General features: G+C 40.5%; 1 protein-coding gene across 3 annotated transcripts; it reads left to right on the top strand.

The window, feature by feature from the left end:
* Window positions 1-399: 399 nt before the first annotated feature.
* On the top strand, window positions 400-42,226 carry MAP3K21 (mitogen-activated protein kinase kinase kinase 21). Of its 3 annotated transcripts, XM_063306745.1 has the most exons (11): window positions 400-1,757; window positions 20,123-20,303; window positions 24,330-24,478; window positions 25,827-26,002; window positions 28,535-28,775; window positions 31,607-31,729; window positions 36,514-36,630; window positions 37,059-37,209; window positions 39,060-39,154; window positions 40,293-41,051; window positions 41,589-42,226. In XM_063306745.1, the coding sequence occupies exons 1-11, from the start codon at window positions 953-955 to the stop codon at window positions 41,981-41,983; spliced, it is 3,192 nt and encodes a 1,063-aa protein (XP_063162815.1). In that variant the 5' UTR covers window positions 400-952; the 3' UTR covers window positions 41,984-42,226. The 3 variants fall into 3 exon arrangements, with proteins under 3 accessions (XP_063162815.1, XP_063162824.1, XP_063162833.1); XM_063306754.1 differs by lacking the exon at window positions 36,514-36,630 and having other exon boundaries at window positions 401-1,757; XM_063306763.1 differs by lacking the exons at window positions 31,607-31,729; window positions 36,514-36,630 and having other exon boundaries at window positions 401-1,757.
* The last annotated feature ends 18,722 nt before the right edge of the window (window positions 42,227-60,948 follow it).

The following is a 60,948-nucleotide window of genomic DNA, read 5'->3' as shown; positions in this document are numbered from 1 at the left end:
CCCGCACCCAGAGCCTGGCCTCGACGTCACGTGCTCTCGCCCGTCCAATCCGGGCCAAGCAGGAGTTGTTCGGGAGCTGCTCTCGGCGGCAGAAGAGTTTGCCGAGAAGACCCGGGAGAAGCGGTCTGTCGGCCGTGGCGGCGGCATTGCCTCTAGCCGCTGAGGCCGCCTCGGATCGCCCCGCGGTCTCCGTTTCCCCACCCCGTCGGTGGGACCCCGAGCGCTTTACCTGTTGCTGCTGCCATCCCCCGTCTGCTCTCCGCGTTCCCTGCTGGCGCCCCTTTCCTCACCTGGGCCCCTGTCCTCCGCGGACTGCGCCCTTTTCCAGTCGCGACTTCTCCGTGATTTCACCCTGCTGTGTCCCCCTCCCCCTCTCCCTCTCCCTGCCCCACCGCTTCCCCCTTTCATTTTCCCATTCTACCTCCTCGTTAATTTTGTTTGCTTGTTTCTTGCTCTCTCGGGCCGTGTGGCCCCTGGATTTTTTGGCTGCTTTTCTCCTGTCTCTGTAAAGCACTCCTTGTTCTGGCAGAACTTTCTCCCGTTGATCCCGAACACTTTTCACTTCCTGCTTTGCCCTCGTTCCTTTCCCTGAACGCCTATCAGCTCTTCTGTCCCTCTGGCTTAGGCTTTCTTTGAGTCCCCAACTCTGACTCCTTTCTTTCCCTCATTGTCAGCTTGCTTATCCTTGCTCTTTCTCATCGCTTTCAACTCTCAGTTTCTTGCCTGTAACCCTGCACTCCACATGCTGTGATTTCTGCTCCTCACTCATCCACATGCTCCAGTCCCCCATCCTTGCCCAACCAGTGTCTCTTCCCTTTCTGCTTTGTTTCACTCCTTTCCTACCACTTTTGTGTCTGCCTAAAATAGGGAAGAGTTGGCTTCAAGAGCAACTTCATTAGCTGTTCTCAATGTTGAGGCAGAAGCTGATGTGGTTAGTGCCCATATCTTGACCATGGCTTTGCTGAGCTCCGAGGGAGCAGCTGAAAGATGCTTGGGGACCAGTAGCAACTCTTGCCCACTGTGGACTGTGTTGTATGACTATGAAGCCACTGGAGAAGATGAGCTGAGTTTGCGTCGAGGGGAAATGGTTGAAGTTCTCTCTAAAGATGCAGCTGTGTCTGGAGATGATGGCTGGTGGGCAGGTAAAATCCATCATCGTCTTGGCATCTTCCCAGCTAACTATGTGACTTACCAACCAGGGTGTTACCAACATCCCCAGTTAGGGTTGTTGGAGAAGACTGGTCATCAAGCCCAAAGCCTAGGCATGGGTGATGGGCACCCTGTGGATAATGAAGACCATATGGGTTCTCTAACAGAGATTGACTTTCAACATCTGGAACTGCAAGAGATTATTGGAGTTGGAGGCTTTGGTAAAGTTTACAGAGCTATATGGAAAGGCCAAGAAGTTGCAGTGAAAGCAGCCCGGCAGGATCCAGATGAGGACATCATGGCCACAGCACAGAGTGTGAAGCAGGAGGCGAAGTTGTTTTCCATGTTGAAGCATTCAAATATCATTGAACTTCATGGTGTAAGTTTGCAAGAGCCCAACCTCTGCCTAGTTATGGAATTTGCCAGGGGAGGACCCCTCAATAGAGTTTTGTCAGGCACTTTCCCCACCACTAGTGGGAGCCACTGGGGCCGTCGAATTCCTCCTCATATATTAGTCAACTGGGCAGTACAAATAGCTCGAGGGATGCTTTACTTACATGAAGAAGCCATAGTTCCCATCCTTCACAGAGACCTCAAGTCAAGTAACAGTAAGTATTTTGAACAGTTTTTTTAAAAGGACAACTTACGCATTCTTTGCCATGTTCCTATATTGTAATAATGAACAGTACTGTGAAAAATTTTATTTTTAAACTTTGCATTGCAAAAGTGCTATTTAAGATGCATATTGTTTTAGGCATTAAGAATCTGCTTTTCAATTATGAAATATGGTACTACAAGTTCATTCCACCAAATTGAATTAAGTGTCTTTTCTGTGGTAACAATAATAGTTATACTTAACCATTTCAATGCTCAGTTGTATTTGGTTTCTTAGAAAAGTTGAAGCCTTCTCATGACTCATCTACAACAGGAAGGGCCTGGAGAAGTCTCATTTGTGAAATCTGTGGCTTTTCATATAAGTTGGCTGTGACCTTAAGGAGCAAGTCCAACTGAACTCAAGAGCATGTACTTTTGAGTAGTCATGGATAGAATCAGACTGTAATTCTCTGTGTTGCTTGAATTGTAAATATTAGCTAGATGAAATAGTAATGCTATCTAACTCAGTGTACAGGTGTTTTCATTCCATCTTCTTAAGAGAAAGCAATGATAGTTTACTATATTAGTCTATTCATTCTTTCCACCAGTATTAGCTTGAGACATTTAACCCCATTTTTTAAGCATATGAAATTTAAAACAAAATTGATGGGGTGATAAGAATTAGTATTACTGATTTGATGCACTATGTTAGCAACACCCTGGATGTTCTTTATGAAGAAGATCCCATTTGTTGACGTCAAAAAATAATTTATAAATGGAAATGTATTTTGGTTATTCCCCAATATATTTTGTTGGGATTAATTCTTGTTTCAGTGATGAAACAGTTTGAAAGTCTGCCTCCAAGGCAATGAAGAAGGTTTGCCTAGAGTCCTAGGAATACAGTAGTACTTCTTAGTTAGTGATGCTATAGAAAGTAAGGTGTTTTTTTAAAAAAAAATCTTACTGATACATTGATAGTTCCTAAGTTTCCGTAATGGCACTCCTTGAACTTTAAATGATGTATTTTCATTTTAAAGCCACCCACTTGTCCAACACAAAATTTCTTTAGCAGTTATAATAACCATAAAGTTTATATCCTTGGTCACAAAATATCCATGAAATTATATGCTCCCATTTTTTGTTTACATGTTATACACATTTCTGGCCTCATGTTTTAATAACAGTTGCTGTATGGGTAACAGTTCCATAGGTGAAGTTCAGCCCTCATATCCTATACATTAGATTTGACTCATGAAGTTCTCTTTTCACAAGTGGCAGAGGAAACATTTGTGATGGGAAGTGTGTTGTTCTAGAAGCTAGCTGCATAGCTTGTTTCCTACATGCAAGGTGCAAAAATGAAGGAAGTAATAGGATAAAGGTAAGAAGCAAAACAAATGTGTACCTCCTCCACAATAAGTAATTGAAACTGTGCTATCTCTGCTGTTTCATTCCTAGTCTTAAAGACAAAGATGCCCTTTAATCAAGCTTCATTTCTCGTGAACGTATTCTTGTAGTTATTCTTGCTGGCATGTTGCAAGTCATGTATGTACCATTGCCTCCTTTGGGATGTTTTTCTGACTACTCTCCCTAGCCAGGAGCCATGGAATTCCTGGGTGACTCCAAGGCTGAACCTGTTTAGTTTCCATCATCAGCCAAAGTCAGCTAGGTTCTACTACCTGCCCAAGCATAAATTGGACTAGGAGTTTGAAACTGTCAGCATTAAAATAGTCATAACTAAGTGTGGATGGCACAATCTTGATCCAGTTCATTAGTTCATCTGATGCCTACTAAATCTTCTCTAGAAGGGATAGGTTCTGACAGATATGAAGCAATGAGAAATGCAGAAATTATTAACAAAATTTCTGTATTGCCAATCAGCAACTTACTGGAAGCAAATGTGAAAAATTAGATAGGAACAAAGAATTTTCTACTTATACTGTACTGAGTTGGATTAAAATTTAGATTCAGTCTTGTATAAACCATAGTGGGTTGGACTTATACAATATACTAAATCTAAATCAAACAAACTACATTTTATCTTAGAGAAGACCCCTGGATCCAATTCATAGCAACCAACACAGAAATCTCTTGTAGCCATTATTAGATGTATAGTCCCAGTTTTAGAAAAGAAGGAAGACAAGGTAACCTGGTCCAATATAAACTATAAAGCAGTTAAAGTCTATATTGTAGGGCATTTATTGATTAAAGAATTGGTATTTAGCCCTGTGTGCATACTTACATAGAACTGCATTATGGTTCATATGTCATTTGTTCATACACATTTGGAATATGCAGCTATTTAGAACCAAAGTGGCAAATGTGCTTTAGAAGGGATGTGAATGCACTCATTGCACCTTTTGGCACCACCTTAAAGAAGCTGCACCTTTTCTAGGTTCACAGAGTAGCTGCACAATTCCAGGAAAAGACACATTTGTGTTAAGGATGCCACCCTATTGCAGCATCTCTAACTTCCCAAGATGTATTTTCCTGAGAATGCACAGCTACTGTGTGAGCTCAGGAAAAGCCACCGCTTTTTAAATAAGACATTAACAGGTGCACCAAGCCCACCCACATTTACTCTGAAGCACTTTTCCTTCAGAACCAAATAGCTGCATTTAACTAATTTTTATACTATGGCCAAATTTCTTTTATTTGATTTAAATGCATCAATTGCAAAATAGAAAATCATCCCAGAAATGGGAAGTTGGGAAATGCATTTAAAGTAGGCTTTAGAAGAGAATCAGTATGTGATAGTGGTTAAGGTGTTGGGCTTGGACTGAAGAGTCCCAGTTTCAAGTCACCCTTAGCAGTCCTCACTTGATGACTTTGGGTCTCTCCTGTTCTCTCTCAGCCAAACCTACCCGTAGTTTGTTGGAGAAAAAATAGGAACATGGGAGGCATGGTAAATGACAAAACATGTGCAACAATGTCATAATGCATATGCCACGACTTACATACTACTGTTTGATATTGGAATGCCACTTGAAACCTGGCCTCTGACACAAGTATGTAAGTTTCAGCATTTGCATGATGATGTCACCATGCACTTGTCATTTGGGCATCATTGTGGTTTTCAGAGGAGATTGCTGAATAGGAGGAAATAGAGTGTATACCACCCTGAACTCTTGGAGAAAAGGCAGGATATAAATCTAACAAATATATACGTATCTTTACCATGCCTACTCCCCTGCCATAGCCTGTGAGTGGAATACTGTATGTCTAAAAGGAATGGGAAACTTACAAGAGGCCATCAGGAGAGATGGAGGAATTTGTTTCTTTCAATAAAATGTACTACAACTAAAAATTCCATCAAAACCTAATCACTTGTCAGTTCAGCCAAGCTGAATGCTGCATTGTCCCTGGCTCTGACACTTCACTTTGAAAAGCGTTATAATGTAATAAGTCCTGGAACCTTAGTGGGACTTAATTTCTGGAAAAGCATTATAAGAGTTGGTCTGTGGAGTAATGCAGATGCTTGTCCATTGAACACTTCTACAATGCAAGGTTGTTGTCAGTTCTTTGAGGTTGTCCAGATCAGGAAACTGACTCTACAAGAAGACTAGAACTAAGTTTTATTGATTTAGGCTATATTGACAGAATCTTGCAAGTTTGACTGTGTTTTTCCTCCCCTCCCACTTCTACCCCCCACCCCCCACCCCTTGAAGTCAGGGAAGAGCCAGCCTGAATCTCTTCCTAATACTGTCTCTTTTCCCAGGGCTGAAGGAATGCTTCTGCCCTTTTTGTTTTTGTTCACAAGCTATATGTATTAGCCTTCAGTGTTGGAGCAGCCTTGCATTAAAAAAAATCATTTATTTTAGTGGAACTTTTCCAAATAAGTCTCTATAATTTACCTCTGGGCTTTTTACAGGATATTAAAGTATGCTTATGCCCCATCCCCCTACTTCTATTCTTCTTTCTCATTGTTTTTCAATAGTGTTAAATATGACTACCTATTAACTCATTGGATGATACACTAGGGCAGCTTGCCTGGTCTTTTAATAGATATAGATAGATGAAAGCAAAATGTGTTAGTTCCCCTTAAAGTAGAAGAAAAAACCTCAAAGGATAAAAATTATGTTAAACAAAAGTGGTAGGACATCATTTTGCAAGAAGTTATTGCTGCAGTCTGAGTACAAGGTTGATTTTATTTTTGGATGTTAATTGCAAAAAAGTCAATACTGAGTATCTGTGAAATTGTGCAACCTCAGTCATGACAGCAATGGATGCATCGTTTTAGGAAGGAAGATACTTTCTCTGGGAGAGGAGACAGCAATATAAGAAAGAGGAAAATATGAACCTTCCACAACAGTTTTGATGTAACAGGTAAAAAGAACAAGTTTAGTTAATTTCACAGAAATACGTTATGTAACTGTACATTAACATATTTTTTACCTTGGCCAATCAGTAGCTGAAATATCAGTCTAATTAATTTTTGCTTGATATTGAAGGGAGTGTAATTTTGGGCCTTTTTAATCTGGTGTTGGATGGTGATATATAAGCATCCTGCATGTCCAATATATACTTGGGATACAAGATAAACAAATCCAAATACTTAGATCCTATTTTATAGTGCATTAAAAGCAGCAAATTGGAAAGCATTGAAAGTGGATTCTGTACTTTTTCAAAACCCTATTCTTACTAGTATGTATTTAGTTTAGTGTATCTGCAGCCCTCTCCCCTTTCGACATTTCAAATATTCACAGTAAAGTTGAGCCTACTTCCCCATCAAGTTTAGTTCTGTGAGTTCCTTGTGGTCTCCCTAAACAGGGACTAAACAGGTATAGTCCTGCTACTTCCTCATGAGCCAAGGTCAGCTAGGTTCTGCCACTGCTGTATATTTACAATATATCCTAAACTGAGCAATAATATAAATATGGTTATAGCACACATTAAAAACAATTAAAAGTACAAACCAGCTAAAACAAAGGAAAGGGAGATACTGAAAATCTGCTGTCTGAAAGGAATGACATGGCATTTTTTGGTCACAGACCTTTTGATAGAAGTCCTTGTTCTTCCTTTTCCCTTACATGCAGCAATCCAACAAACAGATGTTGCCACCAAGTATTTGGAGAGAGAAAGAGAAAGGGAGTGAGCTAGGAAGATACTGAGTGAGCAGTAGCATCTCATCATTAGAAGAAAGTTATGATGACTATGTAAATAGTTGGCGAAAAGGATTGAGGCCTGTATCCTCAGTTGCTCATAACCAGGGCACAAATGGGCCCTGGAAGCATTTTTTTCTTCTGCCATGTCCCCATGATGCTCCCCCTTGTTCTGACATCATCCAAAGGCAGGCATCAAGGTTTATAAAGCCTGTTAGGGTTCTTGGTGGGAAGTCTGCCATGTGGTAGGTAGAAAAGGTTCAAATCTACCCTCAGCCATGGAAACTTACTATATGGCTTTGGGCTAGTCACTCTCTTTGAATCCAACCTACCTCACATGATGGTTTGTGTGGGGAAAAAATTGGAGGAGTATTGTATAGACTACTGTTTCTCAACCTCAGCAACTTTAAGATGTGCTGGCTGGGGAATTCTGAAAGTTGAAGTCCACACATCTTAAAGTTGCTGAGGCTGAGAGACTGTGATGTAGACCATCTTCAGCTCCTGAAGAAGAGGTGGGATATAAATCAAACAAATAAATAAATAAATACTGCTTAAATAATTAGCTTTTGTTTTTTAATCATCTTTTTAAAGGAAGCACATAATGATGTGTTTCTATTAAGATTAGATGTGGCTTGTATTTGTTGAGTCATGAGGTTTTTACAGGAGATTGTCCTGCTTATAGTCATAAATTACAGAGTTCTATTAGTTGATAGGAACAAAGTGTTTCAATTTAAGGACCTACGTGCATGAAATCCTTGCAATCAGCAAAAGTCTGTAACAGTATTTTGTTTTTCTTTTCAAATCAAGTTGCTGTGCTCAGACTTGATGACCTTTTATATGCTGGGTTCATTAGAAATTATGACACAAATATAACCTTTTTTCTACTCTGTGCACAAAAATTGACAGGTTCCTGGAACACCATATTCTTGTTTTTGTTCTGCATAAGGATATTTACTGGTGAAAGAAGATATATGACAAAGGATCGCTTGGGAATTTTATTACTAACAGAGGTTAGCCAGATTCCTTTTGCCTAGTACTGACAGAGATTTTAATATATTAATAGCAGAAAAAACTTTTTTGGGGGGAGGGAGTTGAAATAATTCTAATGAATTACCAGAGAGACAAAACAAAGAGTGTCGTGATGGAGGACTTTTGTTCCCCTTAGTATTTTTTATACTGGTTTCCTATCTTCCATGGGTTTTTTTTAATACAGTATATGATTATTTTTGCTTTCTCTTGCTTTGCAGAATATTCAGTCCATAGCTCTTCTAGACTCTGTCAGATTAAGGGGGAAAGACTTATGCAACTGAAGAGAGATCAAGAACCATGCTCAAAATTCACAGAATATAAATAGGCAACAATAGTGAGGGTAGTCTTTTGTCTTGTGCATCCCTGTTTCTCAGTTTGGGTTTTTTTAAATGTTGAATGCCAACATATACAAGAGTTTTTTGTTGGCAAAGTTTAACACAATTTTTTCTGTGGTACTGCTGGATGGATGTTTTAATGCTATCCAGTTAGCACAAACACTATCCATATAAGAGCTGAATCTATAATGTATATACCATTCTGCTGCAGTTTTTATAAAGAAGAAAGATTATTTTGGTCTTTGCTAGAATCAAGTAAAGATTGTTGCAATGATCATCTGCTTATTATCTTCATTTTTTTCCCATTCAGTCGTGTCCAATTCTCAGAGACTGCCTGGAGAAGTCCCTGCAGTTTTCTTGGCAAGGTTTTTTAGAAGTGGTTTGCCATTGCCTCCTTCCTAGGGCTGAGAGAGAGTGACTGGCCCAAGGTCACCCAGCTGGCTTTGTGCCTAAGGCGAGACTAGAACTAGACTAGTCTCACAGTCTCCCGGTTTCTAGCCTGATGCCTTAACCAGTACACCAAACTGGTTCTCATTATCTTCATAGCGGGCTGTAAACATTTGGGAGAAAGCTGCCAAATTCTTAAATGTTGTTATCAGTGCTAGGCCATTGGTGGTAATTCTGAATTTACTTATAACTGCATTTTATTTATTTATTACTCAAATTTAATTACCACCCATCTCCCCCAAAAGAGGGACTCTGGGCTGTATTTGTATATTTTGTATAGTTAGTTGACTAAGATTTAATGCTGATTTTGTCAGAATAAAGCATTCTTCTCAGTCAGATGCCATAATGCTTCAGAGGGCACCAGGTAGGGGAAAGCTTGATAAAAGATTTCTAGTTCAGTTTTATGTTCTCAATTTCATGTGAACTGAGGTACCTTTCAAAAAAAAAAAGTGATATTGATATTTTACTAATTTCTTGGCCTTCGGGCAGGGCAGATTTGATTTAACTCAAATCATGTTTTGAATCACTGCCAGGAAGTCTCAAATTTAACAATTTAATGTCAGGAAGATTCTTTTCAATTATTATTTTAATAAAAAGAACACATTTTTGTTTTCTATATAATCTTACTACATAGTCATCATTTCTCAGAGATACAGGTTTCATTTTTAGAAAATACATGCAGACATTATAATTCTAATTTCTTTTTTCACTAAAAGATTGTATGGCAAGTTATTTTATTTAGTAACTAAACAAATATGTCATTGTGAAATCATTAGGAGGTGAACCAGCTCTAGTTCAATTAATCATGGATGTCAGAAGACATTTTTGTTATGATGTGCTAGGACAATCATCGCCATGATCACCAAACAGATTTTAAACTATATGAATACAACTTGTCTGTTCTGGTTAGCCTTTTCTCAACAAACAACCCAAACTAATTCAACACCAGGACCACACATTCTGAATTCTCACGCATAAGCCAGCCTGAATGATGCAAAGCACTAGAAGGGTAGAATAGAAATGTTATAAAAAGTTTTTTAAAAAATTAAAATTAAAATGGCAATTTCAGTGAAGTCAACATAGAGAATTTTAAATATTGGGTGGTTGGTGCAGAAGAACATGGTGTTCTTCCATTTTGTCTTGCTATTTATTCATAGTCTAGACATGAAATACAAGCTTCCCTGCTTTTTCATGTAATTGCTATTAAACTGGAATGCATGCCACTTACAGTCAGCTTTAAAGCAGCATATAAGCCAAACAAACAAATTTTCAATTTAAAATGAATTAGTATAAAGAAAGAAAAAAGTCTCTGTGTATTGCAGAAGAGGTACTGCTGTAACAGTAACGATGGTACAGATGGCCATCCGCCAGACCTTGGATGGATATTCCCATCTAAAAGAAAGCAATACATTTTACTGTTTTTGTGTACCTCATTGTCACATGCACGGATACAAGTGAAATTGTAAAGCTCTATCTACTTGCTTTATTTTAAAATGAAGATTCAGTAAGGCAATAACCATACTTTTATTCAAAAGATTCGGAGAAGCCCATCCAGCTAAGCGCAAGGGAAAGTGTGTATTTCTTTAAAATAGCATGACTAGAATATTTAGTAATCTGAAGATGCTGCAAGTGCAGGCACACCGTCTTCAGTATCTTCAAAGAAGGAGCAGTTTTCATGATGCTGCTTTATTCAGGCAACCAGGCTTTGTATTTCTTTAGTGCCCTGTTTGCATTTTATGCACAGGCTTGTCATACAGTAACAGGAAGTTCATTAAAATATTCTTAGTTGAGATCTCTTTTACAACCTGCAGCAATTACAGGTATTTTTCTTCTAAAACTCATAGAGGACTCTCCAAATACATTTCCTCGTAACTGTATGAAAATATTCTGCTCACTCTTAATTTCCCTTTCTGCACCTAACCCTCTCCTCACCCTCACACCTCATGCACAAGTCCAAAATTTGTGTTCTTTGTCTTTGCATTTTTAAGGATAAGCATTAAGGGCCTGACTGCATATGTACTCTGTGCCTAACCTGTGGAGTAGGACTGGCGAGATCTGTTATTCCCTCATTTCCCTATCTTGCATAAGTAAAACTTAGACTGTTTTGCTTATTTGAGTTTTTACTGGCATTTTGTTTATTTGAGTTTTTACTGACTTTAAGATACAAAAAAGTAAAAGAAAATATACAAATAAAGAAACTGAAGCAAACACAAAAAATTGGAAAGGAAAGAAAAAAAAGACAAACATATGTTATCAGACATACAGAAAACAACTCTGTTTTTAAATACAACATTAAGTATTGACCACATGGAGTAATAAGAGAGCCAGTTTGGTGTAGTGGTGAAGGTACTGGGCTAGAAACCAGGAGACTGTGAGTTCTAGTCCTGCCTTAGGCACAAAGCCAGCTGGGTGACCTTGGGCCTCTCTCACACACACAGCCCTAGAAAGCAGGCAAGGGCAAATCACTTCCAAAAAAAAAGTTGCCAAGAAAACTGGTGGGACTAGCCAGGCAATCACCAGGAGTCAACATTGACTCGAAGGGATAACAAAACAAAACATTGAGTAATATTCATCACTTTTTCTATTACATTGATAGGGAGCCTGTTCATAAGCAGTGACTTCAGTCCAAGACTGTACGTCTGAGATGGCATAATAATAAGTTATTTTTATTTTTCTATACCCCTTGCTTGATAAATAAAAGTTTTCCATATATTGGTAAATTCCCAATTTCTGGTATATAATTCAACATCATTTAAAAGAATTCCAGGACTAATTACAGCCCATTTAAAATAATAATAATAATAAACACTTTAGAGTGGTATGAAATCATCTCCAAAAGAACTTAAAGGTTTGAGCTAGGATAATTTTTACACAATTCCGTAAGAAATGTCAACATTCAGCATAAATTTTAAAAATCCAATTCTGTAATTGTTTTTACCCATTTACTTTTATTTTCCATGCTGCTGGTCAGTGAGAAAACATGGATTGAAATGCTTTCATTTAGACATCATTTATGAACCTTAACATCTACGGTGTTCTTTTTTTGCCACTAATAGAATGTGCCATTATGTCAACTATTTTAATCTAGTTTAGCCAATGGCTTCTTTGTTAGCCAACTGTTAGCTTAGATCTTAAAAAAAAAAGTGTTGCTAGCTTGAAGGTAGATGGCCTTGTAAAGTAGCTAAGTCTAACTGAAATACCAGTCGGCTTCTCCTGTTTATATCTCATTTTGAGAATAAAGGCAAACAGACTTATATTTGGAATTGCATTTAAAAGGTGAAAGATTAATATGATCTGAAGAGAAACCATACTGCATTATAATTTTGTTGATCTTACAAAGTAAAGCTTATGGGAAATTAAACTCAGTGTTTTCCCTGATCATTTCAAAACCAAAATTCAGCTTTAAAATTACCTGTAATCCTTTTTATTACTACTTGAATATCCCGCTGGGAATCTGTTCTTCAAAACTAAAAAGTTTTATAAGAATAAACAAATAATATTTGGATGCCAGTTTGCACCATGATTCATATTTTCAGTGAGGATGCCGGTGCTGGAAGCTGGCCAAGGGGCGGGTGAGCAGGGCTGTAGAGACCTATGGCAGTCAAGAGAAATTGGGCAAAAAAAAGACTTGGAGATTGAGGAGTAGGCAACAGTCTTAAAAGGCAGGCTAATTAGTATTTGTGTCAGGTTGAAAAATTTCATCACATTTTTTTCTCCAGTAGGGTTTTCACATGGACACAGCTTTGCTGGTCTTTGAAAATAAAATTCCAAAATAAATTTAATATAAATAATGCATCTACTGAAAAGCTGAACACCCTTTCTAGCATATACAGCAAGCAACTCAGAGTTCACTGGGAAATCAAACACATACTATATTCTGATACAGAGCTCCAGAGTTTATCGGTAAGGGGCTCTTTCCTTAGCTAATTTGGGAGCTTCTATTCAATCAGTGGCAGACTTGCCAATATTGGCAGAACAGCTCTGCTTTGTTCTTTTCACGGCTAATGAAATGTTTGCTTTTGCAGGTGTGCTTTTAACTCAAGCCTGATAAGCCAGCCTTCTCTTTGCTTCCTCCAAAACATTGCAGCAGGGATGGCTTGTGTTCTATAACTTGTTACTTAAGAAATGAAACAACTTTGAAACCTTCTGTACAAGGTTATTGTTAATAACTTAACTTTTCAGTGAGGCAACTTGTAACACTGTCACCAAGCCTTGCTTTAATCAAAGGCACAGAATATGGGTACCATCCTTAGAGCATATCAGTTGATCTTGATCAGTGGGACTTGAGTTAGTTGTAACTCATACTTTACTAACAAAGTATAACGAATTCACTAATTATGGATGCTTTTTCTGTAAAGTCTAAACCAGCATTTCTCAACCTCATGCAACTTTAAGATGTGTGGAGTTCAACTCCCAGAATTCCCCAGCCAGGATGCTGGCTGGGGGAATTCTGAGAATTAAAGTCCACACATCTTAAAGTTGTTGAGGTTGAGAAACACTGGTCTAAACTGCAAAAGTGGGTAGCTCATGTACCACCTATTCCAAGCAAGGGACTTCATAAAATGACAGACATGTAGATGCTTTTGTTTCTAACAAAAAGCTTTCCTCACACTTTGAACAGCTTCACTCAAAGTTGTAATTGGGAAATACTTTGATTTATCACAATCTATTGTTCTATGTCATGAATCCAACCAAATGAAGGTGTTTTTGAATTTTGAAAACTTGTTTTGAGTATTTATAAATCACACCTACTTGAAGTTCCATAATAAACCTTAGTAAAGATTAGGTAGATTTCTAAAAATATGACTAGGCATGCTCTGGAAGACTTATTAGACTGTGATTTGAGAGGTGGTTGGACACACCCTGTCTTTAATTTGCACGTGCTTTTAAAATGGAATTAGCTTCTTTTGACAGTTGTAGGTTTTAAATGATGGTAAACATAGCTTCAGTGGGAATAGCCTTGAGTGTAAGCTATACCTAGAGTAAATATTCAGACAGCAATTACTGACAATTTTTGTTAGATGTGAAGCTGACCATGAACAAAATAGAGATTTGAAGGAAGGACAATAAAACCAGCCATGTTTTCTACCTTGTCCCTTCAGAAGATTTACACTGAATCATGTACTGAATCATGTGCTAGTTTTATATATTGAAACTGGTAGATTTTTAAATGTAATTTATGTTGTATTTTATAGTTTGAAAGAGATAAATAGTATTATTTAATGCAAACAATGTGATTCTTTGTCACACACTTTGGTATTTGTGCAGAGTATAGTAATAAACATCTAGTTGCAGTAAGACAACTGAGATTAACATTTTGGCTCTTTTTGATAATGAAAAGTGATCTTAAAGCCATTCCATTGTTGCTAGTAATCTTCCAAGTCCAATTCAGAGTGCTGCTCATTATCTTTAAATCCTTTACCGCAATGGGATATGTCAGAAATGAATCTGCCCATTCAGTACTGTCATCTAGGGAGGGCTTGTTGGGACTCCACCCCCCAAGAGATTCATGGATTTTGATGGATTGATTGATGGTGCCAATCATATCTGCTTATCTGAGGTTTGAATTTTATTGATTGTATAGCTTGTAGATTGTATAGTTTGAATTTTATTGATTGTATTGTTTTTGTTGATATACAAATCCATTGGAATTGGGACAGGTTATAAGTGTGGCTAATAAATAAAATGTGAGAGAAAGCTCAAAGAAAGTCCTGCTAGATGAAAGCATATCTTGGTTTTCTGGTTTAGTGGGTGTGTATGTGTACAGTGGGGAAGAACATAAATTTCTGCACTTATCAATCGATAAGGAGCAGAATTAGCAGTTATCTGACTAATACAAGGTTGTATGCCAATGAGAGCCAGTATGGTGTAGTGATTATGAATTGGATTGGCACTAGGGAGACCTGGATTCTAGCCCTCAGCCACAGAAGGTCACTGGGTGACTTTGAGCCAGTCACTTTCTCAGCCCAACCTACATCACAGGTTTGTTGTGAGGTAAATAGTAGAAGGGAGTGCTCCGTGTGCCAGCTTGCACACTTGAAGGAAAGGTGGGAGGTAACTATAAATGAATACATTTATAAATGAATAAATGGAGTAGGCCAAGTGATCTACTGAGTTGAAAGACAGAAGCTTCCTGGATTCTGACAGCCAAAATATTCCTTAATTGTTCATGGGAAGGGTTGACATTTTGGTTAATTTAGCTTCTCAGATTGTTTATTTTGCTTGGCAATGCCCATATGAAAGTATCACATTTTAAAGTTGTAATGGTGTGATAATTTACTATCACTGATACGTAACCAAAAGTTTCATCTTTTGACAAGTGTGCATACCTATCATGCTATTACCTTGCAATGTTATGCAAAATGTAGGGAAAAAAGTAAGGAAGTAGAAGCAAAAGTAGGTGAAAGCAAGAGACGGGGAGAGAAAAAGAAAGCTTATATTTAGTTTCACCAACTGGGCCCATAACCATTGATTTCTCCTGTCTGTTATGACTTTGATCAAGGCTATAAAACTTTATTATAAGATGGGGAAAAAGTAGATTAGGTTATCAGACTTACCCATGTCACATGCAGCATTCCCTGATAGCAATAATGACGTGATACTGGTGACTTTTGCCACATTTGGGCTAGTATGCCAGAAGCACAACAAAACCCAAGCATGCTCATGCTATTGTATGCAAACTGGGATACCTAAACCAGAGACTTGCAAGCCAACATATAGTTTCCCCCATCCCACCACCTAGGAAGTGCATGCACCTTCATTAAATAAATACTCTTCTTTTAAGTAGTTAAAATTTCACTGTCCCCAAATTACTTTGACCAAATTATTTGGTTCCTGTTAGAAATTTGATCACAGAATCATCTCCTTAAAGGAAAGTGTAATGCAACCTTCCTGAACTTTGTGCTTCTTTGAAAGACAGAATTCCTAACTTGGGGGAGTCTGGCTGAGACAATTTTTATAGATGACTTTCTTCTATCCTGAACATTGTTCAAAACCTGATCCAAATCGTACTAGTATACTTAGAAAAAAAATCAGCTTAAATGAAATCACGAAAAATATGATTTTCATTTGAGTTACCTTTTATCTTATCAAGTCAGATTTTCATCCAATAACATTTGTCATCAAGTGGAAATCAAACGTATTTATTTTGGTTTATCTGGTCTACTTGGTAGGAACCAGCTCTCAGGGATCACTAGGAGATGAAATCTACATTAAATTTGGTAGAAAGTCAAAGGAAAAGCAAATCAAGTCAGGCCTTGGAATATAAAATGAAAATCCTTCTAATGACTCAAGACTGTAATGAAGTGTCTTCTAGTTTGAAGCAGCAGTGATCTGCAGAACCCTCATAACCCAATATAGTGATAGGAGTGTAAAGCTATCTTGCTTTATAGGGATGAACTACTGATGGGAAGCAAGAATCATGGTGATAAGTTTTAAGACCAAAATAAGGGGAGGTCCAGATATCCTACTATCTGTAGACTGTTCCATGGCTGTCAATGACCATAGTCTCAATAACTTTTACCCTGAAAAGGAAATTTAGGGACAGGATTATAGTTATTAAGGACTGCTGGGTTCAGGTAGGGCCTCTGAAGGTGGAGATATACCACAGTCTCTTTCAAGGTTGCTGGCAACACCTCTTCCTGAAGCAAGGCATTGATAACTTCCTGGAGCCACCCCTTTCATATGCCAAAGGAGACAGGAAGGGCCGGAGCCCAAGCTCTAAGTGTCCAGGGCCTGTCCTCTTTCTTAGAGGCCAAATTGAATTCCATCATGTTAATTTAGAAGGAACAATTATTCTTGTAGTGCCTAGAGATTTTTTAAGTTGTTGTAGAGTTATAACAGGGTTGGGTGGCCTATAACTAAATAATTAAACACATGGAACTATAATCCAAAACCACAGTAAATGTGGTGATTTCTTAAGTACCAGAGGACATACTGTTAGTTTTGATGTAATAGATTAACATGTCTACTCTTTGTGCCAAGAGCAGTCGAATTTAGTTGGCTTCATGATTCTGAATGGACAAAGTGGCAGGGCTACCCAATAAAGGGAAAATTGGAATGTAAGTATCTTGAGAATTGAGAAGGGAGCATTCTAACCTTGTCAGTGATACAGTATTATCTTGTGTCCTCCTTTTCCTCCCAATACATTGCCTCCCCAAGGCCAGTTTAAATGCAGATAATCAAGTTAAAGATACCTACTTCCACAGTGAGCATATCAACTTGTATTTTGTACTTTGCATGCTGCATTTTTATTACTGGGGGTGGTGATTAGCAGCCACTGTATTATTGGATAATAATTGATTTTTTGAAATGACTCTGTAGTAGTGATATCCACTATCGGTCATCTGTAGTCTAGTCTCCTTCTCACAAACCAATTATTACGGCAAGATTTTAAAATGGCAAGATATAAAAAGGTGCAGTATGTCTTGTCTTACGCTCAAGTGTTAACAGGGCAGTCCTAAAGATGTTAAACTCACCGAGTTCAATAGAGCTTGCACAGGTACAGCCTAAATTTACTTTTTAACACTGATCTTACCAATTTAAATATCTAAAAGGTTAATAAGTGAGCTTGATGTAAGGTTGAATTATGATAAAGCAAAATCCAGCACTTTTTGAGGAGATGTCTTCCTCCTCCTTGCACCCTGCTAAATCAAATCTGCTCCAAGTTTTGGGAGATACTTCAGAACAGATGCCTGGGGACTGCAGAGGAATGGGAACTTGCTTTTCTCTTGATACCATCCCTGGAATTGACCCATTGAATTGATCCCTAATATTAGCTCTGAAAAAGACCTTTTATGTCTTCAAATCAAAATAAATACTTTGCAAACAAATTGGGTTCAGTAAGTCATCCTAAATGTACATGCGTGGTGTCAGTAACTTGTGGAATTGGTGGTCAAGTTCTTGTTTTTAATTGAGTGTTTTATGGGTAAAGTAACTTTCAGATTCTGTGTATGTTCGTGTGTGTGTGTATATATATACTGAATTTCAGCTATGTGTGGGTGAGTGCACAGAAGAAGTCCACGGTTGTAAAGGTCACTTGTTTTGATATGAAGCTAATGAGAAGCAAATATCTGTAGAAGTGCAAGAGGGATGGCCTCATACAGGTTGCTTAGCAACAGACCACAAGAATTTGTTCAATCACAAGGCCATGTCGCCTGTTCAGTTTGTTTATGTCAAGCGCTCCGCCACCCAGTATGACAAACGAAGGTGGGTGGGGGAAACATAGCATGTCTGAAGCAGTTGTACTTCTCCTTTCTGCTTGTGGTAAATGGCCTTGCACCGCTGCTTTTTTTGTCCTCTCTTAGTTAAAAAAAAACAACAGAAGGCTGGCTGGCTGCCAATTATCACCTTTCCAAATCAGATTGTATTTGGTTTCGGTTAGACTGACTGACTGACATGGAATTTGTGGAATTCCACTTTGCATCTGCGGAATTTAGAACAAAACGCCTTTCATTAAAGTACAAAGGCCATCATGTTCAAATCATTACCTTTAGGACATTCTCTTGGAACTAATTATTGCCATCTGGGGCATTGAGTTCCAATAAACTTTCTTTGGTATTTTGTTTGTGATTCAAAATAGGTTGATAATATGCATCACTTTTTTTAGAAATAGTAAAATATTAAACATGTGCCACAGTTAGAAAGATGAGAGGGCATTAGCCTTTTGCTTGAATCCATTCCATGGCCATAGCTAGTTTAACTAGTTACTGGTTAATAGTGTGTTGCAGTATAGATGTTCCAGAACAAAACCTCTTACTCTCAGTTTACTATCTCTAAACCAGACTTTGTCCTGTGTCTATCTCAAGTGTTCTTGAATACAGTTGCTGTTATTAGCAAAGACAGTATAAACTAAATGTAAGAGATGTGGCAAGTCAGGCTTATGAATTAGCTAGGAATAAAGTACCAGCCTGTGACCTTTGGTTTCTTTTGCATGTAGAGTCCCTCATTCTATAAACCTGGTTTCCCATGTTTTGTGAATAAGTTTTGGTGATTTGCATCTGGAATCACCAGAGAAATAAGCCAAGAACAATATAAGGCAAACAGTATGTCTCTAACTTCTGTCTGAAAGATGCCACTGTGCTTACATGGCACTATAACTCAGGCTTATAGCAGGAGAGAGAGCACAGTAGCTGAAGGAAGAATCTGCGGATATAAGTCAGTGTAGTCCCAGCTAAAACATAGACTGGATTTCTGTGACAGAAAAATGCAGTCCTGGTTTTCCCTGCTCTGTGAATGTGCAAGGAATTTTCTTGTTATTAAGAAGCATTCTAATTTGCTATTTTCTCCAACCGCACAACACAGTGATCCATGAATACGAACATGAGTAGAATAGTTTACAGAACTATTACGACTATTTACAGAACTATTACAACTATTTGCACCTATTCTGAGTTGAAGACATTCCAGAGAAACATCAGTTGCATTTCTGGAGGCTTACTATCACTCCAACATCTTATGGTCTACAGCAGTGTTTTTCAACCTTGGTACCTTTCAGATGTGTGGACTCCAACTCCCAGAATTCCCCAGCCAACCATGCTGGCTATGGAATTCTGGGAGTTGGAGTCCATGTATCTGAAAGTTGCCAAGGTTGAGAAACACTGGTCTTGTAAGAACTCCTCACTGAAATTTGACGGCTTAGCCGACTTAGTTTTCTTACACTAGCTACTTCTTTTTTTTAAGAAGGAATATTACCAGGACATGGGGAAGCTTGAACCTAAGTGAGACCAATGGAGGCCATATATTGGTACAGGCAAAAAACCTTGGTATCTTCAACAGAAACATGTGGCTAAAACTGAGAAGGAAGAGCTGAAACCAAGAGTGCTACATTGAAGAGGGAAAATAAATTTAGCTATGAGTTCAAGAGGACACGAGAGGCACTCCATTGTTGCCAAACCCTGGCCTTGACAGTGAAATAATTGATGGAGTTGAATAAACTCAAAATAAGCACCTTCTTGTTCTGTATTTTATTAATTCCCCTGGAGAAAGGGAACAATATTGATGCTTCTCTGCCAGGGAATGTAGTTAAAAATAAACATGGTTTGTTGGCTCAGAAGACATGACAAGCTAAGGTTAATGAAAACCAGAAAGAAAAGCTTCCAGACTCCTACGCACATCTGCACCAGAGGGGGAGAAATCAGGAGAGAGCGTGCAAGATTTGATGCGATACCAAAATCTCTCAGTTACATGTGCTGCTTTTTTGGGTATTATACAGCTCAGACAAAAAGACCAACAATTTGTGTGGTAAACATATTGATCCCATTGAGGGGAAAAAAGGCATTGCCACAGTAATTAGCAAATTGCATGTTGAGAATCTTTTGTGTTATTTTATTTAACCAAAAAAAAAATGGAGTGAAAAAATATAAATACATTTTAAATCAAAATTATATGTTTGGTTTTAGCCACAAAATTATATGCTTACATGGTCATTGTTAATACTACTGACAATGAAAATATTTTTGTCTTTTGCAGTACTGTTGCTTGAGAAGATAGAAAATGATGATATCCACAACAAAACTCTAAAGATTACAGATTTTGGCTTGGCAAGAGAGTGGCACAGAACAACAAAAATGAGTACCGCAGGAACGTATGCATGGATGGCTCCTGAGGTTATTAAATCATCCATGTTTTCTAAAGGAAGTGATCTTTGGAGGTAAAGTGTATTTAAATGACTTCTATATAAATAATTGAAATTTGAGTCAACCTTAGGTTCAGTGATTTTTCTCCTATTATGCATGTAAAATGATCTTAATAGATTCTATTTTTTATTGACGGGGATTTTTTTTAATATGAGATGCTTAATTTTTACACATGGACAGTATTTGTATACTGCTTTTAAACCATGAAGATTTCAAAGCAGTTCACAATAATAAAGAGGTTCTGAAACTTGTTAAAGCCTATACAATTCTAGATGTAGAATTTTAGTTGTTACTATGTGTATTGTGTGGTAACAAAAGGGGATTTGGTAGTACAGTGATTTGCAAAACTCTAATCTGTCTAGTAACAGTCCTTTTACTCTATAACTGCTGCTTCGGAAGACCAGTAGAAATGGTTCTTAGTCATAGGATTGTTGGAGAAAGTAGTGAGTTTGCACATCACAATAAGCTTTAATGTGGTTTGATTTGCTGTTTGCCACACAAACCCAACATGCTTAAATAAACCATAGCTTAGCACAGGGTGCAAAGCCCCCCTCCCCCTTCCAGTCTGCTTCCTGCTTTGAGGGGAGATGGGCAGTGATAAAATTTGATAAATAAATAAAATGAAATAAATGCCTGGGAAGGCAGATCTTCTTCAGAGAGTTTTCAGTCAGGCCAACAAGTGTTCCCAAGACCTAATATGCTGTTTAATTAAAGGGATGTATGCTGTAATAAATCTGATGTTCATGTATCAATAACTTTTAAGAATAGCTTTAAGAAACTTAGGAATTATTGACAAGACTGTATGAATTCTGTGATAAAAGAGGATTAACATTTTATACCGAGAGGCAATCCTACCAAAATTAATTACGGAGCGTAAGCCATTTTGTTCAGTTCTCTCGTTTGAGCAGTTACTCTGCATGGGCTTCCTAGTTTGGATACTTCACTCCATCTTTCCATCTCTCCCCATCATTTTTTAAGCTGGTTCAGGGGCAGTGCTAAACCGAAGTTTAAAAAAAGCAAAAGAAACTTGACGGCTTGTACATTTTTCTAGTCCAATTGCAAGAGGCATTCTAAGGCTTCATCTTCTACTGTATATTATTATGCTTGCCACGTTATCCAAACCAAAGTGTTTAGTGGAAATAAGCTAATATATAAAAAGGTTAAGCGGTTTAATTGTGGTTTGTTAAACATGCTGGCTTATTTAGCCAATTCCTAGTACATTGTTACATCTGCTGTTGTCTTACAGCTATGCGAATTGGTCAGAAGTATGGGCAGAGAACAAAAATCAGCAAGAAATCAGCCAGGAGTGCACAACCCCCGTGGTTCCAAATTATGATGTACTGCAGTAAAATGAACAATAGTTTCCTCACTGACCCCTATTTGCTCATCCAGCTAATCCAAAAGCAAGCAAATCATGTTCTATGGCAGTGCAATGTATGCATTCCAGTTTATGAAATGAATTTGTTCCCACTAACATTTAAAGCTTTTAAAATTCACTACGCTCTGCCTAATCTGAAATGAAAGCAAAACTTTTTATCTTCTCCAGCTGTGCCAGCAGGCCAGTGGGGAGAGAAAACACATAAGCCAAAAGTTTGCATGTATGCTCTTGTAATTCTAAGCCATGGTTTAGTACAACATCTAAAAGCAGCCATGAGAGACATCAGGTCTACCCAGAACACCAAAATTACTTTGTAGACAGAGTCTGTACAGCTTCAAGCACATCTGCAAAGCCACATGGGTCAGTTTTTCTTTCCTTAAAACAGAAGAAATTGAAAGCTGATAATTAAAAATCTGGATTCCCTTTGTGCTTCTTTGCTTTTCTGACTTCTGATATACAGCCTCCATTATTACCTTCCCTGTAGCAAGAAAATGCAGAAGGTTCTTTTGTTACTTTATCTTCAGCATTCATTGATTTTTAAGGAGAGAAAAAATATATTGAATATATATGTTTATTCTTAACTTCTTGCTTACTTTTTTTGTAATCTGTTCAATTGTGTCCTATTCTGAGAGACTGCCTGGACAAGTCCCTGCAGTCTTCTTGGCAAGGTTTTTCAGAAGTGGGTTGCCCTCACCTCCTTCCCAGGGCTGAGAGAAAGTGGCTGGCCCAAGGTCACCCAGCTGGCTTTGTGCCTAAGGCAGGACTAGAACTCACGGTCTCCTGCTTTCTAGCCTGGTGCCTTAACCACTGCACCAAAATGGCTCTCTTATTGCTTACTAATGATAATTTTTCCTGTGCATTCCACCACAGGAAATTTCTTAAAGTTTTTATGCATCCATTTGCTTAGGAACAAGTTAATTTAATTCTACTTGAAGGTAAATCAAAGTGTTCTTAGCACTGTAGCCTGAGTTGCGTATGGCAAGGAGTGGTTGCTATTGGCTCAGTTTCAGTATAGTTACAGTGCAAGAGGATAATCTGTAATTTTTCCTAAACAATTTAATTGCAGGTCCCAGTTACCTTCTGTTACAGTCACGCCATTTGAGAGTGAAGTTCTTATGAAGCTTTGCTAACACCTTGACATTACTTTTGATTCTTGAATATTTGCCTTTCCTGCTTTTTTCATCTTGCATTTTCTTAAGTAATTATACAAAGTAAATATACAAAGGAGAACTTGATTTCTGTTTTGTAAGGCCTGTGAAGGAGAATCTGGCTGTGCTGTTCTGATCTTTCTGATATGCCCCTCCTCCCACAATGAATTGAAAGTATATAGGCACTTAAATGGAGATGAAGTCTGTGTACATCTCCCACAATCCCTGAACCTTTTGGCTAAGTCAACAAAGGAAATACTAAGGCTGATTTCTTGTTTAATGAAGGGGAGTAATGGCTACCTGGAGATATGCTGAGGCCTCCCATTTCCTCCGATACCTGGGTGTATCTTTACATGTGCAGGTAAAGGAAGGTAGAATGGGTACCATTTGCTATATGTTACACTCACTGCTTGCCTTTCTGTAAGATGCTTCAAATCACTCCTAATACTAATGACACAGGTCATTTGTCCTTTACTAGGCTCTCTCATATCAACTATGAAGACATTTTATTTTCCATCCTTATGGCTTGATCAGCTCAGGTACAATATTGTGAGGAAAATTAACCAACTTCCCATAGGCTTAAGAGCATTTTGGAGAATGGCTTTACAAAATGCCCCATATCACACCATTAGATCATCAAGCATAATGTAAAAGAATTGATAGATTGTTCCTTCTGCAGCTGAAGAATAACTTACAATAAATTTCAGACAGTCAACTTCAAACAAAGTTTTACATATGACAGTGAATTGTAATGTTGGTGTATATTATTCTGGCTGAAAAACTTGGGGAAGGAATCATTTAGTTTCCCTTTGCCTGCCCACATAATAAAACTTTATGGATTCAAATATGCTGGAGGTATAATGTGCTTCATTTTGCTGCAAGTGTGTATAGCATCAAATCTACTTTTAGAAGATGTAGAACATTGTAATGGCATTGTTGTAGTGCACCCTTCCTTAGCCTGGTGCCTCTAAGACAGCCTTTCTCAACCTTTTGACCCTGGATGTACCCTTGAAATATTTTTCAGGCCTTGGGGAACCCCTGCACATTCAGGCTCAAATACAGGCAGAAGTTACAAAATTATTATACTTGTTTCATGTGTAGGCCTGTATATATGCATTAACAGTGTTCTTAAACTAAAAATAAAGAATGAAACTTACCTCTTTAATGTGAAGTTGCCTGAATTTGAAATATTTTTTTAAATAAGTTGTGATATCCCAGGGATCCCCTAGTGATCTCTCGCAGAACCCTTTGGTTCCACGGAACCCTGGTTGAGAAACCCTAATTTAAGATATATTGGAATTTAACTTCCTTAAACTGCAGCATGCAAGTTGGGGATTATGGGAAGTCCAACATATTCCAGGGACCCCAGATGGGAGAAAGCAGATGTCCTCTTTCTGGATGTTTTCCTCTTTTCCTACTAGAATACTTTCTGGGCAGACTGCTGTCCTTCCCTACCTTAAGGAAATCATGCGTTAGCATTAAACACAATTAACTGTTTGAAAATTTATTTATAGTTATGGCGTATTGCTGTGGGAACTGCTTACAGGAGAGGTTCCTTACCGTGGCATTGATGGTCTTGCTGTGGCTTACGGCGTTGCTGTCAATAAGCTTACTTTGCCCATTCCATCCACCTGTCCTGAACCATTTGCTAAACTAATGAAAGGTACTTGTGCTGCTTATTAAAACAGCTGATGTAAGATTGCTTGCATGTTCTCTATAGTATATGTGAGTTTTAACGTCAGTGTTTCATTTGGTATTAGGCTAACTTCTATTCAGAGGGAGGAAACATTTTTCCATTCCACTGAAGTCCTGTACTAAATATACTTTAACATACTTGGCACTGGAATGTGCAGCTCATTTTTTTTTTTTGAAAGTTGCATTCATCTTTGGAAGTACTAGCTTGCTTATTGATTCAGTCAATTATATTCTAATTAAATTCTTGAATATTATATTATATTCAAAGAAGCTCAGGATTAGGCACTGAAGCCTCACAGCAACCTGAAATGTAGCTCCAGTTGAGAGAATGTGATCTATCTAAAATTGCTTGGTGTTCCAGGTCTGCGTGAGGATTTGAATGGGGTTCCCAGGACAATAGCCAGTGCATTATTATTTGGTCTTATAGGAAATGATAAGGCCTTATAATTGTAGTAATAAAATGAGATAGTACATTAACTACACCCTTTATCAGAATGTCACAATCCTGGCATCCAGGCTGACTCCTTTCCAGGGCAGCAACTAGAGTCTGTGTCACCCAGGGCAAACATGGATTCTGCGCCCTTTTTGGCGCCCCCCCCAGCGCTCCTTTTGGCACCCCCCCCCAGCATGGCGCCCGGGGCACATGCCCTGGTTGCCCCCCCCCCAGTTGTGGCCCTGCTCCTTTCATCATTCCAAAATTTAAAAATAACTAAAAAGTAACATTAAGAGCATTCCTTAGTTGATAGCAATACAACTGCTTCCTTCACTGAAGAAGTCGTGTGAGGAAAAGATGAATTTTTGTTTTTTAAAAGCAGGAGTTTTGGCAGGACACAGGTACATGGGCTCAGGAGCTCACATCATTCCCGTTGCAGACATCACATGAGCTAATACTAATTACTATTACTAATTTACTTTATATCCTGCCTTTCTGCTCAGAGGCATGTGTGGATGTACCTGCGATCTGTTTGCCTTCCTCCTATCCCTTTTTGAAAGTGAAAAGATCACAGGCATTTTGAACATTGTGCACACAATACTCCATGCATACATCCAAGTCATATACTTCTGGTGCAATGCCCCACTCCTAAGTTTATGCATGACTACTTCCTGGAAACTGTTTCTTCACTGCAATTTGTATTAGACCCCATCAAGAAAGTTCTCTGTTGATTTTTATCAAGTGTTCTTGGAATTGAATCTGCATGAGAGACAAAAGGTACCTGAAATGTAAACATAAATATTAAGTAGTGAAGTGTTTCTGGAAGGTGGGCTTAGAGTGAATAGGTCTTATTCTTCTGACAAATGTGACTGGTGAATTTCAGAGTGCTGGGCACAGGATCCACATATCCGGCCATCATTTACTATGATCCTTGAGCAGCTGACTGCCATTGAGGGGGCTGTACAGACTGAGATGCCTCAAGAATCTTTTCATTCTATGCAAGATGACTGGAAACTGGAAATCCAGCAGATATTTGATGAACTGAGAACCAAGGAAAAAGTGAGTGAATTTTAAAGAACATTGAGATTGTGGGACTGTATACGTTTAAATAAAGTTGGGACCTCTTTAGCCAATCATTCATTTTCACTTCTCATTTATCATTATGACTTTAGTTGATAAGCCTGGTTGCCATTGTTGTTATCATTTTTAAAAAGTTCTTCTTCAGAACAAATAGTTTGAGTAATTCTTTGAATGTTGGGGTTCGAATCTGTTTTGCTATATTAATATTTGGGTTATTTTTAACTCTGAGCATCTTACTTTAATTATGATGCTGGTAGCTAGAGCCTGTTCTAAAGATAAGCCATTCTTACAGTTGTTTATTTCACTTTTTTCTCTTTGGGACTTGATTGAGGTAAGCAATCTTTGGAGCTAGTGGACATACTTCAAATGTTGTGGGTGCTCTCCCAACATAGCTGCCATAAAACTTTCATATTTATAAAATGTCTGCCAGCATCTCGGTAACCAGTTGGAAAGCACCTCTTTTTCAGAAGACAGGTTAATGAGTTGGCTCTCAAGAATTCCCTCAAGCCTCCTAGGATGCCTCTTACCTCCCTGTTTACATTTGTCCTTTCTCTGAGTAAATATGTTTGGCTCATTTCCAAACAATGAATTGAGAATTCTTAGAATTCTAAGAATTAAATATTGGCCTGTGGGGCAGATGAGGGGCCCAAAGCCATTGTTATAATTGACACAATGCTGGAGCTTGGTGCTTACAGCTTGCATGGTTTTGTAGTTTGCCAGCTCCAGGGGAACAACCATAGTTATCCTTAGGAAAAGCAGTTACAACAGGAAGGATGAAGCCTATATAAAGGGAAGATTAATAGTCTAGAAACTGGCTTTGTATATCATGAAAAATAAAAATATCTTGCTTGTTATCCCTCTTATTTTACAACATATATATATATATCTAATGCACCAGGTTACATATTCTTCATTTACATGTCTGAATGGAAAACTCTCCATGCTTATCAGTTTAGCTGAATCTTGTTATTTACATTTAAATTTTACAGGCTGCAGGAATAGTACCCTTGGGGACTGCGATGTCTGTTACATTTTAATTAACTGGTATCTTACTGAAAATTATTATTTCCTTCCTCTCTCCTCCAAGAGGAGAATTATGCTAAAATAATATACAGACTTTGGAATCTCTTATAGAAGTTATCAAGAAAACCAAGTGATGGGGAAATAATAATAATGATAACAATAACAATAATAATAATAATAATAATGCTGCAATGGAATAAAGACAAAAAAGACTACTGTACTAAAACAATAAAAACAAAAAGTAAAAACAACAGAAGAATAAAAAGAAAAATAATAAAGAACACATTTTAAAATAAATCTGTAATAGCAACCCAGTTTTTAAACAACATATTACATCTTGCCCACATGGCACAATATTGTTCAGTATTTCATCAGAAAAGAGTCATTTGAAAGGGAGAGAGTGATTATATGTCTTCAGTCCAGGATTTTACCGGTATCTTTCCATCCGAGTAAAACATTTTTTTTAGGTATCTTCCATACCAGTGTACTTAAATGAATAAGGTATTGCCCTAAAACCAGAAGGACCAAGTTTAAGTCTACTCTCAGCCATGGAAATTCAGTGAATGACTTTGACCAGTCTCCCTCTGTCTCAGCCCAGGATAACCATGTGAAAAAATTAGGATGGAATGCCATGGATGCTGGCTTGAGCTCCTAAGAGAAAGGCAGGATATAAATATAATAAATAAATAAATGCTCAATAAATCCAAAGCTCTTCATGGTATATTAATAGATTCTTTCAACATATAATTCAATATCACATTAACTTCTTTCTTGATTTTCCAAGATATTGTAAATATTGACTATCAGATGAATATTAAACTAAAATGAAACAACCATAAAGCAAGCTCAAATATCAAATATTCCTCTAATAAATTACATTTCCAGCATTAAAAAGTTGAAATCCAACAATATTGTAAATATTGACTACCATATGGGTGTAGCTAGCTAGCTAGCTAGCTAGCTAGCTATTTAATTAATTAATTAATTAATTAATTAATTAATACATTTATATGGCCGCCCATCTCATATACATGACTCTGGGTGGCTAGCACTTAAAGCAGAATAAAAACACAACCAATGATTAATAACATAAATAACACAACACAACATAAAATAGCAGCCAAGAATAATTTAACACCTCACAGTCAATATAACCCAAAATCAGGCTCACCCACCTTATCAGGACCCCAGGCTTGATGGCAAAGCCAAGTTTTTAATGCCTTGTGAAAGGCCAGCAGGGTCAGAACAAGTCTGATCTCAGGGGGGATGATATTCCCAAGGGTGGGTTTGTTGTTGTTGGCATCACAGCAAAAAAGGCCCTCCTCCTGGGTCCTGCTAGATGGGGCACTCTCACGGACAGGACCCGGAGCATGCCTTTCCTGCCAGATCCAATGGGACAGGGAGACACCACTGCTGAAAGAGGGTTCTATTTGTTCCTCACAAGGCAGAAAATAATGTCCTAACCGGTATTTCCATTACAATTGTTAGGAGCTGAGGTCACGGGAAGAAGAATTAACAAGAGCTGCTCTTCACCAGAAATCTCAAGAAGAGTTGCTGAAACGGCGAGAGCAGCAGCTAGCAGAACGGGAGATTGACGTATTGGAACGTGAATTAAATATATTGATATTCCAGTTAAATCAAGAGAAGCCCAATGTTAAGAAGAGAAAAGGAAAATTTAAGAAAAGTCGATTAAAACTTAAAGATGGGAACAGAATTAGTTTGCCTTCAGGTTTGTTTCTTTTTCCTGCTCCTGTCTTCAGCAGCTTTATTTAAGACAAATATTTCCAGTGTTGAATTCTGTTGCTGACAATTTCATGAATTACTGTATTAAAACCAGTAGCATCATCTCAGGCTGCGTAGATGTTCAAAGAGGTACTTCCTTTGACAAAGATTCAAGTGAAGCACTGCCTGTCATGAGTGAGGACACTGCCTCAGAGATGCTTCAGGAAGCAATGTGGGCCATTCAGTTCTAGAAACAAAACACATTGATGGTAATGTTTTGCTTTGCTCTGCTTTGCAGTTCCTTTTCAGCACAGCTTTTCTGAAGGCGCTTGTCAGTTACTGCTGGAGGACGCAATGTTCATCTTCCCTTGGCACCGCTCACCAAAAGCATTGGTGAGTGGTGGCAGAAGACTCATCATTTACCTGTTTCAGTATACTACTCTCACCTATGCAGAAACCATGGATTTGGCAAATGACAGGAAAGGCAGGAAGAAGCTTCAGTGCTTGGTGAATTGCCTTGCGGAAGCAATTCATATTGCATCTTTGCTTAGACCAAGGGAATCACGTCACTTCCATGGCAAAACGTCAAAGCAAATCTAAGTTGCCTTGTATAAGCCTAAAGTCATAATCTCAGATGCCCAAACAAGGGACACTATGAGCTATGTGCAAGAAATTAGTAAATTCCTACAGGGATTAATTTAGAATTATTTGTTCCATGTAGAGTTCTGATCTACCTTCTAGTTATTCAAACTGCATGAGGACAGAAAGCCTGTATGTCACTATATTGAGGATAATTGAAGTAGGGCCCCATAAGATGTATTTCTGTGAATTTCAACACTTCTGACCTCTTTGAGATCTCTGAGTGGCAGCAAATACGAATGACAATTCTATTAGTTGGCTAAGTTATTTCCAAGTCTTTTGTCTCTTTCTTGCACTTAATTGCAATTTATAAGACAAACGTGAAACTACACAAACACCTCAAATTTCAGTTTGGCTGTGATGAAATTGGCTTAATCTTCCAAGAATTACTTCTTTTTGGTGTCATTAATATTACTTATTTATAATACTTTATAGCAACAAGGGGCTCTTATATTATATTTTTAATTAGGAAAAGGAAAGAGATGGATTGAATTACTTCCTGCTTTATATCTATGGTGCTTTATATTGTGTAAGGTATCCAGTTAGGAAAAGGAAAGTTTTAATTACTTTCCCCTTTACCCATGTGATGTTTCTGTTCACACTTCTGTGTCCTTAGTCCTTCTGTTGGCACCATCATTTCAATAACTTGTGCTATTTATTACTTTTAGCACATCCTTCTCAGAATTGCTGCTATTGCATTAATTGTCTATTACTTGCCTTTTGTACACACTGCTTTTTCACAACTGAGAGCAACTGCTGCTATGAGCTGTTTCTGAGTGCTGTTCCCATTATATCTTTGTTCTTCTACTTATAAGGTAGAATCTGTTTCCATTCCACTAATGCAGTTACTATTCACTCTCTCCTGTGCCTTTAGTTTTACATATTTTAATAATGATTGTTTTTATACAGTTAATGGTTTACTTCATCGTTGTACGCCCCCTCAGAATCACTTCTTCATGAGATGGGTGGCTATATAAATTTGATAAATATATAAATTCGGATCCTAAATTCTTCTACGGCACAGCAGATAGAAAGAAAGTCAATTCAGCATGATATATATTTGGAAAACCAAGTTCCAATCTCCAGTCAAATAGGAAATTTCCTGGATAATTAATCTGCCTCTTAAGGCAGTTATGCAAAAACACTGCAATCCTAAACCAGGTTTTGTTTTTTGTTTTGGTGCTTTTGAGTCAGTCTTGACCCTGAATTTTTCTTGGCAAGATCTCAGAAGTGGTTTGCCCTTGTCTCCTTCCCAGGGCTGAGAGAGAGTGGCTGGCCCAGAATCACCAAACTGGCTTCATGCCTAAGGTGGGACTAGAACTCATGGTCTCCTGGTTTCTAGCCTGGTGTCTTAACCACTACACCAAACTGGCTGTCATTACAGATAGTCTTTGACTGATGACCACAATTGGGACCGGAATTTCTGTCACTAAGTGATGTGGTTGTAGCTGTGTTTGAGCTGTTAGAAGAAGGAGGATAGCTAGCAGAATGGCATGGCCAAGAGATTATGGCATGTGCAAAGGGCTTCTTGGTGTGCCATGGAAGTCCAGTCTGGCCCAGCAGCACTGTGCAGAGGGGCTTCTTGGCATGCCACAGAAGCCAAGCCCCTGCCTGGCCCAGCAGTGTGGCGCAAAGGGGCTTCTTAGGTGCTGCGGCTTGCTGGGGCTTCCCATGTGCTGTGGCTTGGCACCACACTGCTGGGGTGGTCTAGGGCAGCTGAGACTTCTGGGGCAGCTGCAGCTTCATGTTGCACTATGGCTCAGGGGCTTCTTGCAGCCCCAGAGCCATGACATGCCAGGAAGCTGCTTGCTGCCACAGGTGGGGAGAGTTGAAGCGCCCCTGCAGTCATAACTGTGGGTGGTCTGCCAAGCGCTGGAATTTTGATCACGTGACTGGGGGGGGGGCATTGCAATGGCTATACCTTTGAGTACTGGTTGTAAGTCCCTTTGTTCAGCACTGCCGTAACTTCAAGCAGTCACTGAACGAATGGTCATAAGTTGAGGACTACCTGTAAAGTGGTTTATAGGTTAATATATCTTTTGAACTCTTTAGGACCTATTAGTGAAGGATTTTTCTTAGGATTGTGCTAAATTTCAACATTGGATGTGCATCTTTATTAAATATAATGCAAGCAGATAGTCTGTTATTGAAATTTTTTTTGAAACATTTCAACTTAACATGTCTTTTTATTTATAACAGATTTTCAGCATAAAATCACAGTGCAAGCTTCCCCAAATATAGATAAGCGCAGAAGTTTAAACAGTAATAGCTCTAGTCCGCCAAGTAGTCCTCCAATAATTCCTCGTCTTCGAGCTATACAATGTAAGTCTAAAAAAAGAGTACTTTTATCCTGTTGATCTTGATACATTTTAGAACATTTTTTCATCATCCTGAAAAATATTTCATATTGTTATGTGTAATCCTAAACTTGCTTGACTAGGAGAAAAATGTATTGACCACAGTATGACGTATTTCTACAAAAAAAATTACATTGGATTGTACCTCAGAATGATAAAAAAGAAAAATAGTGATTATTAGAGTTAATTTCAGTAATTGTAATTGTACAAATGTGTAGTAATATGGTTAATGCTGATGCTGATATAACCATTAATTGTGTTCTGAAGCTCAGTTAAACCATCACAGTAATCGCTGAATTCCAAACTATGGTTTGAGGTTTCAGCTCAGACTAATTTAGTTCTGTTTTTCGTCTTTCATTTTTCCATTTAATCTTCATTTCTGTCCCTAAATACGGTGCCCCCTCCCAAGGCACAGCAATTGAACTGAATTAAACTGGTTGTTTAATCTGGATATCATACCAGACTGTAGCTCCTTAGATAAATTGGGGCAAGAGTGTATACTTGGCCCTGCTTCCTTAATCATTCCTAAGGATTACTTTTGCGTTAAGTCTTATAGGGTCACTTCATGGAAATCCTTTTATCTTGTGGGTAGAAAATATATTGTCATGGTCTGTGATTAACATAAGAGGTTGGATGGTTATGTGTACATTGTAACTTGTCTCAGGAAGACAAGGCAAATAATAGCAACATACAAGAAGACTGAGTAACATGACAAGTTAATAACAGGGAGAATGAGGAAAAGTTAGAATTCAGTTCTTTTAAAAAAAAAATAGGGCCTTTCCCCATTGCTGCATTAAAGTATTTCCACTTGAGTTGGCACAAAACTATTCCGGTAGTAATTTTGGTACTCTCAATGCCAGTCCCTGTCCTGACTCTACCGCCTCTGTTTTGACTGTCTGCCAGATAGTGCTACCTTGATTTTGTGTGTTCAACACTGGATAGGCAAAGTGATTAGGTAATTCCTGTATTCTCCTGTTTGTGCATGCCAGAAGCAGGTGGAAAAAAACATCCATTAAATATAGCATGACCTGACCTGTCATCTCTAGGTTCCTTCCTATACCCATTCTTCTACACTTCATTTTGTTGTAACCCAAGTGGAATAAAATGTTTAAAAATGGGGGTTGTGAAAGAAGGTGAATAAGAACACTTTTACTTGGGATTTCTTTCCTCTCTCCTTCCTGCCCTTTCTTTATATAGGGAATTGATGCTGACCTCCAGCTCTCTCTACATTCTGTTCAGGAGGCAATAGGGAAGAGGATTCATTGACCATTCTGCTGCTTCATTAATACATTATTGCTCTAAACCAGTAAAGGCTGTGTAGTTAAACCACTTATATTACTGCCAACTGAGCATTACTGAGTCAGGCTCTTTAGGGAATCAATGGAGAATGACAACAGATATGGTATAACCAGGGAGGGAAAGGGTAGTGGCTGCATCAACCTGAAATGTTCAATAAGTGCCTCTCTGATCCCTACCAGTATTGATCACCTGATAGTACTTCCAATGTGATGGTTGGCAGGGCACAACAGATTTTGCACACTTCACAACTGTTGTTGGATGCTGTCAGCTTAAGGGGGGAAACACTTACTTTAACACCAGTACAGCTAAGGATGACTTAAGTCTTACTCATAGGCTGGGCATTAGAAAAAGACAATGTTGTCGGGACACGGCAGAAAAACGATCTTGCCAGGTCATGTTTTTGCTGGTGTTAGATGCAGATGGGGAAAGGACTGAAAATACAAATAGATCTTTGTATGGATAAGGTTGTGGATGTATTTATAATTTCATCCTTCACCAGAGACTTTGGACACAGACAAAAATGAGGTTCCAGGAAAGAATTTATGAATCTGACACAAGACTCTTCAGCTGAGAGGAGATTGTCAAAGACAGGCACTGCTACAGTTACTCACTTCATCTACCAGCATTGCTGATACCAGTATATTTGCACATTTGTAACTGGGCACACAATTATAGCTGTTAACTGTTGAGGTGGAAAATTTAAAATTGCTTACTTACACAGTTTTGTACTTTGCATTTCTGTACTATAAACAAATGTCTTGTTGGATCAAGACATGGTCCATCAGTCAAGCATTCTGTTTCCAAAATTGGCAAGCCAGAAGTATCCTCAACTTCACAGTCAGGGGTGAATAAAGTCATGTGTTTCCCTCAGTAGAACTGATTTCTGCTGATAGAATTGGAGAGAATAATGGCTGGTTCCCTGCAGCCCTTCACATTTTTCCAAAATCATCTCTAGAAGGTTCCTCAACCCCCTAGAACTGATATTGAGGCAGAGTAGGGACAAAGAGGGCAAGAGGAGGAAGAAATGTTGTTGCGTGAATAGACTTCTGCTGACGTAACATTCATCCCTTCCAAAAGATACAGAGTTGGTGAAAGTCTTCTCTGTTGATCATTTTTAGCACCTTGAACTTTGAACTTTATTGATTCCAAATACGGAATTTCTGGGTTCTTTTAATTACTAATAGTTAATTGACTGGATCTGACACTTCACAGAGGAGAAATACACCATTTCCAGTTTCCACAAGTAATAGGATACTGGCTTTGTACTGCCAAAGTGTCACCATTAGGCATAAGCATAATTGAATATCTTCTGGAGAATTTGAAATGCTGCTTTTGTGTTTAATTTTTAAAAAATCCAAAATTTGGATTTAGAAGGGCTGAAAAAGAATATGTGAACGACGTGTGCTGGCATGGAACTTGTCATTTCCAGCAGAGGAAAAGAAGGGAGTGTTACATTCAGCTTAAATCTCAAGTGTTTTCCCATTGCATTCAGTCCCTAATGCTGGTTAATTATTCAGTGAGTTCTGTTTGAGGATAATAAATTATCACTCCTGTTTCCCAGCACTGAAAGAGGGTATTGTCTGTCAGTTTTTCAACCTGGATGTCTTGCAAACAAAAGATTATTTTCTTCTCTTTGAACACCATTTTCTTAATCCTTTGTTCTCATTATCTTCTATACCTTCAGAGTTAATAGATAAAGCTGAAGGAAAGCTCTTCCAGACATTAAAACCTGTGTACTTATTTGGGTAAAGCTGAAGCCATTTTCTTACTCATGCAGCACATTTTCTCCCCTGATTTGGGCTGTACTACAATCTCACAATTTAAATAGTTGATATACAACTACAAGTTTAGAGACAGGTATCTTCTTTATCTTCACCAAGAATCTTTTTGTGTAGATGGAAATTCCAAGACTGGTCACATCCATTTTTAACAAAAGAATTTAAAATCTGCTTTATTACTTTATTTATCTATCTTCGATGATAGTCATTATCAGTCTGCAGCTCTAACAAATAGAACTCAGTTTATTAAGATTAAATTAAATATTCATTTACTGAAAACTAGATTGGGTTCTCAGTTTCTTTCAGTGATCATGAAGTGGGCAAAATGAATTACTGAGTTTATAATTCTTTCGCTGAGCAAATAAGAGTGCAAATTTTACCCTCATCCCAGCCAGATTCAATTCAGAAGAGAAACTACCTATCAGAATTGCTTGAAAGTCTCAGAAATGCACATGCCCTTAGGTAAATTGCATGCATAGCAAGCCATCTTATACATATAGGTTGTTCCCTGGACTCTTAGAATCTGCAAATTGAAAAAGATCTTAGAATATCATATGATTTTCCCCTTCTTTATTTGCCTCCTGTGGAAGGCATCTTTGTCTCAGTCACTGGAACCCAGCATTGGTAATCTGAGATGAATAGCAAGTACTACTAGATGCCCCTGGGCAATAGTGGTTGCAATTTTTCTAGAAGTATTACACTTGTTGAAGATCCATGCCCAACAATTATGGACCCACCAGACCCAGGGGGCATGAGTTACAGAGGTTTCTTAGAGAAGGCGGAATAGTATCTTCATAAAGTACTTCCATTCATTTTTTGGCAATTTCCCCACTTACCATAGACCGTCCCATTCCAAAGTGTCCAAAAAACATTACTGTTTTCAGGAGTGTGAGGGAAGTAAAAGTTCACTTTTGCAAGCTCTCTGTACTTACAGATCTTAGGGTATAATCTAAACTATTTAGAAAAATGCAGTGAAATATTGATTTGTCATTCTCACAATCACATATGGGCAGCCAGTGCTATCTTCTCACTATCTTCATGACTGTTTCCATTTTTATGCAGTATAATAGGAGTTGTGTAGCACTGCTGAATTCAATATAGTCATCTTTTTATATAGATTGTTAAGCTGCTCAAATCAAATAAATACGTAGGGCATGCTGCCCAGACTGGATAAGTGCTACAAAATCATCAGTGGAGATTTCACACTATTAAATAGCAATTAAACTGTTGAGGGGAGTATTATAAATCATAGGATCGAGTTATTTAGAGATGGTTCACCAAGTGCTTATATACTTATTTATTTGTTCTAGCTATATCTGGCCTTTCCTCTAGGAGCTCAAGGCAGCATACATTGTATTCCATCTTTCATTTTTCTCACAACAGCCCTGTGGAATAGGGTAGGCTAAGAGTGGGTGACTGGCCATAAGCACCTAGTGAGTTTCCAGGGCTGAGGAAGGACTAGAACCTCGGCCTCCTCAGTCCTAGTCCCCCATGGTAATACTGCATAATCATTCATATGCTGTTCTCTGCCAGCCTTTGTTGAGCCATTCCTAGCATGCATTCATTGGGCCCTAAGACTATTTAAGAACGTTTTTGAAACTGGTGTTGATTTACTATCAAGCCAAATTACCAGCAGGTAGTTTCATATATATTCTCTTAATTGTTTCTTCAGTGATTTCCAAAACTGACTCAAATACAGCTAACGGGCAAAGAAACAGTATATATGTGTACCAGCAAGATGTAGATATCACAAGTGAATATGAACTTCCCTGTGGGGTTAAGACAAAAGGCAAGCCAATATTCACTAATACAAGGTGTTGGTTGTATTAATTTCTTAGCTAAATTTGTATAAAGTGATAACTTGAATACTTACTTGGATACCCATTACAGAGATTTCAGATTAATGTGTATTAAGCCTTGACTTTCTCATAAAAGACATTATTTTAGTTATATCTAATGAAAGTATTCAGAAACTATAGCTTATCTGAATTTATCTAAAAATAAAGAAAAATTAAAAGCATGAAAAATCAGTATCTTCCTGTTGATTGACTTTCTTTTCTTACCCTCCTAACTTGGTAGATTAATTTTTTGCCTGCTTAATTTGATTATCTCCTTACCTGTTCTTTGGAGGGGAAAACTGTCTCTTTGGTGGTCCTGTAATGCAAATCTTAGGGTAGGTGCTGAATTCTTGTTGAGACCTTTTACGTTTTTTTCCAGTAACCTCAGATGAGAGCAACCGAACATGGGGAAGAAGCACAGCTTATCACCAGGAAGAATTTGAAGATGTGAAAAGAAGCTTTAAAAAGAAAGGTTGTACCTGGGGACCAAACTCAATTCAAACAAAAGAGCGTGCAGATTGCAAAGAGAGGTATGGTTGATGGGCAACCTGGGAATGATGATACAATGTATCTATGATAAATTCCTAGTTATTGTGGTTCTTAGTTTAATGGTATGTAGATTGGGTAGGAGACAAAAGAAATGGGGCAACTGTGAAGATGCTCAAATAAATAAAGCTCCATGAATTGGCAAGTCAAAAGTACAATTGTACATGCTGGTCTGAATATTCATGAGTTCTTTGTGTCAAAACACGCAGATTTAATAAGGGAAAGGGTTTAGTTGAAAGTCTAAGCGCTGGGACTTAAACCTAATCTCTTTCTCTGCTTTGTACCTCTGTCCCAAACATTTAAGAACATGGCCTATAAATTGAGCAAAACAGATGTGACAGGGAGAGAGTTCTAGAGAGAGAGCATGTAGTTCAGTAGGAAGAGGTCTTGGCTGGAGAATGTATGGCAACGTAGGCCTCAAAGTTCAGAGTCTTCTGTGAGCTTGCACAAGCCTCTGCTTGTTCACAGACTATGCTGTTCCTTTTGCCCAGGGAATCTGTCTTTACATGCAGTTCCCAGGCATGGGCAACAGAAGTTGAAACGTTGGCAGGGGAGGGGAATGTGCAAAGTTCTCATTCATAGAAGTGTTGTTCTGGGAGCATGCTATTTTGCACACCATATTCAGTAATGAAGCCAGCTGGGGGCAGCATTTAGGGAGTACGTCAAATCTTCCTGTGCCCTAAGAAGTCCCTAAATCACTTCAAATAGATTGGAGCTTACATGATGCCAGTAATTAATTCTGGAGAAAAATGAGAGATGGATCAACTGAATGGGGTTGGGAGGAATGGGATAAAAATGCTTGCTTTCTGTATGGGTTTACTACCTTTATAAATTGTCCAAAGCTCTGTGCTTTCTTCCATGGCAGTAATAAATATAATAAGCTATGATAGTGTTATTACAATGTATTTGGGTAAATTGGAGGTGTGGAATAGAGACCAGTTTTTACCTAAAACACTCTTGCTTCTTACTAAGTACAAACATGAATTACTAACACAAATTACAGGATGAGTTAATTATCTAAGGCTGTCCCAGTTTTTTTCTGGATAAAGTTGTTGTTAGAACTATCAATTACATTAAAGACCTGCAACTTAGCTGTTAACTACGAATCTGAAAAAGAAATAAGCTTATCCTTATTATATTTTTTGATACGAGTAGGAAAAAATGTTCAAGCTCCAGTTAATACTTATATCAGTGATTTGAGTTTCTAAATAAACTTCAAATTGGAAAAATTTAATTTTTCCTAAACTGACACATATTGAAAAAGTCATGTTAATATCTGTGAAAAAAATCCCCACAGCCTAAAACCAGTTAAAATAAATTCAGTCAATTGCACTAAATGTGATTTGTTACATTCAAACATAATCAAACTTTATTTGGAAATGTATTTTTATTGGACTATTTATAACTATATTTTAAAAATAACAGCCAAGTGGCACGTCCTTTCCTTTATACTGCATTAATGAAGGTACAAAAAGTGTGTTTTCTTTTGTGAATAAAATATCTCTCAGTGGAAAAAACCCTCCAATCCAGAAGAAACTTGCTCTGAAGAAAGAGAGGGGAGAAGTGTTTGTACCACTCTCATTGGTGTCTCCAAAAACCCCTCAGTCCTTTAGAGCAGCTTTTTCCACTCTGGTGCTCCTTCAGATATGGTGGACTTAGTCAGCCTATAGTTTACATAATTAATTACGCCAATATTGTAGCAAAGGCTAAAATACGTTCTACTGTGCTGGAAAAAAACACAGTTGCATTCTTCATTTTCTTTATTATTTCTGTAGAACCATATCTATATAAAAACAGTAATGCTCTTTATAGTTAAGAATTTATCTTATTCCAGAATAAGACCTCTCTCAGATGGTGGTAGTCCGTGGTCAACACTTCTGATGAAGAATCATAAAGGTGTCCCATTAGCTTCTTTGTTCATGGACCAAGGTAAGTGTTGAAATACAGTATTTATTTTTCAAGACCTAGAAGAGAGGAGCATTCAAATACTCAGGGGGCCATAAGACATAAATCATAACTTCTAAATAGTATGGGCATGATTTTTTTAGTGCAGCCACCAAAATCCATGTCCTCATTTACTACTGAAATTTGGCAGCATACCATTTGCAAAGGGTTTTATTTAAATATTTTGTTTATTTATATATACATTTAACGTATTAAACATGTACAGTATATCCTGCATTTTAAAATCTGGTCCTACTCACTTTTCCATTTGACCCTGCCTACTTTTTTATGAACTTGTGTCTTTTTGAGAACAGAGTTCACTGTGGTACATAAGACTGAAATACAGTTTTCAGTCCAGAGAAGCCCACCCCTATATTAGACCTGACTGTCTTTAGACTGGCCATCAAGATTTCATATACTGTATACTGAAAGTGTTTAGCAGGGCAGGGAATGTATGTGCTTGAATTCCACAATACAAATTGCATTGCTATCCTGATCAATTCCACACTGGCAATGAAATCTAAGGTCCTCTTGAGCTGATGCATGAGGACTATATTCAGTGGTATCCTTCTGTCAGTGGGACTGACATGGTGGATCAAATTCCCACCCACTTCCATGGTCATGCCCCAAATCTGTGCTGGAGGATTGGAGATTACTTTAAAGCAGATTTGGGAGTCATCAAAGGGAACACTGGGAAGTTTTAATGGAACAGTTGAGATTAAATCCATACACACTATGAATTATTTTGGAGACTAGAAATTAGGCAATATAGTTTGGTTAAATGTTGTATTCAATTGACATTCATAAAAACAGAGGGGGATTGGATATAGGAGACACAGTGTTGCTTTACAGCAGGGGAAAACATTCTTAAAAACATGGAATCTAAATAAATCTACCAGTAAGCTTTGAAGTTATCTTTCTTGCTTTTCACTAGTCAGGACTTTTGTTCCCCCAAAGTCTGTGTGATACAATAAACTCTTCTTTCTTTGTATTTAAGAAGTACATCCTGATTGTACGATTACTATGCTATCTATAATTTCATATTTGTCATTTTAAAATACTTTTACCTTTGAATATAATATAAGAAAATATAAACTCATCAATAAATTTTACGTCTGTACAGAACAGAGACTTTCCCCTGAAGGCCTTGATCCTAGGCGACCAAAGCAGTTAAAATTGCCAAACCAGGCTTATATCGATCTACCTCTTTGGAAGGATGACCAAGGACTCCATTCTGCAGAACAAGAGAGCTTTGAAGAAGGAAATTCTGCAACTTCTGCAAATAGCACTCCACAAATGACCCCCACAAACAGTATCTGTAGAACATTACAGAAAAAGAAAACTGACACTGTGCTGTATGGCTGTGCTGTCCTTCTAGCCTCTATAGCTCTAGGCTTAGATATCAGGGAGCCAAACAGATTGCAAAGTGCGGATGAAATGTTGCCTAAGGAGGAAAAGAAGAAACGGGATGGCCTGTTTCAGCGAGCATCTAAGTTTCGCAGAAGTGCAAGCCCTGTAAGATTGCAGCCGAAGAGAGAGGAGGCAACTGCCCCTTCTTCAGGTCCATGTGCAAGTACTGTGAACCTCCTGTCCATATCTTCCGTTTCTACTAACTGCCTCCTTCAGTCTGACAGTGAGGATGCAACTGTGAGCACAGTGCCTGGTAACAGAGACCTTTCCATTGAACGTTTTTTGCCTGTAAGTCATACATGCAAACAAGAACAAACAGCCAAAGTTGATCGTACTACCAATTCTGATTTGCCATCTCCTAGTCTTCCTTTGAAGCAAGAACCTCAATGCGCAGCCAGTGCCATTTCTTCGAAAGTCAGAGTTTGGGGTCATAGACGGACCATGTCAGATGGAAACGCATGTCATTCCATAAGTAAGTAAAACGGTATGGGGGGGGGTTGGTGGGAGAGAGGGTTAAGTATGATGAGTAACTCAAATGGTAATGAATAACTCAAACATTATTAAACATAAGCATCAGACCAAAAAGAAACAGTGGAAGTTACTGGGCCTGAAAAATGGCTGTCCCAGAAAGTATATTCAGGAAAGTGTTGTAGATGAATAGCAGAATACCTGTGCTACATGGCAGTATTCCCTGTGTTCAGGCTCCGATATTTCAAGGTAGAAGCTTAATGTAGCCGATGATGAGAAAGACCCCTGTCTCTGAACCTCAGGAGCTGCTGCCTCTTAGAGAAGATGAGCTAGGAGAAATAGCACAGTGTGATGCAGAGAAATGCTGAAGGAAATAAGTTGTCCTAAGATCACGCTGGGCTCTCAGAATGATTCGGTATCATGCTATTTGTTGTTGTACAGTTAAACATTACTGCTGGCTAATTTATATGCTATTTTTCTACTGTAGCAGCACTGTAAGTTTGCTTTATATTTCTCTTCAATGTCTTTCTCTTCCACTCAGCTAACGGAATTGCTAATGGAACTCTTGAGAATCTGCATGTACCCGCTATCCAGCGAACAAGCTTACACAATGACCTTTCACCAGGGAAGCAAGAAATTGTCAATATTATACCAAGACCTCGACCTTCTTCTTTAAGAAGCAGATTGGATCCCTGGCTGGCTATTTCTCAAAGTATAAAGCCTAACCCTTTTGAGATGGGTAATTTAGAGGCTGAGAGAGATTCAAAGGCTAAGTCACTGACTGCTACCAAGGAGAGAACTAAGTCCCACATGCCCTCTTTATTGGATATGGACGCAGAAGGTCAAAATAGTGACTGTACAGTACCTTTGTGTAGGATGAAGGGTAAAGCAGGTCAGCCATCAATATATGAACTGGAGAGAGAATTCTTGTCTTAAGTGCCTTGGCATTTTTAGCCTGTTTTAAAAACAAAACATTGTGCATGTGGTAATGTTATGCTGCTCTTTTCTAAATTTTGTGATCAGTAGAATTTGGTACCATACCAGATAGATGAACTATTAAATACAGAAAAAGTATTGCAGGCAATGGTCACTCTGTAAACCCATGTGTAGTTTTATTGATTACCATCAATATCCTGAATGAACATGGACATGCTGATGCCAATAAACTTTTTCACCATTTTGGTTTATCATTCTCTTTTGCAAAATGTCCAGCCGCTTTATTCCTGCCTAGCTTTTGCCTTTAATTGTTTTTTTCCATCAGCCATCTGAACTGCAGTATGTTAAAATCCCCTTGCATTGAAAAGATCTTTGCCTACAAAGAGAACCCAGTTCTGAACTGTGGTTTTCTTGAGACATAGTTGTAAAATTGTATTATCTTACTTTTAATACTACGGCAGTTGTTAATATCCATTGGAAACAGCACAGTTCAATTTTAGAATGCTTTGTTACAATCAAAATGAATGTTATGTTAATTTTGACAAAGCAGTATTGTATAAAAGCATTAATTGAAATATATTTTGACTAGGCAATCTTCCAAGACGGTAGTTTGATTAAAAAAAAATTTTTTAATCATGTAAATTCCCATTATCTGTGGGTGAAGAATGCTTCAGTTTGCTTGTGTCCATTGGTCTGGTTTACATTTTTTTTTAAAGAGAAGGGCATTTAAACTGAAACAGGCTATGAAGTACTTCTGAGAGAGGTTATGGGGAAAATGGAAAAGATGGGGGAGAAAAGAGTTTATGCCAGTTTCCCCAAACTGAGTTCTCCAGACATGTCCAACTTCATCTCTCACAATTCCCAGGGCAGTATGGCTAAACTTGGTGCCCTCCAATTTGGGAAGGCTGATTTAGTATAACAAAAGGCTGCTAAGAGGACTTCAGTTACAGAAAAGGTACTAAGGAAAGTGCCTTTACTATAGTGTGCCTATTTATTTGTTTTAGCCTATAGGCTTTAAAAAGTTTTACAAATCTGGCTTTTTGTACAGTATCAACAATAGAACTATTCATTTTTAGTATAGCTATTATCTATTGACAGAGTTGCATGTAGAAATGATTACACGGCCATTTTGATTAAAACTTTAGTTTGATCGATTACAACACTACAGTATGCATTTTAGATGAATTCTGGAAAGCATTTTAAGATGGAAGGCATTACTAAAATGTAAAATTTTTGAATTACACATTGCTCTTCTATGCCATTCTGGTGGATTTGCATATGTTGCAGAAATGATTTAACATGATAACTTTTATGTCTAGCATAAAAGTGGGTGTCTAATGTAGAATAAAACTCAGTAAAAAACAAGTAACAATAATAAATACACACATGGGGCAGCTGTGAACCACAACAGTCACAAATAACATCCTATGTAGTAGACATCAATCTCTTTCTTCCTGTCTTGAGGCCTTTTCTCCTCTGGAGAGTCATCTGATTTTCAGAAGTATCTGAGGGCAGAAGGAGGAGAGAGAAGATCAGGGAGATGAGATGGAGATAGAGATGAAGCAGCTTCCTCAGGTGCCAGACTGGAGAGAAGGGCCCCAGAGCTTAGAAAGTAGGTAGTTCCCAGTTTAAGAACAAGTATGCTTGGTACATATGTATTCTTTGCTCTAGATGTGCAGAGCTGGTGGAGTGCTTTGCTGGAGGAAAGGCACAAGAGGCATAACAGGGAGACGAGAGAGGAGGTACAAGGGAAAAAGAGAAAGCAGTAGGAGTTGTAGTAAGTGAGAGGAGAGGCCGTATTCCACTTTCCTGATGCTTCTACAAACCCATTTGAAGACAACAGGCAGTCAACTGCTCAGAGACAGCAGAGAGATGCTAGTCAGAACCAGTTAAAGTCTTTAGACACTGGTATCTTCCCTTATGAAAGTCAGCTTGGTGTAGTGGTGAAGGCATCAGGCTAGAAACTGGGAGACCAGGAGTTCTAGTCTCACCATAGGCACAAAGCCAGCTGGGTGACCTTGGGCCAGCCACTCTCTCTCAGCCCTAGGAAGGAGGCAATGGCAAGTCACTTCTGAAAAACCTTGCCAAGAAAACTGCAGGGACACGATTGAATGGATTAAAAAAAAATTCCCTTACACAGTCCATTTTACCACTCTACTTATTTGTCCTTTTCAGCTAAGTATTGCAAACAAGGACCACAATTCCTGGCACAGAGCAGCAGTCAAGAATGAAATAAGAAAAGGTATTCAGAAAGAGACAGCAGGAAGGACCTCTCTTGGGGTATATAAACACTGTCTTTTACAATGAGTCTCTTAGTTGCAGTGAGGCTGTGAAGTGATGTCTGATTTTCCAGTTGGTCAGAGTGATCAGGTAGCTATTGCAGCATCCATATAACCATCTGAAATGGACATAACCATGAACATTCCTGAAGAAAGTATATTAGAGAAAAGTGTGGTAGAGGAGCAAGAAACAGCTGTTGTTGAGTTTAGTTCCTTAAGCCTAGATGATCCGGAATTGTGGAGCTACTTGAGCGATAGTTTGAGGGACTTCCTTATACTAGAGCTATAGCAAATAAAAAATGTCATGTTCCCCAAATACAATGAAAGTAGCAATTTCTTTCAGTCTATTATTGGCATAAGCTTCCCAATGGTGATAACATTTTATGGCCTATTTACTCAAAAACCCAGAATGCATATTGATTTTGTTGCAAACTCTTCTGGTCTCATGTTCCAGCCACATTGGATTGTGTAGGAACAAATTATTAGAAAAATCTGATCATAAATTTGGCATGGCACAAACGAATCAGCAAAGCACCAGAGCACATTCCATCAGAGAAAAGAATGTGAGATGAGACTACTGTTAAAGGTCACCACAGCTGATCATTATCAAGAGAAGATTGCATCAGAGTCTGTTTATTGGTAAAATGTTCTGAAAGGGCTCATTGCCATTGTGAGAATGTTTGCTTCCCAAAAGTTAGCACTGCGTGGAATTTCAGATCAGCTGTGTGTGTTACATAATGGAAACTTCCTTAAAATTTTGGACTGATGGCTGAGTTTAATGCTGTATTCCAGGAACATCTAACAAGGGTCAACACTCCAAAAATCTACAGACACCACTACCTTGGAAACACAGTTCAAAATGAAATCATATTGTTACTGGCAACAAAAGTCAAACAAGGTCTGAAGTCAGCAAGATGTTACTCTTTACTCTGGACTGCACATCTTACATCAACCATAAGGAGAAAATGGCTTTAATGGTGCATTTTGTTACAATGGAACCTAGTGAAAAAGTCTCTGCAATCGGGACTGTCGTAGAGCATTTTCTAGAACTGATTGATACTGATGATACTATGGGAATTGGTATGACAAATGTGCTTCTTAAAACTGGATGATACTGGAATTGTAAAAACGGACATGAGAGGTCAGGATTATAATAATAATGGACTTCCAGTGAACGCCATGGCAAGCTGATGTGCTGCTGGCAGCGGGACAGCATTTACAAGGAAAATTGTGGCTGGATGCTGGATCCAGACCTGCAAAATCTCTCTGGAGAGAGATCATTGAGATAACCCATACACACTCCGGGCAGCTGTTTCTCATGAGTAGACTGCAGGAACTGTGGTTTTGCAGTTGGCTTATGAGTTGAATGGCTGGGAGTTGAGGGATACTATCTAAGCTCATACTCGTAATGCAACCTTTTAAGGACAAAAAAGCTTGACCGAGCTCCATTTCTTAATCACTTTTTGGATTATATTTTTATTGCTTTGGAAATATTAAGACTCTTTGGATCAGCAATTTTCTGTTATATTCACTGGATGAGAGTTCCCCTTCTCCTTAGTGAAAGAAGTTTTAAATATGATTAAGGATTGGAAAAATATTATTTTTTGGATTATAGCAAAAGGGTGTAAAGAGTATTGATTTTGGAAAGTTAAAAATGGACTAAGGGTCCAGAGAGATTTGGAATAAAAGTTGGAAATTAATTATAAAATCCTTATAATAATGGGAAACTGGATGTTTACATTCTTTAGAATAAAAACAAGGCGATAAATTGTTTTGAAGGTTGGACACTAGAGGGGAGTAGAAGCAAATAAAATAATGGATGCATCAAGAGATGTGTGTGAAAAAATGATTCAGAAGATTCTTTTAAAGATTTCTGCTAAAAGAAATTTCTTTTAAAGATTATTGAAAGACTAGATGATGCTGTGGAAGAAAAACGAGCTCCATTGGACAAGAATGAAACTGACTTAAATGTGGACTTAGAAATGATAGACTATAGGAAAGATATGGAACAAGATGAACTGAACCTACAAACAAAGCCGGTTCATGTTTTAATAATCAAAAAGGACTTGTGAATAATAGACCAGAAGAGTGGCTTGTAAAACCTTTTTATATTGGATTTACAAAAGGGAATTGTTATGGGGTATTATATGAAGGGGCTTGAGATCAAGATATTTGGGAATAAGGAGAAAGAATATAAAGTGGGCTTATTTGATCAAGGTTAGAATAGAAAGATCATTTTTTGGCAATTTTTAATGCATTTTTTAAAATTAGGACTGGAAGATGATGTTTTAAGATTTTGCTTTTATAGATGAGAGTTCTATTTCTAGCAACTTTTAATCTTTTTCTGACTGGAAAATGATGTTTTTAGGTTTTGTTTTAAAGATAAAGAGCTCTGTGGGATTATTTCTTAAATTTTAAATGTATCTAATTAAGTTTATAATAATTATGTTACTATTGCTGGTACCTTTATTGGGTTTTTTATTGATTCTATTTGATTGATGAGGTTTGGGGGATTTGTTTAAGAAAAGAAAAGGAGATATAAATGTAAAGGAAGGAAATTGTGTGGGCTTAGTAGATTAAGTTTAATAGAGATGTGGTTATATCTGGTAACCCTTAATGGAATTTTGCTAATTAGGATGGAAGATGAGGATCTGTAGATATGTTTATAGAGAACGAGGTGAAATATGGGGTGAAGAGATTGTTTTTTGTATTTTAAGGGATGGTGATAGGTTGTTAAAGTTGTATATACTTGCTGGGAAGAAGGAGAAAGTTGTTTCTTCTTTTTCTTTTTTTCTTCTCTTTTTTTCTTTTCTCACTTTCTCACTTCTTTCTTTTTTACCTTTTATAGTTTGTATTAGTTTTACCTGTATAATGTAATTTTTAATAAAAATTATTTAAAAGGATTACATTAATAATATCAGCATAAAAGAAAGGCGTGCAGACATGAATCTAAATGTTAAACCCTCGAGCCTTTTGTTGTCTTGTGTCTCATTCACTGAACTTGGTGGTCAGAATGCTGCATCAGCTTCTAGTGAGGTTGATAAATATTTAATGTAATTGAAAGCATCTGTGTGTTTGCACTGACTTAGTGAAGGCCAATTTTGAAGCAACATCTGAGAACATCTTCTCTCTGAAACCACTGAGTGTCACTTGATGGGGAAATCCAGTGGAGGATTTCCTATCAAACATGAAACTTGATGGGATATTTCCTATCAAACATGAAATTCGGAAGAGAGATGGTGCCACTGTTGTCATTATGGAGGATAATACTTCGAGAGGGGAAGATTTTCTGTGGGAGAACAGTGGCAGAGGGAAACGGAATCACCAGAAACATACACTGCATCAAACTTCTATATAGCTTGGTGTTGTAGTATGACATACTGTTCAAACTAAATGTTGTCAGCAAGACAGTCCAGAGTGCTGATCTCAATATACGTGGAGCAATGGAACAACTGGACAAAGCAAAATCCTACTGATGATCTCACTGGTCAGATAAGGGAGTTGAAAATATTCTTAAGAATGCAGAGAAGTTGGCAGAGGAATTTCACACTGAAATTGTTTCCCCACCCATTCAAGAACATACTGATCAAGACTTTTGGATTAGAAAGCATGGGATAATCCCATAAGAGATCCCAAACAACAATTTAAAGGTGAATTCTTTAACTAGATGCTAGATTGTGCAATATAGTCAGCTGAAGAACATTTCATGCAGTTCAAGGAACATGGTAGTATATGGGATGTTGTCAGATATTCCAGAACTCCTTGCTATATCTAGAGACACCAACGATGCAGGGCACTAAAGACAGTGTTGACACACAACATGGTGCAGTATTGGTGTGAGTGAATTGGGTGGTGACTGAAAACTCTTTCTATATACATTTCAGTAGGACCAATCTCAAAGGCTGTACTGAAATATGTGTTCACAAATAAGATGATCGCTTTCCTTCCAAATGCTTTTGTTGTTCCCTACACATACTTCTAACATTTCCTATAACTGGTGTCGGCAGACAATGCATATTTCTCCTAGCTGAAATTACTAAAAACGCATCTAAACTCCATAATGACCCAGCAGAGGTGGGGTAGCCTTTCAATCAACTTAATGGAGCATGAGCTGACTCAGACTGCAGACCTTCAGGAAGCAGTTCAAGTCTTTGCAGCTACAAAGGCATGGAAAGTAGCATTGTGATTAGATGAAAAACTTGGAGTCTACTATGTAGATGAGAAAAGTTACACATTTGCCATTCAGGCATTTCAAAGCACCCAAAGTTAGTTCTCCTAGGTAGTAGCAGAGCAGAACCATTAAAGGTCAAAACAGGAGTCAGAATTGATACTGTTCAAAGTTTTGGGACATGGTGTGTCTTTTTGCTCCCTGCTTCAGGTGCCAAAATGTTGTGAGGTGACTCGGTGAAAGACCTTTCACAGCCCTTTGAATTGGACCCATTTTCATTGTAGTCCTTAAATGTCAGAAGGTTGATTTTGTGCTTTAAAACGAAGATCTTGAACTTTTATGCAGCAATGAGTACTAGTGAAATTACACTGTCTGACTCCAAAGCTGTGGATTGTATTTTATATTTAGTTAAAATTCATGGCAAAAGCTTTATTAATTCTCACGGAATTATAATGTTGCATCTGTTTTCTGAGGGAGGTGTATAACTGTCATGAGTGCCGTTGAGCTGAAGTCATCAGCGCAATGGCACACATGACAATAGCAAGGAAACAGGAGAAGGGGCTCAAGATAAGTAGCCATCAACTCACAACGACTAACGGCCAATAAACAATAGCTAAACGGATCACGGAGCACACCCAAGCCATCAGCGCTAATACAACGGAGATCGCCCAGCTGACAGCAATCACCGGATGAATAGAAAACCCGATGATGGGCGATCCCGGAACCCCAGCGGGGCCTCGCAACCCCTCACCCACCGGCAGGGCAACGTATTGGACAAAGGGGGGTGACGTGACCGCGAGTGAGGGGGCGCTGACCGGCGCGGGGTATTTAAACCCCGCACCGGCGCGCTCCTGTCACTCTCAGCTTTTTTCCCGACGCTGTACCTGCGCTGTGAATAAACCAGAGCCTGATCCACCGAACCAGTGTCTGAGCATTATTCAGAGGTAGGCAGCGCATGACATAAAGCTGAGAGTCATAAACTCAGCCTCGCCGAGCCCCACCGGACAACAACGAGCCGCGGGAGGAATAGACGGCGAGAAGACCAGCAAGATGAAGCCGGAGCGACGCGGGCAAGGAGGGCGAGCCGCACGGCAAGAAACAGAGGAGGACCGACTGAGGCCAGAGGCACCGCGGACTCCCGGAGCCATGGACGCCCACCCCACCCGACCCGAGCCTCAGCTCCAACCCCAAGGGGAGATGGCGACGGAGGCAACCCGACCGCGGGAGGGAGCAACATACCTTCTGAAACCGGCGGAGGACCCCGCGCCCCACATCGCACCCCAGCAACGGGCGTGGAGCGACAGCCCAACGGCGGTCAGCACGGAGGAGGACGATGGAGACACCCAGCAGACGGCGGAGGAAGCGGACCAACGGCAGAGGGAGGATGAACCCCGCCGGCAACCCACCCCCGCCGACACACCGACGGAACCGGCCCCAGCGGCGGCGCGGACCGTGGACGAGGAGGCACGAGCTGAACTCGCGGCCATGCGGGCCCAACTGATGGAACTCCGGACCATGCTCCAGTCGCTTATGCCCCCCGCGCCACCCAACGACGTCCCCGCACAGGCCCACACCCCGAGCGAAGCACCGAACCCCCACGGGCCAGCGGAAGGTCAGCAGACGGCCCAGGTGGACGACACCACAGGCCGGGAAGCGAGAGGAAGGGCCGCGCAAAACGCCCGGGCCCCAAAGGACTTCCCCATCTTCTTCGATGGGAACCCCACGAAACTGTTGTTCTTCATAACGAACGCCAGGGAGTTCATGGGGAGGCACGGACACTCCTACGACTCCGAAGCCGACAAGATCGCCGCCGTGGCGATCAAACTACAAGACAGGGCGGCGGACTGGTACGTCCAACTGTACGAGTCCAGCTCCCCCGCCCTCGCCAACTTCCCTGCCTTCATCAATGAGATGAAAAACTACTTCGAAGACCCCCTAGCCAAAGTGAGGGCGAAAAGCGCACTCCAAAGACTTAAAAAGGCACACGCACTGTCCCAGACTACGCCCTGGAGTTCAAAGCCCTCGCGGGGAAGGTCAGCGACTGGTCCGAGACCACCCTGCTGGAAATGTTCAAAAGGGGGCTCAATCGCGACGTTCTCCAATGGGCCCTCTACCGCGACGACCCAGAAACGCTACACGGGTGGATCCACCTCGCGGGGAAAGCCGAACACGCGCACCGCACCTTCCTCATGACAACCACGGAAGACACAAACTATGCCTGCAAAAAGGTACCCGCACCACACGTGGGGATGGCCGGCCCCATATACCCAAAAAAGAAATTCAATCGGGAGCCCTGCGGGAAGTGTGGCAAACTAGGGCACAAGACGGTGGATTGCTTCGCCAACCGACCGCCGACCAGTGCGCCTAAACCCACCCCGAAAATTAGCCCCAAACCACCCAACCTGGGGCCGCCCCCTCACCGCCGAATGACCGTGGCCACAGCGACACCAGAGGAAGGCTGGGACGCCTACTGGGGGGAAGAGGATAACGTAGACCCCGACCAGCCGGCGGGAAAAGCTCCCCGCCTGCCCTGAAACGCGTTGCGAGGCAGGCGGCGGGACAGCAGCGCGGACCACCTCGACGGAACGACGAAAGCCCCGTAATAATGGCGGCAATTAAACTCTCTGCCGGCAACGGAGCCACCACGGCCGCGGCACTAGTGGACTCGGGGTGCTCAAAAAACCTCATCCACCCAGACCTAGTCGCCAAACTCGACCTCCGCTGCTTCCCCCTCCCCACGCCGTTGGCATTCCACCAGCTGGACGGCTCTACAGCGGGAGGGAAACCAGCCACGCTGCAAACCGAGCCGGTCACCCTGCAAATGGGCACTCACACCGAACGCACATCGTTCGTCGTCACTCACATCGGACGGCCCATTGCAGTCCTGGGGATGCCATGGCTCGCGACAAACAACCCGCGCATCAACTGGGAGACCCGCACCTTCACATTCGGCGACGGTGAGTATCGGGCACCAGTTCCAGCGGGCAGAACCAACCCCACTGTAGGACGAGCTGAGGCGACTACACAGGACAACGCCGCTACCATAGCAGACCTACCGGAACAATACGCCGACTTCTCCGAGGTCTTCGGAGAGGCGGAAGCTGACCAACTACCCCCCCACCGCAAGACGGATTGCTGGATCGACCTGCTGCCCGACGTCCCCTTACCTAGACCAAAGATCTACTCGATGACCCCGAAGGAGATGGCAACCCTCCGGGAGTTCATCGATAAAAACCTAGACAGGGGATTCATAGAGCCAGCATGCTCACCGGTCGGAGCCCCCGTCTTATTCCGGGAGAAGAAAGACGGCACCCTATGGCTCTGCACCGACTACCGGGGCCTAAACGCGGCTTCCCTGTCCAACAAATACCCCTTACCCCTGGTGAAGGACATGCTCGCCCACCTGTCCACGGGCAAAGTCTTTTCCAAATTGGACCTTCGCGAGGCGTACTATCGCATCCGAATCAGGGAGGGGGACGAATGGAAGACTGCGTTCAACTGCCCCCTAGGCGCCTTCCAGTACAAAGTGCTGCCCTTCGGACTCGCGGGGGCCCCTGGGGTATTCATGCAGCTCATCAATGAGGTACTGCATGAACATCTGTTCAAAGGGGTCCTGGTCTACATCGACGACGTCCTTATTTACACAAAAACGCACGAGGAACATGTGACCCTAGTCAGGCAAGTCCTCGACAAGCTCAGAAGGGCGCAGCTCTATGCCAAGCCTACAAAGTGCGAGTTTCACAAAGCGCGCCTAGACTACCTGGGGTACCGAATCTCCGGGGACGGCATAGAAATGGACCCTGCAAAAGTCAAGGCGGTGCTAAACTGGGAGCGCCCCCGCAACAGACGCCAGCTCCAGAGCTTCCTCGGCTTCGCGAATTTTTACAGGTCATTCGCCCGGGGGTTCGCAGAGATAGCCCTCCCCCTAACGGACCTCCTCAAAACCAAAGGGGTGGGGGACACCCGACGCGCCAAGAACCCGGGCACAGTGTTGAATTGGACTCCCGCGTGCCAGACCGCATTCAACAAGCTGAAAGCGCTGTTCACCACGGAGCCAATCCTCGCGCACCCGGACCCAGAACGGCCGTTCGTGGTCCAAGCCGACGCCTCAGACTTCTCCCTGGGGGCCATCCTACTCCAAAAGGACCCCACGGGACTCCTGAAACCATGCGCCTACCTGTCAAGGAAGTTCTCTGAGACAGAAAGGCGATGGCACGTCTGGGAGAAAGAAGCCTTCGCGGTAAAATCGGCGCTAGAAACATGGCGACACCTACTCGAGGGAGCCACCCAACCATTCGAGGTCTGGACCGACCACCGGAACCTCGAGGCCCTACGAACGTCCAGACGCCTTAGCCCAAAACAGGTCCGATGGGCCCAATTCTTCAGCCGCTTTAATTTCCAGCTGAAGTTCATGCCGGGCAAAAAGAACTTCCTGGCCGACGCCCTCTCCCGACTGCCCCAAGACGAAGAGCCCGCCCCAGACACCCTTGGGACGGTCCTATCCACCTCGCAACTGGGGATGGCCGTGACCACCCGAAGCGGCGCTCGGAGGCAGCTCGACTCCACGGCGCAGCCGACGGTAGGACAACCTGCGACCAGACGAAGCCAACCGCAACTACCAGGGGGAATGCGCACGGACCTCGCCGCCGCCCTCAAAACCGACCCCTGGTTCCTGGCAAACCCCGACAAGGTAACGATGGCACAGGACCTGGCATGGGGGGAAGGCAGAATCTATGTCCCGGACTCGCAACGCCAAGCGATCTTGCATAGGTCACACGACGCCAAACAAGCGGGACACTTTGGGTTCCTCAAGACCCTACACCTAACACGGCGTCAATTCTGGTGGCCCGCGCTCAGGCGAGACGTAAAAGCATACGTAGCGTCCTGCCCAACGTGCGCTAGGGCCAAACGGGCACCAGGCAAACCCGCGGGGCTATTACAACGGGTGGCAGAACCCTCCCGCCCATGGGAGGAAATCTCTATGGATTTTATAGTGGACCTCCCACCCAGCCAGAAGAAAACGGCCATTTGAGTGGTGAAGGATTACTTCTCAAAGCAGGCCCACTTCATCCCCTGCACGTCGGTCCCATCCGCACAACAACTAGCCAAACTCTTCCTCATCCACGTGTACAGGCTACACGGATGTCCCGCACGTGTGGTGACCGACAGGGGCACACAGTTCACCTCCAAATTCTGGCGGGCCTTCCTAAAGCTGACGGGGACCCAACAGGCCCTATCCACTGCCTGGCACCCCCAGACGGACGGAGCCACAGAGGTCCTCAATGCCACCTTAGAGCAATTCATACGCTCATATACTAACTATCACCAAGACGACTGGGCTGAACTGCTCCCGTTCGCCGAAGTCGCATACAACAACGCCGTCCACACGAGCACGGGGAAAACTCCGTTCGAGGTAGTCTCGGGGCGCGACTTCGTCCCCATACCGGAGCTACCTCAACCCCCGGAACCCCAGGTGGACGCTAGCGACTGGGGACGGAAGATCGCGGAATCATGGCCAATAATCACGGCGGCGCTGAAGGATGCACAGGCAGCCTACAAAGAGCAGGCCGACAAGCACCGGCGCCAACAACCGACGTTCCAAGCGGGGGATATGGTCTACCTATCCACCAAATTCCTAAAGTCACCCCAACCCTCGAAAAAACTGGGGCCTAAGTACATCGGGCCGTTCCGAGTCACGCAAATAGTGAACCCGGTAGCAATACGCTTGGACCTGCCACACAACCTACGGAGACTCCACCCAGTGTTCCACACCAGCCTCCTGAAACCGGCAACCACCTCTCGATGGCACCCAAGCACGCCACAGCCCTCACCGGTGATGATCGACGGGCAACATCACTTTGAGATAAGGGACATACTCGACTCCCGCAAGCAACGAGGAACTCTACACTATTTGGTCAGGTGGAAACACTTCCCCCACCCGGAATGGGTGGCGGCGCACAACGTTAACGCGCCTGACCTGACCCGGGCATTTCACCGGGCATACCCTGACAAGCCACAACCAAGGTTAGCAAGCCGTCCCCTGCAAACCCCCCCCCCGCGGGCCCCCCCCGCCTACCGTGCCCCAAGGGAAAGGGCCCCCCCAAGCCTGCGACTTGGGTGGACCTCCCCCCCCCGGGACTCACTCCCCCCGCCCCGGGCCCACGAGGCAGTGACAAGCGTTCGCCAGCACCCTCCCCCCGCCCCCGGCCCACGGGGGAGTGGCAAGCAAGTCAACAGGGCAACCTGGGGGCAACGCCCAGGAGCACAAATAACAAAGGCGACGCACTTTAAATAAAAAAGAAGGGCCCTACCTGGAGCTGATAAGCACCCGACCAGCCACGCCTCTCTCCTCGCCGAACTGAGCCAAACAAACAGGGTGTGGCTGGAGCATGCGCACGCCAGGGCGTGACCCAGGCATGCGCACTAAGGACACACCCTGGGAAGGCACGTGGTAGAGGGAGGAGCAAAGGGAGGGGCGACAACTACTCCGGCGGGAATTAAAAAAAAAAAAAAAAAAAAAAAGTGCCGTTTGACAGCTCCACCGAGAAAAAGAAGAAAAAAAAAAAAAAAAACCAGAAAACCGGGGGGGAGCACTATTCGGACAGGGGGCAGTATGTCATGAGTGCCGTTGAGCTGAAGTCATCAGCGCAATGGCACACATGACAATAGCAAGGAAACAGGAGAAGGGGCTCAAGATAAGTAGCCATCAACTCACAACGACTAACGGCCAACAAACAATAGCTAAACGGATCACGGAGCACACCCAAGCCATCAGCGCTAATACAACGGAGATCGCCCAGCTGACAGCAATCACCGGATGAATAGAAAACCCGATGATGGGCGATCCCGGAACGCCAGCGGGGCCTCGCAACCCCTCACCCACCGGCAGGGCAACGTATTGGACAAAGGGGGGTGACGTGACCGCGAGTGAGGGGGCGCTGACCGGCGCGGGGTATTTAAACCCCGCACCGGCGCGCTCCTGTCACTCTCAGCTTTTTTCCCGACGCTGTACCTGCGCTGTGAATAAACCAGAGCCTGATCCACCGAACCAGTGTCTGAGCATTATTCAGAGGTAGGCAGCGCATGACAATAACAATAATCCTGTTTTTAAAAATATGTGTACAATGGTGAATAGTTTGGTACAGTTTCCTTGGGGAAAAAAACAAGAACTTGCAAGCTTTTTTTTAAACATAAAGTACCACATTGGTTCAAATTTTAAGGCACTTTGTAGCTGTAATTTTCTGTTAGGTTTTTTTTAAATTATTATTAACAGGTTATAATTTTATTTCTGTGACTCTTTAGAAATTTTAATTGCTTTATCATTTCCTTCTAAGCATTAACTTTGAAAACTTCACATGTTGAGCAGTTCTTTCGAACATCACCCTTTTAAATGGTACAATTTTATTCTAAAAATGAAGTTGTTTCATAAGGTACAAGTGTTTCAGAAAGTCTGGATCAGTCTTGCAGGCAGTTGTCAGTTGTTTCTTAAAATGATCATAGAGTTCTGGAGAATGACGGATGTGGCTGTTTTCCTTGGGAAAAACATTGGTTTCAATTCTCCATAAACTGAGATTATCTGTTCCTTTTCCCTGTGGATCTCCCCTTGGATTCAGTGGGTTGGATTCAGACGCTGTTCACTTGTAGAAGGGGCATCAGGTTTTCTGTTCTTCTTCCTTGGAACTGGCACTCACAACAGGGGTGGGCAGTCCCAGTGTCCCATTTGTGCCTTCCTGACCATGCCACTGTCCTGTTCCCATTTCCGTTCTTAAATTCCCCCTCCTTTCTGCAAATGGCTGAAAAAATCCCAGTCCCTCTCCTGCTGTTAACATAGTGCATAGGGAAGAGAATTGCAGTCCATGATGTTGGAAAAATTGCCCATCCTTGCTTTAGAGCAGCCTTTCTCAACCTTTCGGCCCTGGAGGAAGCCTTGAAATATTTTTCAGGCCTCGGGGAACCCCTGCACATTCAGGCTCAAATAGAGGCCAGAAGTTACAAAATTACTGTATTCATTTCACGGGTAGGCCTGTATATATATGCATTAACCATGTTCTTAACCTAAAAATAAAGAATGAGACTTAGCTCTTTAATGTGAAGTTGCCCAAATTTGAAATAATTTTTTAAAATAAATCATGATCTCCCAGGGAAACCCTAGTGACTTCTCACAGAATCTGAGGGCTCCATGGAACCCTGGTTGAGAAACCCTGGTTTAGAGGATACAAGTAGCTCAGTTGGAGTTGGGGGTGAGGAGAATTCTTCAAAAGTTGTTGCCTCCTGATCTAGCATCCATTTGTTGGATAAATTGCCTCCCCTGCATGGAAGATGTGTCTTTCTGCTTTTAGGAAGTGAAGTCTGGATCTAAATCCATTGCTTAAATCTGTTTCAAATTTCAGGTTCAAAATCAACATTGAAATGAAGGATATTCAAAAACCACTGATACTACTGGGATAAACTTGTGCATATCTTTAACGCATTTCAATTCAGGATGATTTGGATGCACTTAATGTGGGCTGAATTATGCTCTGATTCTTTGATCAAACAGGACTGCCAACAAAGTGTGTCAGTATCTGATCAAATTCTCAGAGCAAAATTCTCCATCTGTCCAGGTACAGAAAGTATGCTAATAATCAGGAATGATAAAATGTAGGCCATTTAGCTCAAATAAAAGAATAGAAAGAATTTGAAATACAGAAGAAACATAATAATAATAATAATAATTCCTTTTACTTGATTTTTTTTTAAAAAAAACCTAGTTCACTTGCTTCACATATATGTTATCATTTGACTGTGTATTCCTTTTGATCCATACATTTGAATTACAGGTAGGTCTTTGTTAATTTTACTTACATGCTTAATTGACCAATATTTCCATCATTGACTCAGTGTCAATCCATAGGCAGTTTTATTACAATGCAAATTGTGTCTAGGTTGATTCTTCTCAACTTCTTAGTGATGTTCAAGAATATCAACCACATTTTTCTTCAGAGCCACCAGCCAGAGAAGGGCTTGAACAGCAGATTTTAGATGATGATGCTGGGACAATATGGCTGTTCTTTTGGCTTGTGGGGTTCTAACTGGTTCCTACTTTTCTCGTATCTATAAGAAACTGGTGGGTGATGCCTTTTAGAAATCTGATCCAAGGCATTATCAGTATGATGATACAGACAGATGTTCCTTATATCAGATTTTAGAAAGTTGATGAGAGAGAATTACTGGTTATAATTCATTAGATGGAAGAGAATAAATGGAAGCTTAATTCAAATGAAATAAAATTGTGGTTCATGGATAGATCTCCTGATCTGAAGCCTATTTGAATAGAGAATCTTTTGAGTGGAATTCAATTTCTGGTAAATTCATAAATATGTTAATGTAATTTTATTTGCAACAGTACAAAAGTGGTTTGCCATTGCCTTCTGATGAGACCCGTTTTTTTGTTTTACATCTTAGTCTAATCTACAACCCTAGGATTTCCTGATAATCTCCAATCCAAGTACTAACCAGTTCCAGCCTCACCTAGCTCTTCAAGATTATCCAAGGTTTATTAGGTGCTGCCACCTAACTGAGATTGTTCTGGATAGGGTAGAGTTTTCCCTAAAATTGAGAATACTTCTTGATCTACTAGAGACTCAGGTGGCTATGGTGACTAGGTACATTTTTTCCCACTCCAGTTCATATGACAGTTGCTAAATGAGGCCTCTCTTGCAAGACTGTTGATACAAAAATAAGTTGGATGGAATCAGCTGATTGGCTGGCTTTGTTCAAAGCCAGAGATTGTGTCTTGCTGCTCTCACCCAAAGAAATTCAACACATACGCTCTGGGACAGGAGTGGACGATCTTTCTGTGGCCAAAAGCTACCCTTAATGTTTCTGTGAAGTTGAAGGTCACGAATGTGTTTCTTTTAACTGTAATATATGGCTATTGTATAGCTTATCCTGCAGTTTTCATCCATTTCTCACTTTGAAATAACAAAATTGTACCCTTGGTTTTCAGCAATCCTGGCCAAAGGGACTCTAAGGGGAACAGAACGGGATCAAGGGATGATGAAATCCTTGGGCTACATATTACCCAACTTGGCACTCAGAGCAAAGCCAGTAATGGAAACAATCGTATGGATGTTTAGAGTCTGGTAAACATCAGTCCTATACAATTTATTAGTAGCTTAGGCTAAAACCTGAATCTTTATTTGATTTGGCCTCTTTCCTGCTGATTATAGACTTCATTATGATGTTTTAACTGTGAACTTTATTATGATTTTGAATTATGTATTGCTTAAGAGGTTTTTATTGTTGGCTGTGTCTTTTGTTGAATTATACTACTTGATGTTTGCATGTTATCTCTGTCATGAGTAAGGATGGCGAGCAGGGGGCTCCCATCCAGACTGTCAAGCGCATGCATAGCACTGAGGAATTGGTCAGCCATTCAAAGAGACACAGATTGGGATCGCCTTAACCTTTGGGGTTTATATGTCTGGGTTTTCCCACGCTTCTTCAGTTTGTTAGGATTCCTGTTATGTACTAGCAATAAACATTAGAGACCAGTTCCTAGTCTCAGCGTGTTTCCTGGCTGTTAGGACAATCTCCATGTATTACATCGAACTATGGTCCTCTAATGATGATGCTAGGGAGAGTGGAAGGCAAAAGGAAGAGGGGCTGACCAAGGGCAAGGTGGATGGATGATATTCTAGAGGTGACGGACTCATCCCTGGGGGAGCTGGGGGCGGTGACGACCGACAGGAAGCTCTGGCGTGGTCTGGTCCATGAAGTCATGAAGAGCCGGAAGCGACTAAACGAATAAGCAACAACATGGTCCTCTAAATATGTTGGGACCATAAGTCCCAGCATTTCCAGGTTGGGGATATGGCATTATATACTGAGAACCAGGTATCCACACAGCAATCCTCTTTAATAGTTGGAAGAAAAGTAAACAACAACAACAAAAAAGGTCAAGGTATAGGCATTATTTCAGTCTCAGGTTTGTTGTTATACATCTGAGAAGTCAAAACTTATTAAACAAAATTTTCTTTGTCTGGTAGGTAACAGTGCCAACAATTATACTCTTCCCTCCCATGGTAAACCTGCACAATAATAGTATGATGTTAAATTTTCCATATATGATGGGGGAAAATGTCCATTGCTATATGTCTAGTCATTTCTTGGTAGGAAAGCTGGAATTATCCATTACCAGAAGGAAAAGCATACCAGGAAACAGAAAAACTGGTCAAGCCAGTTTAAAATTGAGTAGTTGGCAGTTAAGCAGAGAGCCAGCTTGCCTGAGGAACAGAGCTTTGGCAGAAATCCATCTCAATTTAGAGACTTGCAGCTAGAAACTCAGCTGTCATACTGTACAATTCACCAGCAGTCAGGGACTAGGTTCAGCTAGACTGACAGGTCAGTCTATAAACATGCTTTCCTGCTGAGAGGGGTGCCTCAATTTTGATTCTCTTAATAGAAGCATTAATTGCCCAGCACACATTTTCAATATGCAAAAGGCTTAAATACTCCAGCATTACCTTGTAAATTTTTGCTATGATTTTGAAAATGCCCTAAGCTGTGATAAATGATACTCTCTTGATTTCCTGAGTAGAACAGCACAAAGGAGGAGTACAAGTGCTCCCAGTGATAATTAAGCCTTGAGTTTCCTTCCTAGATGGTATTTGTTGCAGTGATTTGTAAAACATTTTCAGTGCTGAAGGAATGTGAGTGAATCTCAGAACTAAAGGAGCAACATCCCTTTTTTAGAAATGTCCCCTATTGGCTCAGTGGATCAAGAGAGCACCCAAGTGATATAATCAAGAATGAAGCAGGAACATCATCTATGAGGAAAATTACATGTGATCTTATATGCTTTACTGCCCTTCATTACTGAATGTCTTTATAATATACTTGGTAATGAAAACTGCAAACCTGGAGGACTCAACCCAGATCAGGATCACAGTGAGGGAGCAAAAAAAAAAAATTCTCCCATCTCCTTTGCTGAAGGCCATGCGTGATTATGACCTATGATGTGTATTATGATCAAATGTAGGAAGGGTGTCCTACTTTATTTTCACAGTTTGAGCCTATTAAAGGCTGACTTGTTGCTCCCCAGCACACAGATAAGGAGACACAGCTGCCAATATGGCAATGGGTGGTTGCAAGCATGCTTGTCCTATTAAGAATCATTAAGAGGCAGTGGAGCAGAAGAGCAAATGTGTTCTGCAGTAACTACTGTAGTTTAGCTCAGAATGGAAAGTTTCATAATCAGGTTGTGCGAAGCTCAAGGGAGTGCTCAATCTGAAAAGGTTTCAGTTGAATCAAAGCAATTGAATTAAAGCAAATTTGTGAAACAAAGTGGGGATCCACTTAAAAACAGTAAAAGGAGAAAAACACAATTTGCTTCCTTCAGCAGTTTGTATGTGTGGTCATGCTACACAATGAAACACACCCTTCTTTTTTATACCTGATGTCTCCAATCTGATACTTTCCAGATGTGCTGGGATTGCATCTCTCAGAATTCCCAGCCAATCACAGATTGGGAATTC

The sequence above is a fragment of the Candoia aspera genome, chromosome 1 (assembly GCF_035149785.1).
Source record: "Candoia aspera isolate rCanAsp1 chromosome 1, rCanAsp1.hap2, whole genome shotgun sequence".
NCBI lineage: Eukaryota > Metazoa > Chordata > Lepidosauria > Squamata > Boidae > Candoia > Candoia aspera.
Note: the sequence above shows the minus strand (reverse complement) of the source record. Positions and strands in the feature narration are given on the sequence as shown.

Bases quoted from the DNA above. Each gene is read 5' to 3' on its own strand.
- MAP3K21 (XM_063306745.1), top strand. From the start codon at position 953: ATGGCTTTGCTGAGCTCCGAGGGAGCAGCTGAAAGATGCTTGGGGACC. The intron at 20,304-24,329 runs GTAAAGTGTATT...ATTTATTTATAG, and splicing joins AAAGGAAGTGATCTTTGGAG to TTATGGCGTATTGCTGTGGG. The intron at 31,730-36,513 runs GTAAGTCTAAAA...TTGTTTCTTCAG, and splicing joins TCGTCTTCGAGCTATACAAT to TGATTTCCAAAACTGACTCA.